Genomic DNA, 72,089 nt, shown 5'->3' on the forward strand with positions numbered 1-72,089 from the left:
CCAATTCTGAGGCCCAATTCTCCCTTTCCAACTCAACAATCCCAGGCCCATTTATCCATTTAAATAAGATTACCCAACCCACTAAACTTAAATGTCCTACCCGACCCAACCCGTCCTACCCGACCCAAACCTGTTTTCCCCTCTCCCTTCTTCTTCCACTAAGCGCTAAACCCCCTGCTCCTTACTGTTTCTGCGTTTCTTTTATGGTTTCAAAACCGGTTTGTTTCTATTCTGATGTTCGGGGTTGGCTGTCGATTAATTTGAATGTCTTTTGCATGTTTTAGATGAAATGCGTCTAAATGTTCGAAAGTTGAGTACATGGCTTGTTCGCAGTGAATATAGAAGGCTACTTGTTGGCTTTGTTTGCATTCAGGTTATGTCGCATATCGCGGTTTGTTCTATTGCACTCGTTTGTTTGTGTTATTCTCTGTTCTTCTCATTTCGTCACGGCCGTCGTGACTTCTTTGGTGATAGCTGCTGGGTTTTGTTTTGACAAAGTTTAGATGGGAGCTTTGAACATGTTTTCTCATTCTTAAAGTTGTCCTTGCAAATATTTCTCATCTTTAGTTGAATGAACAAACCCGAAACACTAGTTATTTGGAGCCATCTTGTTGTACCTACGATTCGTTGGCAATTTCATTGTCCAACACTTTATGGTTCTCGGTTTTGCCTCCTCATGACGATCTTTGTTGCTTTCGTGCATCTCGAGATTAATTTTGTTAGCTCTCATATTACGTTTGCTTGTTTGAATATTCATGACCCTTTTTGTATTATTCTGGTATGCTTAGAATATATCCTTTCCTTGCTGGTTCACCTTGTCTAAATTCGTCATTCATTTCTCTTATTACTTGAGTCATTCGTCTAGGCTGGGATGAACTAATGTGGCATGTTAGCTACAGCCTCTTTGCACATTAAGTTCTCCTGAAAGAATCTTTCATTTTGCGTATGTGTTGAGGCAACTTCATTTCTTTCTACTAACAGTGTTCTTATTTCATTTTGACATGTCTTAATTAAAAATAGTAGCTAATGGTTAAGTCATAAGATTTATTTGAGTCATTAATATTAAGTGCCATGTATTCAAGATTGGCTTAGTAATATGTTTGTGACTAAATGTGATACACTTGAATGCTTATGGCTTCTAGTTATGGGTGTATTGTTTTTGTGTCGTAAATTATTGCAAAAAGAGCTTTAGTCATAAGCATTAAGTATGCATCACGAATTTTGTTTTCTTTTGCTTTTCGAGTACCTAGGTACTGATTATTGGCTTAAATTAAGCCTTGTTTACTCTATTAAATTTAATTCGAGTGGAGGCTCCTAGTTTCGTGTCGAACTGTTTTGAAGTCATTTGTCTTCCTCTTCAACCGCGTGTCTCTAATTAATTCATTTCCGTCTCAGTCTTTTGCCATTACGAATATTATTATCATATCCCTCAAGTGGCATGTGAAATATCCTCTCGAGTCCATTTTGAGGCTCTGTCTTTCTCTATGTATTCGAAAGAGCCATAAAGGCTCGAAACTCCCTTTATTCAAGTCAACCCATCGAGGCAAACGTAGAAAGTCAAATTTGGAATCGCGAAGATTGAAGAAATCAAAGAAGGCTAAATTTGATTTTTTTTATTATTTACTTTCTTGTATTTTGTTTGTAAAGGGCATAAGTCCTTGTGCTTTTATTCTTCTTATAATTATATTTGTATGTTTAGATTAGGATAGGTACGAAAAGAAATGGGTCAAAACAAAAAAAACAGGTGGGTCCAAGTTTCGGTCAGGGCGAACAGAACCCGAAGACTTGGACCCAAATCTCTCTCTCTCCCTCCCTCTCTCTCCCTCCCTCTCTCTCTCTCTCTTTATTACTTTGTTTGTGCCTTCGTTTAACTTCTCGTTAGTTTTAGGATTAGAAAACTCCAAACCCCCTTCGAAATGCCTATCGCTTTATCAAACTTAAAACTAGAAATTGAAGGTTTAAAACAATAAAGGTTTAAATTTGAAAGTTGGCTTAGAGTTAAGGTTTAAAAAGTTTAACTTTAACGAAATCTTAAAACAATAATATCTCACAAGTTCGTTTGAATTTAAAGAGCTTTAACCTTATTTGAAATTTGCAAGATAAAACAATAAACATTTTTTAAAAAACTTGAAAATCGCCTAAGTAGATCTTTAATAAGTTCAATAACAAAAGATTCGCAAACGTTAAGATAAAATAGTCAAATAGTTAATCGCCAGAAAACCGTGTTTAACGGAGTGTCTTAGGTGTCTTACACCTTCCTAAGACACTAATATGAATCCCGAACCCCCTAAAAGTTTTCACAATGATTTTTTCTGTTTAAATTGTTTTGGAAATGAGTTTTCTTGATTCTCCTTAAAAAGTTAAGTGGCGACTCCTAATAGGTCGAAAATACTTTAAAATAAAACAAACTTCTTTTCGAAATCATTTTTTCGATAAAACAGAAATGGCGACTACGCTGGGGAGTATTTGGAGGATTCTAACCTTAAGGTTAACTTGTTTGACTATTTGCGATAATTGTTTACTTGTTTAAATTGTTTAAATACTTCAGTTTTCGAAATTGCATTTTTTCATGGCATAACTTCCGCCAAACGGCAAATAGTTTACATTAGGAAACGGAAATTACGCGGCTTACCGCGACTTTCTCCAGGTATACCTAAGAAATCATTTGGGAGTATAAAATAGTCGGAATGCGGTCATCCGGCGTTGTTCGATAGCTCCACCCCGACGTTTGTCCGACTCGGGTAACCGTCAATTTGAAAATAATTCTCGTAAACCTAGGATAGAGCTAAACCAATTTCCGAAAATAGCGCATATGCCTAAGATGACCCAATACCCATGGCGTGTTGGGCCCATTAAAAGACCGCCTTGAGTCCAAAACAGCCCACGGCCTAAATGGACATTCATGCTTTATATGTTTAAATTTGAAGCATGTATACGGTGTTCGAGAAATATTTCAAAATGGCGTATAAATCCCTCAAATTGATAGGCCCACCCTTGGCACAAAAGGGTCACATATCTGTTTAGAAGGTGTAATATTTGTTTATATGTTATAACTGCTTATGTGAATATGTTGTTTATTCGGAGATATTCTAGCTCACTCTTCTTCTTCAAATACTTTAAGAACCCATAAGCACAAATATCAACTCACTATAAAAAGTGCATCCAAATACTCTTCGAGTCTTTAGTTTCCGGAAAAAAAAGGAATGAACTTCTTTTGTTTCTTTAGTACTACTCTCATATCAGATTCATCATTTCTAATCGAAAGAATTTTGAGAAATTTTATCTTTTCCGACTCTTACCAGGAAATTGTAGTTACGTCTCAATCAAAAATCAAAGTACGGTAATTAAAAGATACCGTCAACTTTGTCTCGACTCAAGTCGATATTTTTTATTCACTAATCCCAAACTCAAGTAGGCAAATTCCTTTCTATTTAATCATTTATCTATGTTGGTGAGCTAGTTTATCTCCGGATAAAGCAACTCTTATGTGTTTTCATCTATATGTGATATCTTGTATTATTTACCACCTCCAGACACTAACATATTGTGTCTTTTGAGTTTTTTTCATTTGTCAGGTATTTAAAACTGATCTGTGTTGGTTGATCACCCGTATTTCATGAGGTCTAAGGCCCCAAAGATTCCTTCCCCGATCAAATTTGCAAAAAGAAAGGACAATAATGGGGGATAACGATGATGAGGTTGACATGAATGATATTGTCGTGGCTCAACCCGCCGCCGCTAATAAAAATGAATTTATTATGCAGTTGATGCGACAGATTGCCGAAATGAGGGTCGAAATGCAAAGAATGCAAGATTTGCCTAATCCAATTTCATCCTTCAACCCTCCAAGAGATGGAAGACCTCCACTCCACTTTCCTCCCTCAAGCACGGAACAAGTTCAGAACCTTCTCTCTGACCCCGCTCAAAATCCTCCAACTATTGACTTAACTATCCCCAATACCCGTCACGCCATCACATCGTGTCAAGCACCACAACATCCTCAAAATACTAACCTTCAAATCCTCCATCTTCAAAACCAAGATACGAACAATGCTCAAACCTTCCCCCATCTTCAAAACCAAAATACCGATCCTCAAAATTTCCCCCCAAAATTATCAAGACACTCAGAATACCCAGAATTCCTCCATTGTTCCACCCATACCTCAAAAGACTACTTTCCAAATCCCAACTTCAAATGAACCCTATGCTGATTGTTCCGAGCTTGATCACTATGAGGAACAAGAGAAAGAGTGGAGGTCAAAAGAAGAGGTACTCAAGGTAAATATGAAAGAAGAGGTCAGGAAAGCCATGAAGGAGTTGCACTACATTTCTGAAGTCGATGGGTTGAGCTATAAGGATTTATGCATCCACCCGAATCTCAACCTCCCGGAAGGGTTCAAAGTGCCAAAGTTTGTCACTTTTAACGGAACAGGAAATCCTCTAGCACATCTGAAAGTTTATTGTGATCAACTCGTGGGAGTTGGCAAAAATGAAGCATTATTGATGCGTCTCTTCGGTCGAAGTCTAAGTGGAGAAGCTCTGGAGTGGCTTACATCACAGGAGCTGAAACAATGGAAAAGTTGAAATGCACTCGCAAAGGATTTCACGGAAAGATTTCGGCATAACATAGAAGATACCCCTGATCGCTACTACTTGGAGAAGATCAAACAGAAATCTACAGAAACTTATCGAGAGTATGCTCTACGTTGGAGAAAAGAGGCCGCGAGAGTTCAACCTCCAATGTCCGAACGTGAGATCACTGAAATGTTCATTCGTACTCAAGAGCTTGAGTACTATGAAAGAATGTTGTGTCTGATGGGACAAAATTTGTCGAGATTGTCAAAGTGGGAGAAGCTTTGGAAGATGGTTTCAAGACTTGAAAGCTCACCAAATTTACCGCATTGCGATCTAATGGAAAATCTACTAGAATTAGTGATATGGATAAATCAAAAGGAAAAGTGGATGATGTAAGTATGGTCACGACTACCCGTATGAGACCAACTTCTCAAAGGGAATATCAAAACCATAATGTCAATCAGGAAAAATTTCCTCGCCCAAAATTCAGAAAGGCTCCTAAAGTATTTACACCATTAAGGGAATCTCAAACTCAACTTTATGAAAGGTTGAAAGCAATGGGTATGCTCTATCCTATAGAAGGAAGACCAGCCAATCCTCTGGGGAAATTTTACAGAGCTTACCACAGATGTGCTTATCATTCAGGAGTTGTTGGACACGATACAGAGAATTGTTCAACTCTGAAGCACAAGATACAAAACATGATCGACAACAACTTGATCAATATTGAGGAAACCACCTGAATGGATGACATATTGGATGCTCGAGAATGAGTACAAGACATTTCTAAACTGAGTCATTTGGAGATATTCATTCGAGAAGAAGAATGCCCAACATTGACCAAATTTGGCATATGAAGTTTGTTGCCTTTATTTTGAAAATATATCGCACGTTTCTTGTTTGAACTACGTTTGACCTGATTCCTGCTCCAACGGGATACGTAGGCGCCACAACGGCTCGGTCATAATATCCAGTAAGATTTCCATTTCTCTTCATAATGGAAACTGGGACAGAATTTTTGAGAGGATCTCAAAAATGCTTTGGAAGTTGGACTTCTTTAACGAGTCAAAACAGAAGACCAAAATTCTACGGGGGAACTACGTTTGACCTGATTCCTGCTCTAATGGGATACGTAGGAGCCACAACGGCTCGGTCATATACCCAGTAAGATTTCCATTTCTCTTCATAATGGAAACTTGGACAGAAATTTTGAGAGGATCTCAAAAATGCTTTGGAAGTTGGACTTCTTTAATGAGTCAAAACAGAAGACCAAAATTCTACGGGGGAACTACGTTTAACCTAATTCCTGATCCAAAGGGATACGTAGGCACCACAACGGCTCGGTCATAATACCCAGTAAGATTTCCATTTCTCTTCATAATGGAAACTGGGACAGAATTTTGAGAGGATTTCAAAAATTCATTGGAAGTTGGACTTCTTTAACAAAGTCAAAACAGAAGACAAAAATTCTACGGAGATTAGCCTTGGGTGAATCTCAAAAATTACGACAATCTAGCTTGCAACTGGGACAGAATTTTTGAGATGATCTCAAAAATTCCACAAATGTCATTTGTTACTTATTGAGGTAAACTGGGACGAATTTTGAGGAGTGGCCTCAAAATTTCAGAATGAGCAACCTCAGAGTTAACAGAGCAAGTTATGAGAGTGCTTATATATTTTAGACCAGGACAAATTTCTTAGGAGGGTCTTCAAAAAATACCATCAAATATGTCATATAAAGAATGGGCGAGCGTGCAAGCCAACTGCAAGAAGGAGCATGGAGACAAAACCAACACAAATCAGTCTTTCAAACTAAGAATTTTTCTTTGGATGAAGGAACATTGAAGTCACAAAAATGGCAATATAAAGCTGTCAAGAATGACAAAAGGCGTCACTTGCACCCATCGTGGACTCCACAACAAAACCTAGAAAATCATCCACCTTATTTTATCTCTATTCCTTTATAGTGCCTCAAGTGATTTCTAAACAAGTTTCTTTTTATCTTGCAGGAACATTATCGAGCTATCCACCTCGTTACAGTGGAACATTATTGAGCCATCCACCTCGTTACAGTTGGACTATTATCGAGCCATCCACCTCGTTACAGATGGAATTTTATCGAGACATCCACCTCGTTACAGTGGACATTATCGAGCCATCCACCTCGTTACAGTTGGAACATTATCGAGCCATCCAGGCCTCGTTAATAATCATGCATTGTGAAAAATCATGCATCACGGAAAATCATGCATTGCGCAAAAATCATGCATCACAAAAATCATGCATTGCGGAAAATCATGCATCGCGAAAATCATGCATTGCGGAAATCATGCATTGCAGAAAATCATGCATTTCGAAAAGTCATGCATCGTGAAAATCATGCATCACGAATTTGAAATTTATACATCGCTAGAAGACTTTATACTCACTGGAATTTATGCTCGACGAGGAGACTTCATGCCTCGTCAAATTTATAAATCGCGAGAAGACTTTATACATCGCTTGAATTTATGCACGACGAGAAGATTTCATGCCTCGTCAAATTTATATATCGCAAGAAGACTTTATATCTCGCTTGAATTTATGCACGACGAGAAGATTTCATGCCTCGTCAAATTTATATATCGCGAGAAGGCTTTATAACTCGCTGGAGTTAATGCATCACGAGAAGGCTTTATACCTCGCTGGAGTTAATGCATCACGAGAATATTTTATGCCTTATTGAAATTTAGACATTGCGAGAAGAATTCATTACTCGTCAAAATTTATGCATTACGAGAAGAATCCATGCCTCGTTGAAATTTTGAACATCGCGAGAAGATTTCATGCCTCGCTGAAAGACATGCATCGCGAGAAGATTCATATCTCGCTGGAATTTACATATCACGGAAAGATATTCATGCCCCTCAAGAGGACATACACTGATAAAGAAAGAGTAATATTTATCCATCGGCATCAACTACATTCTTTATTTTGGTAAAAGAAAACGTCAAGAAGAGCATCGAAGATAACGACAAAAGAGACATCAACATCGCATCACAATCTATTTATTTATTTTAGCATCAAATGAAGAGTACATTGAAGATTTTACTACAAAGCACAAGGCATAAGCTTTTATTTGCTAGATGTCAGACCGATCGAGTCAACGCCGGATATTGAGGAGAATAATTAGGTGTCGACATGGTAAAAAGACACTATCTCCCATCCTAATTGCATTTTTTAAGCTGACGAGTTTTATCTCACTCTTTGTCGAGAGCATCAAAAAGGATGAATTCTCCAAAAACCACAGGTGCGGACGACATCAAAAAGGATGCAGCACAACGTGGAACTTTTCTTAGCAGCAAACTGGGACACAGTCCAAAGAGAAATGTCAAACTCTTAGGACGCGAGCAGAGGAGCGACTTCCACAACAATCGAACCACCCCTCTCGAGGCATGCGGGTTTTTCTTTAGTTCTGTCAGTTTCAGTCTCGCATCCGGAAGTTTTGATTTATCGGAAGCAAGTTTCCAAACGGAGTGACGACACGCCAAGAGCTTTGGAAATTATGTCTGTGTAAGTTCTTAATTATGGGTGTGAAGCTCGCCACATTCATGGCTAAGAGGTTACAAGCTTCCTTTTCATACTCGTTAATTTGTCACTTGTCCAAAACCAAAGGTTATCTAGCATAATAGATTTCCTTTTCCATCGATCGAGTCGAACTACACACAACCTGATTCTGAAGGTTTAAGGATATGTAGGCGGATTCAATGTTGAAAACTCGGTTGTATTCCAACATTCTCTCTCGAATTCTATACTCGAGCATTTCTATACCTTCATAATTCGGTATCGAGGTGGCTTTTGATTCTTTCAAAATCGCGTGATAAATCAATATCATTGAACTACAAGTGGCCTGAATTCTCATATAGCATGAGATATGTAGGAGACCCGTTTGCAAGGGTTCGGCCATAATTCCTAAACCCTGTGTCGAATCCTTTCCTTAAAATGAATGGGTTGGTAAAAATTGGTTTGGTCAATTTCATTTTCCTTGAGTTGCTTGCATCAACCCAAGTAAAATGAGGGACAGATGTTGACACCCAATTTTGACCCGCGTCAGTATAAGTTATTTATCGAGCTTCCTAAATTTTTCAAATAATCTAATTAATTATTTTTATAAATTTTACGAATATAATAATATAATACATGAATTTTATGTTGCTTCGAATACGTTTTAACATAATTTTCGATAATATATTTTTTTTGCATAATTATGTATATAATTAGTATATCTTATGATTATTCAAAAACCATCAAAAATATACATTTAAATGTTTTATTAAAACTAGCTTAATTTAAATTATAATTATATTTTGAATCATTATTTTATAATTTAAATAATTATATTACTAAATAAGAAGCTTGTTAATTAATTAATACAAATTTATTTTATTTAAGGTTTAGCCAAATTTATCATCTTAACTCTATCTGGCTATTTATTAAATTAACTCATTCCCTTTTAATTAATTTCCAGCCCAAGCCTTCAATCTATCATTCCCAATTTCAGCCCTTACCCAATTATGAGGCCCAATTCTCCCTTTCCAACTCAACAATCACCAGGCCCATTTATCCATTTAAATAAAATTACCCAACCCACTAAACTTAAATCTCCTACCAGACCCAACACGTCCTACCCGACCCAAACCCGTTTTCCCCTCTCCCTTCTTCTTCCCCTAAGCGCTAAACCCCCCTGCTCCTTACTGTTTCTGCACTTTTTTGGTGGTTTCAAAACCGGTTTGTCGCTGTTCTGAAGTTCGGGGTTGGCTGTCGATTAATTTGAATGTCTTTTGCCTGTTTTGGATTAAATGCGTCGAAATGTTCGAAAGTTGAGTACATGGCTTGTTCGTAGTGAATATAGAAGACTACTTTTTGGCTTTGTTTGCATTCAGGTCATGTCGCATATCGCGGTTTGTTCTGTTGCACTCGTTTGTTTGTGTTATTCTCTGTTCTTCTCGTTTCGTCACGACCGTCGTGACTTCTTTGGTGATAGCTGCTGGGTTTTGTTTTGACAAAGTTTAGATGGGAGCTTTGAACATGTTTTCTCGTTCTTAATGTTGTCCTTTCAAATATTTCTCGTCTTAAGTTGAATGAACAAACTCGAAACACTAGTTATTTGGAGCCATCTTGTTGTATCTACGATTCGTTGGCAATTTCATTGTCCACCACTTTATGGTTCTCGATTTTGCCTCCTCATGACGATCTTTGTTGCTTTCGTGCATCTCGAGAATAATTTTGTTAGCTCTCATATTAGGCTTGCTTGTTTGAATATTCATGACCCTTTTTTGTATTATTCTAGTATGCTTAGAATATATCGTTTCCCTGCGTGTTCACCTAGTCTAAAGTCGTCATTCATTTCTGTTATTACTCGAGTCATTCGTCTAGGCTGGGATGAACTAATGTAGCATGTTAGCTACAACCTCTTTGCACATTAAGTTCTCCTGGAGAATCTTTCATTTTGAGTATGTGTTGAGGCAACTTGATTTCTTTCTACTAACAGTGTTCTTATTTAATTTTGACACGTCTTAATTAAAAATAGTAGCTAATGGTTAAGTCATAAGATTTATTTGAGTCATTAATATTAAGTTCCATGTATTCAAGATTGGCTTAGTAATATGTTTGTGACTAAATATGATACACTTGTATGCTTATGGCTTCTAGTTATGGGTGTATTGTTATTGTGTCGTAAATTATTGCAAAAAGAGCTTTAGTCATAAGCATTAAGTATGCATCACGAATTTTGTTTTCTTTTCCTTTCCGAGTACCTAGTTACTGATTATTGGCTTAAATTAAGCCTTGTTTACTCTATTAAATTTAATTCGAGTGGAGGTTCCTAGTTTCGTGTCGAACTATTTTGAAGTCATTTGTCTTCCTCTTTAACCGCGTGTCTCTAATTAATTCATTTCCGTCTCAGTCTTTTGCCATTACGAATATTATTATCATATCCCTCAAGGTGGCATGTGAAATATCCTCTTGAGTCCATTTTGAGGCTCTGTCTTTCTCTATGTATTCGGAAGATCCATAAAGGCTCGAAACTCCCTTTATTGAAGTCAACCCATCGAGGCAAACGTAGAAAGTCAAATTTGAAATCGCGAAGATTGAAGAAATCAAAGAAGGCTAAATTTGATTTTTTTTAATTATTTACTTTCTTGTATTTTGTTTGTAAAGGGCATAAGTCCTTGTGCTTTTATTCTTCTTATAATTATATTTGTATGTTTAGATTAGGACAGGTACGAAAAGAAATGAGTCGAAACAAAAAAAACAGGTGGGTCCAAGTTTCGGTCAGGGCGAACAGAACCCGAAGACTTGGACCCAAATCTCTCTCTCTCCCTCTCTTTATTACTTTATTTGTGCGTTCGTTTAAATTCTCGTTTGTTTTAGAATTAGAAAACTCCAAACCCCCTTCGAAATGCATGTCGCTTTATCAAACTTAAAACTAGAAATTGAAGCTTTAAAACAATAAAGGTTTACATTTGAAAGTTGGCTTAGAGTTAAGGTTTAAAAAGTTTAACTTTAACGAAATCTTAAAACAATAATATCTCACAAGTTCGTTTGAATTTAAAGAGTTTTAACCTTATTTGAAAATTTGCAAGATAAAACAATAAACATTTTTTAAAAAACTTGAAAATTGCCTAAGTAGATCTTTAATAAGTTCAATAACAAAATATTCGCAAACGTTAAGATAAATTAGTCAAATAGTTAATCGCCGGAAAATCGTGTTTAACGGAGTGTCTTAGGTGTCTTACACCTTCCTAAGACACTAATATGAATCCCGAACCCCCTAAAAGTTTTCAAAACGATTTTTTCTGTTTAAATTGTTTTGGAAAAGAATTTTCTTGATTTTTCTTAAAAAATTAAGTGGCAACTCCTAAAAGGCCGAAAATACTTTAAAATAAAACAAACTCCTTTTCGAAATTATTTTTTCGATAAAACAAGATCATGATTCAGTAAGGTTATGGAGGGTTCATAGAAATTCTCTTATGTTTCTTATTTATTTGATTATGATATGATGTATTTCTAACATTATGATGATTTAGTGATGAAAGGATGTTCTTATTGTATACATAATGAGCTAATTATATGATTACACAAGGGGTCAGTATCATATGGCCTATATTAAGAAATTGATGATTAAGAAAGACCCAAAGAGACTTCAAAAAGGGACTTTACCATAGCACTGAGCTAACTAGACATGAGAGGTGTCCCTTCCATAGAGGAAAGGTGGGTTCACTATTGTTCTCATGAGATGGAGACTACAATGCAGGTGTGCATAAAAGGGTTTTTAGAAAATCTCTTAGTTCCTTAACTATGTGCTCCCATAGGAAGACTAACCAGTGGATCCACCTAGAATGCTATATTAATGTATTGTTCTACCTTGGCAAGTTGAGCACCTTCTTTCGCTGTAGGGTTTCATGACACAGGATTCTATGTTTAACTGACATGGTCTATTATCGATTATGGAAAATGTTCCCAAAAGTAAAATGAATGAATGAAAGTAATAAAGATGGAAACTAACTAGGGTGACTCAAAGGGTACTACTTAGTGTAGGTAAGGGTATGGGACTTTACCTATGCATTGAACAAGTTGGCCTTGAGGGGAGTCCTAGGAAGAGTTCTTATGCACTTATGTTATAATGAAATGTATAATGTTGGTTTGATATGATGTTTCTCTTATATTATGTTGCCTTCATTTGATGAACATGATATTAGTCTAAATTGCTAAGTATGATGATGATTACACATGGTGTTATGTTATGTGAAGTAAAGGCATTACATACGATTTCTTCTCTAGTTTACTTGATTATTTGAGGTTATGAGGCTTCACATAAGCATTAAATTTGTAGGCTTAGGATGAGATTTTGAGTAAGGGTCTTGTACGCTTTGATGATATGAATTCTAGAATATGAAAGGTTGATTTTACTTTATCTTGATCTTGTTATTGTATATGAATATGAACATGTCTTATTGTTGTCATGATCATTGGCTTTTATAAGCTTTTGAATGTGCATAAAGGCATTGCAAATGACTTAGCATGTTTTTAGAGAAAAGGTCCCTTTTGTGCATGTCTTCAAAGGTTTTAACTGCATATGTTTTCATACTTGTGCAAGTGGTTTGTACTAACCCATATTCTTTATATTTCTATAATTATGTAGGTTCGGGCCATTGAAGAGATTTCAAGGGCATTTGCGATCAAAACTTGGATACTTTTCCCAAGTTTTTGGTGAGTCCTCATGTTCGAGGATGATGCCATTTTTCTCAATTTATTATTATTGACTATGTATAAGACTATTGTTCTTTCCTTATCTTTTAAGACTTTGTTGTAAGCCTATATGAGGCATATTGTAGTAGTGTATGGTTCATGTCCCAAACTTTGTAATTCTCTAGTAGATGGTTATGTGTGAGACAATATTAGACTACTTTAATGGATTTGACTATGTTTATAAATGAGAAATCTATGTAAACTTTATATGATATAAATGAGAAGTCGAAACAAAGGTGTATGTGATTGTGCTTAACAATTAGCTAAGGTGTATGTTAAGGTCTAGTCTAAGGCCTCTTCAAGGACGAAGACGCGTGTTACATCTAGGGAGTGTTTCCCGGTTATGACTGTACTGAATAATTATCTAAGGTGTATGTGAAATATACAGTGAGGCTGTATGGAGTGACCCTTTCTATCATCTCAGGTTGTGGTACCTAAATTACTTCCATGTTTTGGAGGAAATTGCATGAATTGGGCACCCAAGTCACTTTTAATACTAATTTTCCTCCAAAGACGAATGGACAATCTATAAGGACTATTCAAGTGTTAGAAGACATGTTGAGAGCACGTGTGATTAATTTTGGAGGATATTGGAATAACTTCTTACCCTTGTGTGAATTCTCTTATAATAATTTTTATCACCCCAGCATTGATAAGACACCATTTAAGGCATTATATGGGAGGGTATGTAGATCACCTAATTGTTGGTTCAAGGCTAGAAATGTGAAACCTTTGGAGGTTTATTTAGTGAAGGATGCTCAAGATAAGTTTAGGGGTATTCAATCTAAGCTTTTAGCAGCCCAGAGTAGACAAATGAAGTATGTGCATCATAAGGTAAGGGACATGGAATTTTTTACTAGACAGAACGTTCTTCTTAAGGTATCACTCATGAAAGGCTGATGGGATTTTCTAAGAAGGGTAAGTTAAGTATGCAATATATTGGTCCCTTTGAGGTTCTTAAATGTGTAGGTCCCGGTCGCATATAAATTGGCTCTACCCGCTAATGTTCATCTAGTATTTCATGTGTCTATGGTTAAGAGATATCATGGTGACGAATATTATATCATCAAGTGAGACTCAATTATTCTAGACAGTGACCTCTATATGAGGAAGAACCGATTGATATTCTTGATCGTGATGTATGTAATTTGATGACCAAAGATATTAAGATCGTGAAAATTCAATGGAAGCATCTTCCAGTTGATAAAGTTACTTATCCTCAATTTTTCATCGAAGCACGTACTACATCTTTCTTATCTTAGCATATTTTTCCAAAGTTAGTCACTCGGGGATGAGTGATGAGTAAATTGATGTCTATTGTGATGATCGAGTTCTGTCGTTATAGAAAAGCCAACGGGGAAAAATTTTGGACCGAAAAACTTTTTCGTAGTATCTTGGAATTTCCAAACCTATCCCAGATTTGTATGAAATCGGAGTCCTCAAAGTGTAGAAAAACCTGGTAGAAATCGGGTGAACCATTTATCATTTTGATTGCATGAGTAGTAAGATAACTCGCTAAGGAATCTAAAAGACATTATGGAATCGAACTCAAACGTCTAGAACTATGGGAATGGATCTTAACATAAGGGGTATTTTCTATGCGACGTGGGTCAGAGGTGCGTTATAAAATGGGGATTTGGGAATCCTTTAATTTGCTCACTAGTTTGGAAATCCCGCTATGACACCGTGTTTTGTGGCTTTGGAAGGATGGGTGTTACTGCGGTAGGCAAGATGCAAATTAAAATTGTTAATAAATCCCTAAAAGATCGGCAGTTACGAGGAATTAAAGTCGTTATGATTGAGGGATAAGATTGGAAGTTACGAGGAAATCATTATTAACTAAAAGATAATAATAAATGCTAGATATATGAGCTATGGGATAAGGCTATGGTTTATGGTATTCCTTACTGGAGTTATGGGATAAGGCTATGGTTTATGGTATAGCTTACTGGTTATCGATTTGAAAAAAAAATTCATGGGCATCATATTATAATTCTAGTGTTGATATCTTAGTATTCATAATCAAATATAAGGTATATTGTATTATATAAATACTATTAGATTTATGATATTTGAGAGATTGAAACTTAACCATATGCTTGAAACTTGAAAAATATGAGAGTTGACATTGACATCAAACTTAGGAACTTGATTATAAATTTCAGTGAGTTTTGGGTTCTACACTAGACCCATAGTAATATGGTTGTTGTTAGTTTTTAAATCATATTATGATTATTTATCTGAAGGAATTTTATTCATTTGAAAGCCTAACGAAAGGGGAAGATTTGAGTCCATAAGTGATAGTTCGACTATTTGAGGCAAGTTGATTGCTGTTAGGTATATAGAATCATGTATTCCCTTATGCTATGTGTTTGTGGAGGAATGAGACTTGGTGATTGGTTGACTTGTCTGTAATGAATATTATTAATAATGAAAAAAGGGTAATAAAAGGCAATATGATTAATTATTGGTGTGTGATGTGGTGAGAATGGTTTGAAAGCCTTCTTGATTCATTGTTGATGTTGTATCATGATTGTGTTGTTGTGAATTGTTATGAAAAATTTCATCTCCTCGTTATTTGTATAAACATGTCATGTGCATTGTTTCTAAGACATGATCATAACAAGTGTTACGTAAATTCAGGAAGAATAAGAAATTAAAAAAGATGTACCTTTTCGAGCGACATGCTGCGTGTCGTGACATACATTTTGATTCGAGGGACGTGTAACATGTTGTCAAGAATTATATTATCGAGGAACGTGTTGCACGCCATGATAGATTTATTTATCGAAGATCATGTCACACGTTGTGACGGATGCATGGACATATATGACTATTATGGCTCACAAACTGAGAAACAACAGGCATGTATCACTAGGAAAAACATGCATCACCATACTAAGCATTGCATTTCATTGCATATGTTTATCATTTATGAACTTGTGAGTGTCTTTCAATGGAACTTCTGTTTGATGAAATTTATCGTGTGTGTTATTGATATGTAATTGTTGGAATGTTGTGATTGAGTTCTGTGATATAAAATTGGAAATTGTTAGGTTGGGCTGGTTTTATGCATATTGTAGTTGTGGAGGTTCGATTGAGGTGGTGGAAGTACCCATTATTTTATATTCTTAACTTATTTTTTGTATTTTGCTTGCCTAGTACCGTGTGGTTTGGTAATCACCCTTGCTTCTATATCTGAGTAGGTTATGAGCCCGAATCTTCATGATGTTCTCTCTAATCTTCTCATCTGAGGCTTCCTATGGAGATTTTTAGATAGTTGATTGTTATCTCAACAAATCTTTTTACTCGTATATATGATGTTGTTCTACTTTAGAGACGATGTAATTTGAGACAACGTAAAGATACCAATAATCACTGCTTAACACATTCAAACGAACCCAACAAATATAACATGAATACTAACATTAAAATGAGGTATGAGTAAGCACAAACTAAACATGAAATTGCAAAGTCGAAATCGCTGTCATGAGTAGACAATGGAATTATTTAAGAATACATACACAACATATCAGGATACCAAGAATTCAATGACAAACAACAACAACATAGACTGAGACACTACAAAAAACCATTTCAAAATCTAAAAGATGGGGAAATATTATAAAGGAGAAAGTGTTACATTCTTCCGAACAACGTTTGGGAACTCAAGCTTTCGAAAACAATTCCACCACCATGTGAAACCCTCGATAATTTTGGCAAATTCTGAAACCACGAACAAGAATAGAAATGTATGGTGGGTGTATTTCCTACAGAACCTACTATAATTTAGTTTTTTATAAGTTGTGCCCTTTCTATCTTTTCCTATATTTTTCCCCAACTCAATAAACGATCTTAAATAGAAGAAGAATACGGTTGATTTAAGGGGGGGGGGGGGGGGAACGGGAGGGAGAACGGGTGAAATTTAAATTAGAAATTCAAAACCCCTCCAAGAGATAAGGTTGCCAGCTCTATGAGTACAATTCTTCAACGTCAAAATGAAGGGAGTTGTCCGATATTTAAGCAAAGGACTAAGAGACGAGGACATCGCAACACCTGGAGAATGAAGGACGAGGCGTAGTATGAAATCAACCTATAAGTACAGAAGATTCACACTACTTGAAGAAGAGGAGAACACAACTGACTCATGAATGAGCTCGGGTTCGCGTTCGCAGCGTTGCTGCTTGCTATTCGCTGCTGCATTTCATTCAAAATTTAGCGATTTGGCTCGCTGGAATTTTTGGAGAAGAAGAAAATGTACAGAGGGTCGGGTATTGTTTGGGGGTTGTATATAATAGCAAACTATTAATTCAAATTCAATGTTATAAACATAGTTTGATTTAATTGTACCTTATAGAAAACTATTGTTATTTTGCCTCTCTCCTAATTAATCTCGCTTGCCACTCTCGTTTTCGCTGACAGTCTCCCTCGCCTCTCTTGCTTTATACAAATACAAATATATAAAATGTGTTAGTGTTTAGTGAGAGAAAATTGTGTATACATATATTTTCATTCCCCTCCTTCCCCTCTCTCAGATCTCGCTCGCTACTCTCACTCATCTATCTCACTTTATACAAATATAAATTTATACATAGCTTTTGTGTTTATATAAAGCGCGAGAAAATTGTATATACAATTCTAAATGCATATATTTTCGTCCTTATGATTAGAGAAATACGGTCTTCTCCTGTCCAGTTTTCTTTCGTCTTTCTCTCTTTCTGCTTTATACAAACACATATTATACAATTAATGTTTTGTATATGTATACCGAATTAGAAATAAATTATACAACAATTTTGTTCTGTATATGTATAGCGAAACATACATATTTATGTTTGCTATGGAACACAATTATGCAAACTATAGTTATAGCATAAAAATTACACAATTAAAAATGACCCAATCCCAGTATTATGAAGTGTTAGAGGTGAAGTAAGAAAAAGGTATTAGAATTGTAACACAATAAAAGGCCAAAAGAATTACAATTATGGCCAATGGAAATTAAGAAGTTAGTCACATTGAATTTAATTTAGAGACTTTGACTAAAATTTATATAAAAAGGATAAATATTGATTAATTAATGATCTTCTTAATCTCTACAAAATAAAATAATTAGCATAATTATAAAGTAATTAACTAAAAAATATAAACTATTGATTAATAAACTAAAACCAAATATTCAAATAAAAATAAAGAAATTTTTGAGACGATTTTCGAATATTCATAGAATGTAATAAATATATACAAAATTATAGTGTGTGTGTGCGCGCGTGTGCGTGTGCGTGTGTGTGTGTTTGCGTGTGCGTGTGCGTGCGTGTGCATGTGTGTGGGTGGGTGGGTGGGGGGGGGGTAATAGTTTGTCATCCCAGTAGGCACTCTTGTTTCTTATTTTATGTTTTGTTTTATTCGAAAAACAAAGATATTTAGACTTGCAAAAATCTTTCGATTATGCATTTTCTATACCAGTAATTTATACATGTAACAACCAATTTTTGGAGTTATACTTAAATGTCTAAGATGTAGCTTCTAAAAAGCTCTTAATTTAATTTTGTTTGGTGGGTATGACTACTAATTTATACTGAGTTATGTGGTGCACTATATATGAAATTATTCATATGTTTTAGCCTACCCACTAGTGTCATAAATAGATTGATATTTAAGAAGTTCCAGAGGGAAAACAAATAGTGATATCCATTCTAAAACTTTGCAGGTAATAAAATAGGAATACAAAGATGTCATACATGAGGATTTTACTTAATACTATGTGTAAGTATTAAGTAAGTAATATGTTTTATTTGTTTGTTAGTGCGAATTGGTGCACTTCATAGATTGCTGGGAAAAGGAACTTAAGTGACCGTCACTTAACATATTAATACTTGATAAGTGGGTCAATATTCTTTTTCTATTACAAGTCTTAGGTGAAGTAAATAACAAAAGAGAGAAAGGGAAGACACATTCGTTATTTATTATTTTCATTTTGTGAGTCTATTTGTCAAAGTATTTTGTCATGTTTATTTATTGTTTTCATGTGAATCTAATATGTGATCATCATGATTCCTAATAAAAGTTGTCTACTTTATTTTTTCATTACAACTGAAAGTAATAATATTGAATACGAAGATAAATTAAAAATAACAATTATTTAATTTATTTACATCTATAATGTTGATTCGGAATGGAAGCTTTGAATCACCGATAACTTTTCTATCTGACCTATAGGTCACAGATTCAATCTTTCCAAGCATGTACTAATAATATTTTCATTAGGATATACTTTCTACCTCTCAGACTTTGGGTGCACTCTTTTTTTTTACTCCGCTAATGCTTGATGTAAACCTTTTTCAATAATATTTATGTAATATTAGTTCTAGAACTATGGATAAAAATAAAACATACCAGAAAACCAGTTATATTTTTATTTACAACTATATTTTCTTTTAATGTTATTTAAGAAATAAATCTCAACAACTACAACTAAATAAAATATTTTAAGATGATTTTAAACCTCGAGTTAGTTACATATATAGTCCATGATTGACTTAATTGAAGTTGTTGAACTAATTACTTTTCTTTTTTGGCACCATTTTTATCACTTTCAATGTTATTTTCAAGATTTTCTTTAAGTATTATAAATAATTTATACCCAATAACATTAAATTCATTATAAATACAACTCACATGATATTGTGCTCTCTAATTCCTACACTTTATATCTATAGATAAATTATTTCATAAACAATACACATCAGTTTTTTTTAAATAACCAGGTATAATTTAACACTTGATTTACTAATCAATAGATTGAAAATGCTTGTTGGCTTAACCAAATTTTAGTTCTTATTTCTGTTGTCTTTTTGAACTATCATTTAGTTCAGTCCTTACATTCAATTGAACCATTTTCATTAATAAACATAATCAAATAGTTGTACATAACGGATTTTGTGTCATAGTTTTACTACTTTGAAATTATCAAAGTATAAAATAATTTAGAAAACACTTAGAATGAATTGTCACAAAATTATCTAAACAAATTAAGAAAACTTAAGTTAAAAAGGCTCTTACGTATAACTCTAAAAAAAAAGTACAAAAATGGGTAAGAGGTTCTTATTACTACTTTAAGAAGGTATTAACATCTAAATTAGAAGATAAAATGTAGTTCCGACGGTTTGAAAAATATAGATTAACATTTTGGAAAATTATTTGTAACGACCTGTTTAGTCGTTTTGAGCAACAGATTTTATTTCTGGAAAAACAGGCTGAGACGACGGAACCCACGACGGACCGTCGAGGGTTTCTCGTTCCAAAATACTTAGAATTCTGAAAATTGGGTACTGAAATCGACTCTCTAAACTTCGTAACGGAATGACAGGACGGACCGTCGTGGGCACGACGGACCGTCACAGACCCTTTAATGGAATGGCGTCTCTGAACTCTGTGACGGAGCAGCAGAACGGACCGTCGCAGGCACGACGGCCCGTCCCAGGTTGCGTAATCCCAGACTGGGTCAGATTTCGGTTAAGTAATTTAAGGGGCGTTTTGGACTATTCCTGCTTTAATTATAAATTTAGTGGGTTAATGTTAATAATTTAACTACTTGAGGGTTAAAAGAGATAACCTTGAATTAATTAATGGGTTAATTCACCATCTTTTATACTTAATTACATGCTAATTAGGGTAAAAGAAAGGGGGTTTGAATAAGAAAAAGAGAAACGATCGAGAGAGATACGAACGACAAAGCATTGAGGATTTGCTTGATTGATCACGAATCTTCGGTGGAGGTAGGTTATGGTTTTTATGCTATTCGTAGTAAACTCTTGATAGCGAATGATATGTATTGGGTAGTGTTGTAAACCCTTCTATATGCTTAATTGTATGCTTGCATGAATGTGATTATGTAATTGTGATAAAATAAGTATGATGAGGCTATTGAATCCTAAATCTTGAAAACCTCTTTGTTAATGATGATGTCTTAGTATGAAAGAAGGCTTGATGAACTAAAGTAATGAGATTGATGATACCTTGGTATAAGAGAAGGCTTGATGAACTAAGTTAATGAGATTGATGATGCCTTGGTATAAAAGAAGGCTTGATGAATTAATAGAATGAGATTAGTGGAGCGGGTGTCACGAACCGACACGTAAAATTAGGGGATCGGGTGTCACAAACCGATATGTAGAATTAGGGGATCAGGTGTCACGAATCGACACGTAGAATTAGGGGATCGGATGTCACGAACCGACACGTAGAATTAGGGAATCGGAGTGTCATGTACCAACACAAGAGGAATAAAGATAATGAATCTTGGAATTATGTTAATAAATTCGAAAGAAAAGAACCTATTTCCCAAATGAGTATGATATGGAGGCCTGAGTCCTCATGAGTGTACTTGACGTTATTTATCAGAGATTCTTGTACATGTTGTTGCTACAGATTGAGTATTGTAGTTGATTTATGATATGATCTGATATATATTGTTTTCTATTTTGAGTTGGCCAATGATATCTACTCAGTACCCGTGTTTTGTACTGACCCCTACTTGTATGTTTCTTTCTTTGTTATTTGTGGAGCACAGTAAACTTACCGTCGTCTTCAATTCAATCGCAAGCCTAACCAGTCTTCATTACACCGGATTTCAGGGTGAGCTAACGCTTCTAGCTTGGACTGGATCTTCTTCTTCATGTCTTGATGCCTTGAACTTCCGGCATGGACTAGCTTTTTACTTATTTTAGCTTCTTAGATACTCTTAGATTATTAATTTGAGGATAGATGTTCTTGTGATGATGATTTCCAGATTTTGGAAAGAATAATAATAAGTGTTTGAGTTTTAGAAGTTGATTATCGATTTTCATTAATGAGTTTAAGTTTTCCGCATTATATTATGTTACTTATGGTTGAAATGTTGGGGTTTAGATTGGTTGGTTCGCTCACATAAGAAGATAAATGTGGGTGCCGCTCACGACGTGTTTTAGGTCGTGACAAACTTGGTATTAGAGCATTAGGTTCGTTGGTCTCATCACACAAGAACGAGTCTAGTAGAGTCTTAAGGAACGGTAGGGGGACGCCTTTACTTTTCATTGAGAGGCTATATGACTTTAGGAAAATTCCATTCTTTCTTTCTTTCTTTCGTGCTATTACTTGGATCCAATTGGTATCTAGGTGATACAAATTGGTATCTGAACATCTTCACTCTATTTCGCAGATGGTTAGAACTAGAGCAACAACGACTCCACCAACACCAACATCGGCCAACATCGGTAACACAAGAAGCGTCTGAGCCAGCCACTGAGACTGTAGCTCAAAGAGGAGCAGTGTCAAGAGGCTGCGGTAGAGGTCGCGGGAGGACGTCCTCTAGAGGAAGAGGACGAACACCTGTCCCATCTGGTACTAGGGCGGTGACTCCTCCACCGACTGAGGAAGTAGTAAAAGAAGGGGAGGATGGGGAAAATGAACAAGTACAGAATGAGGAATTACTACCCCAACCTACCCCAGAGATGATCAATCAGGTTCTTGCTTATCTTAGAGGGTTATTTGATCAAGGCCAGACACCTCCAGTGTTTTCTGCACCAGCACCTCAGGCTCCGGAGGTACAACATACGGCTATTGTGGCTCCCCGCATGGATGCCTCATTGGAAATAGGCACGTTTCCTCGTCTGACTACAGGGCCTATAATGACAAATGATCAGCATGAACTTTTCAGTAAGTTCTTGAAATTGAAACCTCCAGTCTTCAAGGGTGCTGAATTTGAGGATGCCTATGATTTTCTGGTTGACTGTCATGAGCTACTACACAAGATGGGTATAGTAGAACGGTTTGGTGTCGAGTTTGTGACTTATCAATTTCAAGGGAACGCCAAAATGTGGTGGCGGTCACATGTTGAGTGTCAACCAACAGAGGCACCACCTATGACTTGGGCATCATTCTCTAGTTTGTTTATAGAGAAGTATATCCCCCGGACTTTGAGGGATAGGAAAAGAGATGAGTTCTTGAGCCTAGAGTAAGGTAGGATGTCGGTTACTGCATATGAGGCTAAGTTTCGTGCATTATCCAGGTATGCCAACCAACATTGTTTCAGTCCACAAGAGCGGATTCTCCGTTTTGTGAAGGGGTTGAGGTTAGAATTGCGGATTTCAGCCTTACAGGTAGCGGCTACGGTAAAATCCTTTCAAGAAGTGGTAGACTTCGTGATAGAGGTGGAAGGAGTGAAGCCAGATGACTTCACCATGGCATCGACATCAAAAAGGTTTCGTAAGGGAGGTGAGTTTAATGGTTCTTACTCTAGAGGACAGGGTTCAGGAGGTTACTCAGTCCGACCAATTCAGTCTTCACTACAGACTGTAGTTGGGGGTCCACCTCATACCGGTCAACACTTCTCTGAGAGACCTATGCTTGACTCCAGAGAGTGTTATGGATGTGGGGAGACTGGACATATTAGGAGGAATTGTCCAAAACAGAGCTGTAGACCCCCAATAGCTAGAGGCAGAGGTGGTCATGGTAGAGGTCGTTATTCTGGAGGACGTGGTGGCCGAGGTAATGGTGGTCACCAAAACGGTCGGGGTGACGGAAAAATGGGAACTACTGCAGCGCAACATGGTAGGGGCAACGGGCAAACAGGTGATAGGGCCCATTGTTACGCTTTTCCTGGGCGGTCGGAAGCAGAGACATCAGATGCTGTTATCACAGGTAATCTTTTGGTTTGTGATTGTATGGCTTCTGTATTATTTGATCCTGGATCCACATTTTCATATGTATCTTCCTCATTTGCTACTGGTCTTAATTTACATTGTGAATTGCTTGACATACCTATTTGTGTGTCTACTCCGGTGGGTGAGTCTGTGATAGTTGAAAAAGTATATAAGTCTTGTTTGGTGACTTTTGTGTGGAGCAATACTTATGTAGACTTGGTTATCTTAGAAATGGTTGATTTTGATGTAATTCTGGGTATGACTTGGCTTTCTTCGAATTTTGTGATCTTGGATTGTAATGCTAAAATTGTGACGTTAGCCAAGCTTGGGACAGATCCGTTATTGTGGGAGGGCGACTACACTTACACGCCGGTTTGTATCATCTCCTTTCTTCGTGTTAAGAGAATGGTTAGTAAGGGTTGTTTAGCTTTCTTGGCACACCTCAGGGATGATACTACCCAAGTACCTTCAATCAAGTCGGTTGCGATAGTCCGCAAGTTTTTAGATGTGTTTCCTGCAGACCTTCCTGGCATGCCACCGGATAGAGATATTGACTTCTACATCGATCTTGAACCGGGCACTCTCCCTATTTCTATACCCCCTTATAGAATGGCTCCCGCTGAGTTAAGAGAGTTAAAGGCCCAACTTCAAGAGTTGTTAAGCAAAGGCTTCATTAGACCAAGTGCATCTCCTTGGGGTGCTCCGGTGTTATTTGTGAAGAAGAAGGATGGGAGTTTTCGGATGTGCATAGACTACCGGAAGTTGAACAAGGTAACTATTAAGAACAAGTATTCCATTCCTCGCATTGATGACTTGTTCGATCAGTTACAAGGTGCTTGTGTCTTCTCTATGATTGACTTGAGATCCGGTTATCATCAATTGAAAATACGGGCAACGGATGTGCCAAAGACTGCTTTTCGGACCAGGTATGGGCATTACGAATTTGTAGTGATGTCTTTTGGTCTTACGAATGCCCTTGCTGCTTTCATGAGCTTGATGAACGGGATTTTTAAGCCATTTATGGATCTCTTTGTGATCGTATTTATTGATGATATAATGATATACTCAAAGAGCAAGAAGGAACATGAGGAGCACTTGAGAATTGTATTGGAAATGTTGAGGGAGAAAAAGCTTTATGCCAAATTCTCCAAGTGTGAGTTTTGGCTAGATGCAGTGTCCTTCTTGGGGCATGTGGTTTCTAAGGATGGGGTGATGGTGGATCCTTCTAAGATTGAGACAGTGAAGAATTGGGTAAGACCTACTAATGTGTCAGAAATAAGGAGCTTTGTTGGTTTAGCTAGCTATTACCGTCGATTTGTCAAGGGATTCTCTTCCATTGCTTCCCAATTGACGAACTTGACTAAGCAGAATGTCCCGTTCGTATGGTCGGACGAGTGTGAGGAAAGCTTTCAGAAGCTCAAGACTTTGTTGACTACCACACCAATTCTCACCTTACCCGTGAAAGGTAAGAACTTCATTGTTTATTATGATGCATCCTGGGTGCAGTGCTAATGCAAGAGAAGAATGTAATTGCTTATGCTTCGAGGCAATTAAAGGTGCACAAACATAATTATCCGACCCATGATTTGGAGTTGGCTGCGGTAGTGTTTGCATTAAAGCAATGGAGGCACTATCTATATGGGGTTAAGTGTGAAGTGTACACAGATCATCGTAGCCTACAGTATGTCTTTACCCAAAAAGATTTAAATTTGAGACAGAGGAGATGGATGGAACTACTGAAGGACTACGATATCACTATCTTGTATCATCCGGGAAAGGCTAATGTTGTGGCAGACGCCTTAAGTAGAAAGGCAGGGAGCATGGTAAGTCTAGCTCACTTGCAAGTTTCTAAACGCCCATTGGCTAGAGAAGTTCAGACGCTGGCTAACGACTTGATGAGGTTAGAAGTAAATGAGAAGGGAGGATTGTTGGCTTGTGTGGAGGCAAGATCTTCTTTTCTTGACAAGATTAAGGGAAAACAGTTTGATGATGAGAAACTAAGCAGAATCCAAGATAAAGTATTGCGAGGAGAGGCTAATGAAGCGCAAATCGATGAGGAAGGTGTTTTGAGAATCAAGGGAAGGGTATGTGTACCCCGCGTTGATGATTTGATCAACACTATTCTGACAGAGGCTCATAGTTCAAGGTACTATATACATCCCGGTGCAACCAAGATGTACCGTGACCTAAAGCAACCCTTTTGGTGGAGTAGAATGAAGCGCGACATTGTTAATTTTGTTGCCAAATGTCCAAACTGTCAGCAAGTAAAGTATGAACACCAGAGGCCCGGAGGAACACTTCAGAGAATGTCTATTCCTGAATGGAAGTGGGAGAGAATTGCAATGGACTTCGTGGTTGGTCTTCCAAAGACAATGGGTAAGTATGACTCCATTTGGGTAATTGTTGATAGTTTAACTAAGTCTGCTCACTTCATTCCGGTCAAGGTGACTTACAATGCAGAGAAGTTAGCCAAACTTTACATCTCGGAAGTGGTGCGATTGCATGGGGTTCCACTCTCCATTATATCAGATAGAGGTACGCAGTTTACTTCTAAGTTTTGGAAAACATTTCATGCGGAATTGGGTACTAGGTTGGACCTTAGTACTGCGTTCCATCCTCAGACCGATGGACAGTCTGAGAGAACGATTCAAGTGTTGGAGGATATGCTTCGCGCATGTGTGATAGAATTTGGTGGTCATTGGGATAGCTTCTTACCCTTAGCAGAGTTCTCCTACAACAATAGCTATCACTCAAGTATTGATATGGCCCCATTTGAAGCATTGTATGGGAGGAGATGTAGGTCTCCCATTGGTTGGTTTGATGCATTTGAGGTTAGACCTTGGGGTACTGACCTTTTGAGGGATTCATTAGAGAAAGTGAAATCTATTCAAGAAAAGCTTTTAGCGGCGCAAAGTAGGCAAAACGAATATGCAGATCGAAAGGTTAGAGACTTAGAGTTTATGGAGGGTGAACAAGTCTTACTGAAGGTTTCGCCCATGAAAGGGGTGATGAGGTTTGGTAAAAGAGGTAAACTAAGCCCAAGGTATATTGGTCCCTTTGAAGTACATAAGCGCGTGGGGGAGGTAGCTTATGAACTAGCCTTGCCCCAGGACTGTCCGGAGTGCATCCGGTGTTTCATGTGTATATGTTGAAAAGATACCATGGGGATGGAAACTACATTATCCGTTGGGATTCAGTTTTGCTTGATGAGAATTTGTCTTATGAGAAGGAACCTGTTGCTATTCTAGATAGAGAAGTCCGCAAGTTAAGGTCAAGAGAGATTGCATCCATCAAAGTTCAATGGAAGAATCGACCCGTTGAAGAAGCCACTTGGGAGAAAGACGCTGACATGCAAGAAAGATACCCACATCTGTTTACAGATTCAGGTACTCCTTTTCACCCTTGTTTTTCTTCTTGTGATCGTTCGGGGACGAACGATGGGTAAATTAGTATCTATTGTAACGACCTGTTTAGTTGTTTTGAGCAACAGATTTTATTTCTGGAAAAACAGGCTGAGACGACGGAACCCACGACGGACCGTCATGGGCACGACGGACCGTCGAGGGTGTCTCGTTCCAAAATACTTAGAATTCTGAAAATTGGGTACTGAAATCGACTCTCTGAACTTCGTAACGGAATGGCAGGATGGACCGTCGTGGGCACGACGGACCGTCACAGACCCTTTAATGGAATGGAGTCTCTAAACTCTGTGACGGAGCAGCAGGACGGACCGTCGCAGGCACGACGGCCCATCACAGGCTGCGTAATCCCAGACTGGGTCAGATTTCGGTTAAGTAATTTAAGGGGCGTTTTGGACTATTCCTGCTTTAATTATAAATTTAGTGGGTTAATGTTAATAATTTAACTACTTGAGGGTTAAAAGAGATAACCTTGAATTAATTAATGGGTTAATTCACCATCTTTTATACTTAATTCCATGCTAATTAGGGTAAAAGAAAGGGGGTTTGAATAAGAAAAAGAGAAACGATCGAGAGAGATACGAACGAACAGGAAAAACAAAGCTTTGAGAATTTGCTTGCTTGATCACGAATCTTCGGTGGAGGTAGGTTACGATTTTTATGCTATTCGCAGTAAACTCTTGATAGCGAATGATATGTATTGGGTAGTGTTGTAAACCCTTCTATATGCTTAATTGTATGCTTGCATGAATGTGATTATGTAATTGTGATAAAATAAGTATGATGAGGCTATTGGATTCTAAATCTTGAAAACCTCTTTGTTAATGATGATGCCTTAGTATGAAAGAAGGCTTGATGAACTAAAGTAATGAGATTGATGATGCCTTGGTATAAGAGAAGGCTTGATGAACTAAGTTAATGAGATTGATGATGCCTTGGTATAAAAGAAGGCTTGATGAATTAATAGAATGAGATTAGTGGAGCGGGTGTCACGAACCGACACGTAGTGGATCGGGTGTCACGAACCGACACGTAGAATTAGGGGATCGGGTGTCACGAAACGACACGTAGAATTAGGGGATCGGGTGTCACGGACCGACACGTAGAATTAGGGGATCGGGTGTCATGAACCGACACGTAGAATTAGGGGATCGGAGTGTCACGTACCGACACAAGAGGAATAAAGATAATGAATCTTGGAATTATGTTAATAAATTCGAAAGAAAAGAACCTATTTCCCAAATGAGTATGATATGGAGGCTTGAGTCCTTATGAGTGTACTTGACGTTAATTATCAGAGATTCTTGTACATGTTGTTGCTACAGATTGAGTATTGTAGTTGATTTATGATATGATCTGATATATATTATTTTCTATTTTGAGTTAGCCGATGATATCTACTCAGTACCCGAGTTTTGTACTGACCCCTACTTGTATGTTTCTTTCTTTGTTATTTGTGGAGTACAGCAAACGTACTGTCGTCTTCAATTCAACCGCAAGTCTAGCCAGTCTTCATTACACCGGATTTCAGGGTGAGCTAACACTTCTAGCTTGGACTGGATCTTCTTCTTCATGTCTTGATGCCTTGAAGTTTTTGCATGGACTAGCTTTTTACTTATTTTAGCTTCTTAGATACTCTTAGATTAGTAATTTGAGGATAGATGTTCTTGTGATGATGACTTCCAGATTTTGGGAAGAATAATAATAAGTGTTTGAATTTTAGAAGTTGATTATCGATTTTCATTAATGATTTTAAGTCTTCCGCATTATATTATGTTACTTATGGTTGAAATGTTGGGGTTTAGATTGGTTGGTTCGCTCACATAAGAGGATAAATGTGGGTGCCACTCACGACGCGTCTTGGGTCGTGACATTACTAAAGAAAATTGATATGGAAAATTGTTTTTTAAAAATTAACTTGAACACTTAAAAGTAATTTGAAAAGAGTACACTTTTGTCCAAATGACTTAAGTAAAAGAAAATATTTTAGTAAATTCATTAGATGAATAAATCAACATAAAAGAAAGGAATAATTGTAAAGAATGGTAAATTAAGGAAGGTAATTAAATCAAATAACCCCCTTTCAGTTATTCCCTTAACTATCCGTAAGTTTGCTATACCAGATCCCACGATTGTATAAAAATTTTCCCCAAAATAGAACCCTCTTTTTTTCTCTTTTCGTGCTTATTATACAATTTCTTCTTCTTCTTTCAATTTCTCCATAATATTCTCCACAATTGCAATTTCAAATTACAAGTTCTCTAGCACGCACGGCATTGCGGGTTTTCAAAAGTATTTCAAAAAATTCAAGGCAACGCCTAAAACTCATCTCATATTATCAATTTTTGTTAATTTTTTTGAATTTCTTAAAATTACTTTTTCACTTCACTAGTTAATCCCTTCAGAATTATGGTTCAAATAATGAATGTCCAATTTCCATCAAAGAGATTCACAAGAGGTATCTTATTGCATTTTGAAAATAATGTTGAACACCCATCATTTTCATCGGGCACGAGATAGATTCGAACAAATAAACAACAGTCTAATAAACGATACACTTATACGTATTATGAATATCCAAAAAATAAAATGAACATGTACTGTATAAAATGAAAACATAATAGTTTCATATCTCAAATCAGATCACATATACAGTTCCAAAGACAAAAAAAAATATGAATGCAGCGAATCTCAAATCAGTAATTCAAAATTAACAACAAATTTTTCACAATTTTTTCTATATTTCAGATTAACTATTCAAATCAATTAGGGACAAATATACACATCTCAATATACATTCAACTAAATTGACGAAAGTGAAACAAAATCTGGATTTTAAACACCATTGTCGACAAAAACAAAATCAGAGTATGTTTTCGTCATGAAATTACCTCTTATTGTTTTCTCTGAAAACATATTTATCTCGCTTGTTTGATTAATACCTTCAATAGCTTGATAAATATTTTGAATTGTCTATAATGAAGCTATTTGGAGTGAAGGAGAAGAAGACGGAATAAAACTAAAATTGAATTCGCGTGAATTATGAGATCTTTTCCTTATTTATCTGCGGGATTTCATCGCATATATTTTTTTTTCAAATAAAAATTTAATTGTATAAATGGAAGATCTCTTCTTAACTATTATACAAAAAAAGACATCCGTGGCAAACTTTTAATTTGCTACGGAATGTAATTTTGTATAGTTTGCTATAGCATAAATTGTCAATTTTTTTTGCTATAGATAAAATTTCACCTAAAAGAAATCCTTCATTTTGAGGGACTCAATTAAATTAGTCTAAACTACTTTTAGAAATAACTATTTAATACAAACAAAGAAATTATGCTACCCAAAATACAAAATTATAGGAAAATTTAGCTAACTAGTCAAAAAAATTAACTTATTTAGTGATAATATCCATAGATTAATAATATTAGTAAACATGTCAAAAATGTCATAATTTTAAAAATAAATAATTGTTCTGATATTATTAATATTTTCTCTCTCATTATTTACACCTTTTTCTCTCTCTCATATATTACACATTTTCCTTAAGCTTATTAATTTCTCTCTCTTTTCTTAAGCTTATTAATTTCTCTCTCTTATTTTCTTCCTAATCAAATCCCCAGATTTCTCTCTCTTTTCTTATTCTTCTTTTCAATTTCTCTATCTAACATTCTTCCAAATCAATTCCACAGATTTTCGATTCAATATATTAATATTTTCTATTATTCTCATTTAATTTCGTTGCAAAATTTGATATGAAGATTAACATTGATTTGGGTATTATTTTTTTTTTAGATTCCTTATTTTATTTACTTACTGATTTTAGTATTTTTTTAATTTTTTAAATTTTGTTGTTGTTCTTAAAACATTTTTTAGGATTTGAGACTACATAATTCTCTCTTCAATGGACGTTTTCAAGAGAGAAACTAGAGGTATTGGACAAAATAATCAAAGTTCTTCCGATTTTTTATCATTTAATTTTTTTTCACTCAAGAATTAAACAACAATATAGGTTTCGCTTCTAAATCTAAGGAGGATATACGACGGGGAAAAATGCCTGAATCTGTCGATGTGCAAAATCCCACACAAATTTTTTTCACTCAAGAATTAAACAACAATATAGATTTCGCTTCTAAATCTAAGGAGGATATACGACGGGGAAAAATGCCTGAATCTGTCGATGTGCAAAATCCCACACAAATTAATAACCATGAAGTTGAAAAAGACCAATTTGTTGGAGAAGAGTTTTTTTTTTTTTTTGCATGTTCTGTGTCTTGCATGTTTAATTTAATTTGTGTAGTAATTTTTAAGATTCAAAAAAACTCATGTTACAATGCGTTTGGAAGTATATATGGAATTTTTATTATGTTATAGTTAGTATTTATTTTTGTATTTTATATATTTATTGTATTTTGTGTTCTATTTTTTTTTGTGTTAGTTATGTCAATGTAACACATTATATGAGTTTGATTGTGTATATTTCATAGTTTTGATGTTTTTTGTATTCATAAATTTGGAAGTGTATATTGAATTTTGTTGTTGTTTTAGTCAGTATGTATTTTTGTATTTCATTGTTTTATTGTATTTTGTATCCATAGATTTGGAATCGTATTTCATTTGTTTAATTTAATTTGTATTCTGTTTTTTTCTGACAGTTATGTCAATGTACCACAGTTAGTATTTATTTTTGTATTTCATAGTTTTATTATTTTTTGTATTCATAAATTTGGAAGTATATATTGAATTTTAATACTGTTTTAGTCAGTATATATTTTTACAATTAATAGTTGTATTCATTCAAAAATTATGTTGCATTGTTTCTAAATTTGACATTTTTTTTAATTTGTATTTATTCTAAAGGTATGTCAACTAGTTATGTATTTTATTTAAGAATGAGTACACCAAATATTCAATTATTTCTTTTCAATTTTATATTTCATTCACTTTTTCATCATACTAATTTTTTGTATTTTATATATTATTATACAAAATTCAAAATAAAAACTAGAATAAATAGAAATACAAATAAAATACATATTGAAATGAATACATACAAGAATTTCGAAGAATAAAATAACTATATAGGGAAAAAAATATATAAAAATGCAAATACATTTCTTAAATGACTATATAGATAAATTTGGCATATTTATTGGAATGAATATAAATTATAAAAAAAACTATAATAAATATAAATAGAATATATTTTGGAAGGAATATAATTTTAAAAAGGTAAAAATTTTGGAGAGAAAAAAAATTAAATTTTATTTGAAAATGTAACTGATGAGAAAATTAAGGATGCTTACCTTTTTTTGAAATATTCTCTCCCTTAATTTTATCCCTTTTGTTATTAAATAAATATATTCTTTAAATAAAAACAAATAATAAAAACATTAATAAGATACATAACAAACTAAAATATGACATTTTTACTAAATATTGAAAGTGTTGCTAATGAACCTTTTTAAATGCTAAAATATTGACATTTTGAAAAATTTCCCAAAATTATAAGCTTTGGGTTTCTGCCCGAAATTTAAATAAAATTTGAGATATTTGGCCCAATACTTGGTTTTTGTACGCATAGACTGTGTTTTAGGTCACCTTCATTTTGGGATTTTGGCCCAATTCTTGTATATACAGTGTATACATCCATTGTATACTGATGTGTATTACCATGTATCTTCTGTATATCACAAATGTATAAAGTGTATACAACCCATTTTTTGCCGCTAAGACCTGTATATCAGCTCTCCTTTTTGTGTAATTCACTTTCATTTTCGAACTCCACATACTTTGTTCCGATTTGAAGAGGCAAACTCAAGTAAGATGGAATTAGGCCTTGGAGGCACAACATTAAAATGCAAATAAAAGGATATAGAATTTCTGGTGGACTCGGGTTGGGTATTTCACAACAAACAAAAGAAAATAAAATAAAATTATCAATTGAACAAAGAAAAAATTAATTTTAACACAGTCCTTAATTAAATTAAGGAAACTTATAATTTTTTCTTTAAAAAACAAATTGCACTCAACAATAATTTACCCCAGAAAATCATAGCACATCTAATAAAAGAGAAGCATTGATCTTAGATTAGTTAAACTCAAATTAGGCCAAACATTCAAAAGAGTTCTTCAGTGCACCAGTGCATAGAAATAAAAATGGAATAGGCAATTGTAAGGTCTAAACAAATAAATCATGATGAAATGTATATGATTAGAAATAACTCTTAGCTTAGATAGAAAATGTTATTGCGATGAGACTATAGTGAACCAAATTGCCAACATTCACATATCCTTTATCAGCTTATGACTAGACGTAGTGACCTGATGTAGTAGTTATGAGTAGGCCAATAGTTTAAAAAAATGGGCCACAACAATTTTTGGGTAGTGATTTAATTTTTTTTTACTAGGCCAACCTCAAATATAATTTTTGTTAGGTGAGGTCTAGAACCGTCTCAGAATGGGTGATGTATATCGTTGAGTGTTTGTTAATATATTCCTATATTCAAGACATTAACGAGTCCGTAGAACTTTACACAATCAAATTTGGGTAACTAGAACTTCCGATATTGATCTTGACATGGAAATGATAGGTTGGGATGTCAAAAAAATGGGTCGATTTGTGAAAAAGTGACCTTTATCAGATATATGTGTTCCGAAAGTTTCACCTCTCCCACTTTAGGGGAAAACACCCCGCTATAGCGACGTGCAAACCACTATAGAAAGTATTGGTATAGCGGGAAGGCAAAACGAGAGTTTATGTAAAAGCAATACCAAAATCCCTATTTTATGTACTTTTTCCTTACAATTGGGAGGGGTAATTTTGAGCAGTTTGCACTTGCTTTTCCACGAAATTCATCAATAAAGGTAAGATTCTGACTCCCCAACCTTGTGCTTGATTCCTAAGCCTTAGAATCTAGGTGATATCCATAGTGGAGAAGTTTTTACATGATTCCATGATGGAAAAAGCCCTAAGTTAGGGGAAGATGATCATATCGCCGAGGGATAGAATATGTTGGTAATCTGGTAATTAATAAACCATTACTGATTTCTTGTTGCTTTTATTATTTGTTTTATACAACAACTCAAGACACTTGAATAGGTGAAAGCTCTGATTTTTTAGAGTTTTCCAGAGACTTGATTCAGGGTAGGTGATGGTTTTATGTTTTCGTTTTATGTATGTATGCATGTCTATTACTTTGTAGCATCATTGATGCAATGTGTGGAAGAAATTACATGAGGAAGCATATAAAATGAAATCATATTGATAATCTCACGCAATGGACTTGTTACTGTGACTTGCACTTTTCACATGTATCGTTCATTGTGCTTGCGATTGTGCATGATTGGTTGGTTGCTTAGGTACCACACCGGTACACTAATTTAGGATGACTCGCATACCACTTTTGTACACAACCTATGGATGGCTCAAGTACCACCTTGGTACATTAACTATAGATGGCTCGTGTACCATGCTCGTATACTAACAATTTGGATTTTGGTCTCATGAGAGAACCAAGTATGTGCTTATGGTTTCATGAAAGTATCAGGTGTTTGCATTTAGAAAATTCTATTTCTTTTTTCCTTCACACCATAACTTGATTCTAATTATTATTTGATAATTCAAATTTGTATCTAACTCTTCCACTCTTTTATCCACAAATGATTTCCATTTGATGTAATAACACAAGAATAAAAGCTCAAGTGGCAGAGCTAACAACTAAGCCCGTAGTGAGAGGACGTGACATAGGTAGAGGAAGAGGTACGAGAAGGGAAGGGGCAGGAGCAGGAGCAAAGGACATGCAACATCCGCAAGAGGAGGAGTTTAGACTGAGAATGTAGTGTCAGTACAGACCACATATTTTTTTTCTATAATATTTTGTAATATAGGCTCAGACGTTCAACATTCAGTCCGCAAATATGTGTTCAGTAGAACACTTGGTGAGTCCTCATCATTTAACGACGACCTCTATCTACATTTCAATATTATATTTTTCGGTTTTTAGATAATTAGATTTATCTAGGGGCTTATCCTAGAAGCATAATGTAGTAGAGGTTGTCACATAGTTTGTTTAGCTTCAGCTTATATTTATTCAGATGCTTGTCTGCTTGAAGGTGTGTGATCTTTAATAGACTAATTCAGTTTAACATCCATATTCATTTATTTTTAGTTGTTACTTCAGCGTTTCTTAGTGTCATGTCAAACTGTGGTTTAGCTTGAAATCACTTGGGAATCTAAGCACCGATTTACGGCTAGGGGTTAGTCTTAGATTGGGATACTAGTTTATTAAATTAGTTTATATGAAATTTAAGTAAAAAAAAGTGGAATCTAGAAAAATATTCTCTAAGGCTGATGTAATTGTTTTTGGTGCATTACATGTATTGGGTGCTTATGTTCTACATAATTAAATAAAAATTAGACACTTTACTTTGTTACATACTCGTATCGACTTGATAATTCAAGCACAATCCCTTTTGAAATATTAAATATACTAACAAAGTCAATAAATATTAGATAAACTCGTATTATAAAGATTCACAATCTCACAGAGTTAATGTTGATGTAAATTGTAAATGCACTAAACTTCACAAAGATAATAAAAGATAAAATAAATGAGTGTACAGAAGTTTTCTTTGATCCATCACTTTTACATTGTTTACTACTTTAATAAAATAATTCCATTGATTTATCGTTCTAAACAACACAAAGCATCACTAAATGCTTAAGATAAAACTAATGAAAAATATTTGACTTAATAACATAAGAACTCCATGACCTTCTATTTTGTGGCCTAAAACCTCATGTAAATAGATTTTGAAGGATAAAAACAAGTGACTTAATAAAGACAATCATATTAGCATACTCGATAACTGATAAAGACTTCTACAAGTTCAACTCTAGTATCAAGAACAATAGTTAACAACTTCATGAGAATTATCAGTTCAAGAACTCTCATCTTATTCTAGTTCAGGGACAACATTCAAAACAAACTTGAAATGCTCACCTAAAATAACACTTTTCGTTTCATATAAAATTTTCTTGACCCGCAACAACATTGCCATCTTATGCACCTTCATGTGTTTATCTGAAGATATTTTTGAGCAGGGTGCATAATCATATACATTAATGTTTGTCTTCTTTCTTTCTCATTAAGTGTTTGCAATTCTTTGCGAAGATCTTCAAGTTCCTCAAATCCATTTGATTTTCCCTCAGCATGATTACATTGGCTATCCTCTATTTCCCTTTTTAAAAATGTATCAATTATTTCTTCTATTCTTGTGGAACCATAAGAAAATGATTTTCCACCGGATGAAAAAATCATAACTCCAACTTCATCTCCACTCCGGTTTGCAAGCTATTCCGCATCATTGAACAAGGATTTTTTCCTTTTGAAAAAACTTATAGCGCGTTCTTTGACACTCAATTAACTTCAACTCAATCTTTTGCTTACCTTTCTTGGTCTCATTTTCCATTGTATAAGAAAATAAGACGTTTTTATTGAATAATGTTGAGCGATTCCAAAAGGAACAATTGTATTATTTGTAGGTGTGTGCGTGCATTTATCACGAGTATTATAACATTTGTTTAATATTTTCATACCACAAGTATTATTGTTGTCACATATATTATCAATTTTTTATATTATGACTCTATTTCACGTGTATTGTCATGTTTATTTGTTCGTTTGTATTATATGAATCTATTAAGTGATTATCATGATTTCTAACAAATGTTTTCTTCTTATTTATTCGGGTGCAAATGTTAAGTAATAACGTTTGGTTGAATCTAACGATAAATAAGCAATAATGTGCTATTTTTATTAAATTTCATTTTACGGATCTATCTTGTCACATGTATTTTTATTTGTTTTTCTCTCTTTATATTTTGGGTCTATTTTTCAAGTGTTTAGCACGTTTAAAGTGTTTTCATATAATGTCATCTATTATGTGATTATCATGTTGTTTGCTTATCTTTTCTACTATAATGTAATAATGTTTGGATGGAATCTAAAGATAAATGAAAAATAATACTGATTTAATTTATTCACATATATAATGTTTATTCGAGACGAGAGTCTATAATCAATGATAATATTTTCTATGTGACCTATATAGGTCACAAATCGGGCCTTCGAAGCAATCACTTATAATTACATTATGATAGGCAGCTTACCTTCCACCCATTGATATATATATATATATATATATATATATATATATATATATATATATATATATATAGAGAGAGAGAGAGAGAGAGAGAGAGAGAGAGAGAGAGAGCATTCACACCAGATAGCTAGTTATATTTTTTATTTATACTTATATTTTCTTCAACTGTGATTTAACAAATAAATCTCAGCAACACTAGCTATATTAACCATTTTAAGATGATTTACATCTCTAGTTAGTTAAATTTATTATTCTTTTTTCTAAACGAAAAACTTGATTGTTCTAATTGATGTTGTTGAACTACTTACTTTCCTCTCTTTTTTTTCATCATTTTTATCAATTTCAATTTTTATTTTCAAGACTTACTCTCGGTAATGTTGAAATTTTTTCCCAATAACATTAATTAATACCTAAAATTCAAATAATGTTGTGATCTATAATACACTTTAGGCCAGTAATTTAAATTATTCCTTAAATACACAAGGTATGATTTAATACTTAATTTATTTCAGTACTAATCCTTAGATTGACAATGCTTATTGGCTTAACCAACTCTTAGTTCTTAATTCTCCTATTTTTCTCAATTGTCATTTAGATCGGTCTCGATTTACAATTACATCATTTTATTTTTTAAACATGATTAAAAATGTTGTAAAAAATGGGTATTGTATCATAGTTTTGCAACTTTTGGAATGTTCTAATTATAAATAATTTAAAAAAAATACTTAGAAAGAGTTGTCACTTAATTTGATAACAAATTAAAAAAACTTAATTTAAAAGGGCTTTGATAGATTAAGTCTTTAAAAAATAGAGAAAAAGGGTAAGTGGTTCTTGTTACTAATCTAAGAGGGTATTATTATTTAAATTAGCCTCTAACATTTTAACGATTAATTCATCAATACTAAAGGGCATCACGTGCGGAGTCCCAAAAGTTCGAACGTGAGGTTTAAGAATTATTAAAATATTATCACATGAAAAATTTGGCAAAATTGAATTTTGGCTAAGATGATGTCAGCCCATCATAGCAAGATGATTCTCGTCATGGCGGTGCAACTATAGCTGTTTGAGTTTCTCTATAAGAGATACCAAAAATTCTGAAACCTGATTAATGCAACTTTTATTCTTTAAAACTTTTTAAAGGATAAAATAGACAATGGATGCTCCACAAACCCTTCAAAGGAGCAATGAGGGGGAAGAATCATCGTGCAAGGAAGGCCTCCCAAGTTAATTCCTTAATAAGATATTGACTGATTTAACCTCCTTGGTTCTTAGCTTGCGACCCTAAAAATAAAGAATCTAATAGGTATGTCCTCATAAGATAGGTTGTGCTTGATACCAATATTCTTAGTAGGTACAATAAGCAAAGGATCACCCATACACTTCTTCAACATAAAAATGTGGAACACTAGATGGACTGCTACTAATCTGATGGTAGCTCCAATTTTTAAGCTATGTTGCCAACCCTCTTGGATATCTTGTAAGGAACAATGTGTCGAGGACCGAGATTCCCTTTCTTAGCAAATCTCATAAAACCCTTTAAGGGTGAAACCTTCAAGTTAAGACAATCATCAACCTCAAATTTTAAGTCTTATGCTGTCTTCAGCCTTTCCTAAATAATTTTCACTTTCTCCATGGCTTAATAAACCAAGTATGACCCTATCAACTCTTCTTCATCAACCTCAAACCACCCAATTGGCAATCTACATCTTCTCCATAAAAAGCCGCATAAGGGGCAATGTGAACACTAGAGTGATAGCTATTATTGTACGTAAAATCTATGAGAGGCAAGTGTCATCCTAATTACCTTTCAAGTCTAGGACAAATTCCCTCAACATGTCTTCTAAAGTCGAATTGTGCGGTCTACTTGACCATCAGTCTGAGGATAGAAAGCGATTCTAAGATTCACCTTTCAACCCAAACCTTTCTGGAAAGAATTTCAAAATTGAGCGGTGAATTGTGCACCCCTAACCGAAATGATAGACACATGAACTCTACATAGTCGAGCTATATCTTGAATATACAATTTGGCATAATCCTTGGCATAATTGGTAGTCTTTACTGGCAATAAATGGGTTCATCCGATATACAATCACTCAAATCAAATCATGTTGCATGTGTGATTGTTGAAAACAATAACGAGATACATGTTAATCATCTCCCACTTCCCTTCTAGAAGAGCGATATTTCTAAGCCACACCATCGGGTCTTTGGTGTTCTAACTTGAATTCTTGACGACTTAGGCACTTAGCAACGAACTTTGCAATGCATTGCTTCATACTACTCCACCAATACACTTCTCTCAATTCATGGTACATCTTTGTGGAAACTATCTGGAATAAAAATCTCTGTAATGATCCTTTCTTGAAGCTCATCCACCTTTTGTACACATAATCTACCTTGGTATCTCAACACAAGATCTCCCCATATTCAAAAGTCATCACCTTTTGCTTTAGAACATTGCCTTTAATTCAAGTAAAACTTGGTCTGGACCTTTTTTCTCTTTTACCTCAGACATATTCAACAATATTAATCACCACCACTCAACCTTCATTAGAATCTAATCTTATAAATGGACTCCCAAACGTGAAAGTCTATGCACATGTTTGGCCAATTCTTTGTTACCTTCCTCAATATGGGTAGTACTTCCCATGGACAACATGCTTAAAGCATCAACAATAATGTTAGACTTATCTGGGTGATAAAGGATACTCATTCATAGTCTTTGAGAAACTCTAACCACCTCATTTGTCTGAGATTAAGCTCTTTTTGACTAATAACATATTGAAGACTCTTGTGATTGGTGAAAATATCTAAATGAACACCTTAGAAGTAGACATATCTAAATGAACACCATATAGATAGTGACACCATATTTTCAAAGCAAATACTACCACAACTAACTTGAGATCATGAGTTGGGGTAATTCTTCTCTTGAATCTTAAGTCGTCAGGAGGCATACGCTATAACCATACCATTATGCATTAATACACAACCAATTTCCTCTCTTGATGCATCACGATAAACAACAAAGCCTTTTGTACTCTCTATTAGGGTCAACACTTGGGCATTATTGATCGGGTATTCAATTCCTGAAAACTTTTCCTTACACGATACATACCATTGAAACTGAATTGTTTTCTGAGTCAACATTTTCAATGGGAATGAAGTAGATGAAAATCCCCCGATGAAAATTCTATAGTAACCAATCATTCTGAAGAATCTCCTCATATTAAATGGGGACGAGGATCCGGGCCCGCTTTGCACTACCTCAATCTTCTGAGTATCAACTTGAATCCCTTCACCAAATACAATGTGGCCTAAGAATGTCACAGACTCAATACAAAATTTAGACTTAGAAAATTTAGCATAGAATTCTCTGTCTTGGGGAGTTTGGAGAACTATTTTGAGATGACTAGCACAATACTACTCATTTCTTGAATAAATCACTATATCATCAATGAATACAATCATTAACATGTCGAGAAATAGTTTTAACACTCTATTCATAAGATCCATGAATGTTACATGAGTATTAGTCAAATGTTCAGAAGATCCATGAATGATAAATAAACATTATCCAAATCAAAACACATAAGAAAAAACTCCTAATGACCATCATAGGTCCTAAATGCTTTCCCGGGGATGACACTTTCTATTACTCACAACTGTGATAATCAGATCTAAGATCTATCTTAGAGAAGCAAGTGGCACCCTAAATTTGATAAAAAAAGATCATCGGTTCTCAAAGAATAAACTTATTCCTTATGGGTGACCTTCATCAATTGGCAGTAATCTATGCACATTCTAAGAGAACCATCTTTCTTTCTAACAAATAAAATCGAAGAACCCCAAGGTGCGACATTTGGTCAAATAAGACCTTTATCAATAAGATATCTCCATTATTATTTCAACTCTTTTAACTTAGTTGAAGCCATTCTATATGGAGGAATAGAGATAGGTTCAATATCAAAAAGAATATTTATGCCTAAGTCTACTTCTCTCTCGGCAAGGACTTGATGAGTCCACGATTTGAACACATTTAGAGATTTATTTTAATAGATTAACTGTTCTCAAATGCATATTTTGTGCCTATAACTTATATAAATCGTTAATTTTCAGGGATTTGGATTGAGCAACAAAGAATGGACAATAATGAGCAAAAAGAAATAAGGCAGCAGAAAGAATGAAAAAAAAAGGCATGGGGATCGCCTAACACATTAGGCTAGTCACATCATAGACTTGGTCTCGCCGTATTCACCAGTGTGCTAAGTCCTGAAGGAGAGAATCAGGTCGTCGATCGAAAGAAAAAGCCGATGAGTTGCCAAATAGTTTGCGATGCAGTGCCATATAGCCCAAAGTTATAGATACTCAAGGATATTGAAGACAAATGCAAAACGGTGATAAAAATTACAAAGGGCGGATCACCGAGTGGATAGGCGATCCCAGCTTATTGCACCGACTTATCATTTCCAGTAAAATTATTGATAACTTTAAATATGTTTCCAAAACATTAGGTAATTATATGGAGAGTAATCAATCTAGTTTTAAACATTGTCTTAAGTTTTCAAGTTTATAGACATTTTTTTTTCAAGATTTCCAATTCTAAGAAAATGGGAATGGGTGTCGAATATCCTTCATTGGAGACCTATGTAAAGACAATATCAATCGTACTAGTTGATGGAAACATCACTTGGTATTGGTTTCTTGCTTTTTACTATGTCGAGCTAATACTCGAATTCTTGGGGTGTGATTATGTGATTATGAGATGATATAACTGTTGGGTTTTACTAATTGATAGTTTATTTGATATGTAAAAGTGATTTCGTTCAGTAGTTGCGATTAAAATTTAATGGAATGTAGTTTAAATACAATCTTAGCTTAGTGTTTTGGGCTTACTCGAGAGAGATTTTGAAATCAAAACTACTGAATCAATGGTTTGTGGGTAGTATGTTGTCATGGGTTTAGTTCGACGGAGTAACTCCTATACTCGCTTCCACACATTCAGCTTGAGAGAGTGAATGGACTAAGGCAAATGCTATGCTTAATTTTCACTTATTGGTGTTTGAGGTAAATTAATTTGATTCGGGATAAATTGCTCGACAGAGAGTTTACCCTTACTAAATTCTAGCTTAATCACTAATATGCAATTTCTTGGTTGTTTGTCTTATCCCAATATCCTATCACATCCCAAGAATAACGTCTCCATACTTGTATTTTTATGTTATTTACTGTTTTAGTTGATAATTGACTACTAACCCCCCCCCCCCTTGATATTAACTCTTGTATCACCCCTTTAATATTTTATGTTTTTATTTGAAAATGTCTTTCAGCTATAACTAACTCGAATTTATCCTCACTTGGCTACTAATTCTGGAAACCACTTGTTTTAATTGATTTTTCGAATTTTTTTTATTTTATAAGGATTTGTCTTTTTACGAGTCGACACTTAATTTTTGAAAAAAATTAAGAAAAACCTTTGTTTTCAAAAGACTTAAACAAAAAATCAATTGAAAACCTTAAAGGAGGTTCAGAGATTATTATTTATATTTTAGGAAGGTTTTAACGTTAGCTAAAATATTCGCTAGTGTGATTTTCCGGCAACTAAATTAGTTTGGCTAAAAGTTCAAACTAAAATTTTGAAATGATGATTATTTGATATTGTTTGAAAGGTGAAGTATAAATTTTATTATCTAATTTTGAGATTTGCAAAATTTTGTTTTTTAAGTTCATTTATATTGATCGATTTAAATAAGTGATTAAAGGAGATGGCGTCTTGCGAGGATTTGCAGTTTCTAAACCTTAAGCTAACAATCAACAAAAATAAATACTTAAACTATTAAGTAAAGGGGAGAGAGAGAGAGAGAGAGAGAGAGAGAGATCCAAATTTGATTTCTGTCCGCCTAGATCGGTATTTGCACCCTTTTTGTGGGCCTTAAGCCCACTCTATTTGTACATGTCATAAACTATTAAGGAAAAATTAGTAAACTAGTCAAAATAAATAACATATTTAGTAAAAATATCCATACTTTATAAATATTAGCAATAATGTCAAAAATGTCATTATTTTAATAAATTTGTGTCCTTATTTTCTTCCTATTTAATCTCCTTTTTATTAATTAATTCTATATATCCTTTTTTTAAAACAAAAAAAAATTATTCTCTCTCATATTTATCTTTTCAAATTGTTAATTCTCTCTCCCATTTAATTTTTTTTCTCTCTCATGGTTATCTTTTCTGATTTTCCTCCAACATTCCAGTTGCAAATATTTTTTTGTCATATATTTTGGTTGTTTTTTTAATCCAAAATTGAATCAATAAGAATCTCTTTGATTAAGGTATCTCTAATCTTTATCCTATTTTCATATGTCTTTTCTAATTTTATTTTTGTTTAAATCGTAAAAAAATGTTGTTTGTATTTTTCAATTTCCGTTATGATTTACTCTACAATGGCTGAATCCAAGAGGTTTACTAGAGGTATTCATCTTAATCAACCAATTTCTGGTGATTTTTCATCCTTTAATTTATTTATTACTTAACAAATAGTGTATAATGTATGATCCACTACTAAAATGAGGAAAGAAAGAGGGTAAAAACATTTACAAGACTCATTGGTTTGCAAAACCTTCCTCAAATTCAGAACGCAAATGTAGAATCTTTGTCTACTCGTGAGGATCTTCAAAAAGACGACGAAGATTGGATAGTTGTCGAACAATTTTCTATTAGTTTGTTTTGTATTTATAGTTCTTTTTTAGAATTTGGTATGCTTTCTTAATTTGTATTCAAATCACTATGTATACTATCAATATTTGTATTTATTAAAAATTTCATGTTGCGTGGTTTATGAATCTTGTATTTGCCCCTAATTTGTATTCATCCAAATGTATGTCAACTAGTTATGTATTTTATCTATAAGAAGAACAATGTTCTATTAGTTTATTTGTATTTGAATAGAAATACAAATAATAGACATATTGGAATGAATACGACTTAGAAAAGGAAACAAGATTTTGAAAAGAAAAATAAATACACAGTGAAAAATATATACGAATACAAATGTATTTCTTAAATAGCTACATTTTATTTGACATACATATTGGAATGAATACGAACTAATAAAGGTATGTCAACTGAATTTGACATTTTTTTCTAATTTGTATTTATTCTAAAGGTATGTCAACTAGTTATGTATTTTATTTAAAAATGAGTACACCAAATATTCAATTATTTATTTTCAAATTTTATTTCATTCACTTTTTCATCATACTAATTTTTTGTATTTTATATATTATTATACAAAATTCTAAATAAAAACTAGAATAAATAGAATTACAAATAAAATACATATTGAAATGAATACATACAAGATTTTTGAAGAAAAAAAATAAATATATAGGGAAAAAATATATGAAAATACAAATATATTTCTTAAATGACTATATAGATAAATTCGGCATACCTATTGGAATGAATACAAACTAATAAAAAACTATGATAAATATAAGTAGAATATATTGTGGAATGAATATAATTTTAAAAAGGTAAAAATTCTGGAGAAAAAAAAAACAAAATTTAAATTTTATTTGAAAATGTAACTGATGAGAAAATCAAGCATGCTTGCCTTTTTTTTGAAATATCCCCCTTAATTTTCTCCTTTTTTGTTATTAAATAATTATATTCTTCAAATAAAAATAAATAATAAAAACATACATAACAAACTAAAATGACATTTTTACTAAATATTGAAATTGTTGCTAATGAATCCTATTAAATGTTAAAATATTGACATTTTAAAAAATTTCCCAAAGGTAATAATAATACAATAAAGGCTTAGGCCCAAAGATAATAAAATGCAAAAAAAAAAAAAAAAGAGGCCTTTTCGACCCAAATTCTTCAAATCCCTGAATTCTTGAAATTTTGACTCCACGATCTGTTCATCGATTTTATGGGATAATTGACTCGAGTGAGGAATTTTGGGGCCTTCGTGGCCCTCTCAATATGCATGAGGATGGATTCGTGGTGAACCCAGGTGAGATTTTACATGCCAAACATAAATACAATCACATTAGCATGGGATGAGAAAGAATGATGAGAAAGACTGATACATTTCTATAAAATAATTGAGAAACACTATGGTGATCGATAACTAAACATAGCAAGATATGATGATGTGTTTAAAGATTAATCTACCAACTTAGATGACCAGGACAATTACTCTAGCCACTACCATGATGAGAAAGGACGAAAATTCCCTTGATCCTCATTCGAACAAAATTAAGACTAACGGATAAGTTAAACATTGGGCATACGTGACATGAACAAATCTCATATTTTAGACCTGCCATGTGTTATCATGTTGACGTGCCATTAAATGAATCATTAATCATATATGCAAATATGAACAAACAAAGCCATAGACTTTAAAATTGGAATGGAGGGTTCCTGAGATTGATGCCCTAAAGAAATCATGCTCCAAACAACCTTAATGACCAAGTCTAGCGAAAGTCGAATTAAAAAAATAAAATAAAATAAATAAGTAAAATAAACAAAGAGCTCGTTTTGTACCAATCCCATTTGCAAATACACTCAAAATTTCAAAAGAAAAAACAGAATAAAGCGATAGACATAGATAGCTAGTGTGTGTATATATATACACCACTGTTTTTCATATATTTTTATTTCCCCCTTTTATTAAAAAAAAAACAAACCAAAATGAACAACAAGAGTAAAGGGATGAATTTTCTTTGTCTACTTTTAACATTTTTTTTTAAAAAAAACTTCAAGAAAGGGAGAACAACCAGCCAAGGCAGTAGAGACATCTTAAAGTTTAATATAATTGTCCAAGCAACTGGGTATGCATTTAAAACCAAAACAAAATAGATTAAAAAGAATCAGCCTTAAGGTTGTTGAACTCCCGAAGGAGGATTCAACCAGCATAAAACTAAGCCTAAAATCAGTGACATATTCTTGATAGAAAACGAACTTAAAACCATCTCGAGTACTGTAAAATAATTCGAACGAGATCACGAATGCAGCCAAACAACTTCAGAATAAGCCTTATCATAAGTAAAAAGAAACGCGTCCTCCATTATTAACAAAAATAAGAAATCAGTGATGCTACTAACAAGCTTTTCGTCGATTCTCAACTTGCATGTAGATATATTTAACTCAAAATGCTATTTAACCAAACCATGAGGAAAGTAGACACAATATGAACCCATCAAGCAATAAAAGCATATAAGATAAGAGTTAAGCCATGCATCCGAATCAAATCAGTTGAGACGAGAAACTTGACGAAACCTTGACTAAACGCAAAACCATATATGAGCACATTATGAAAGCGAGCTCTACAACATCAGAATATTCAAATAATAAATAACCTTAGATTGAATAGGAAAGATTCAATCCAAACAAGCTTAACTAGATCGATGACATAACAAAATATTCTTATTGGCATGAGGAGTGGCATTCACCTATATTTAAATGCTGAAAATTACAACTCAATTTCCATTATGGAAATCAGCAAAATCGACCAAACAGCATGATCACAAAAATCAAAATCAAAAGACAAACACAAAAGAACTTAGTAAGGGGGAAGAGGTTACCTTTCTTAGTGCAGAAAACTTGGAACCAAACGAGCTTGAAAGGATGACTCCACCACCACAAAGTCGGGTGTCAACTGCCAACGAGGAACTCTTCACTCCCTTTTCGGATGTATTTTGAATAAATTTTACAACTATTCAAACTTTTCAACTCAATAGTCTCCAACCAATTTCTTAACCAATCTTTCCTAGCCAAGAGAAAGACAATTCAAAATAATCTCCCTCTCTTCTTCTCTGTTTTTTTGGGGCCAGCCCCCCCCCCCCCCCCCCCCCCCCCTCTTCATAATGAATGGAAAAGAGATTATATAGATGGGAAATTAGGTCAAAAAAAGGGGGGAAAAGATCATAAATCTGCTCAAGGCCCAAAAATTTTGGAATTCAAAAATCGAAAACCCTTCACCAATTTGGACAAACCACTTTTTCTGAAATTTCAATTCATTCCCAAAGAAGGAATGGCCAGATCGACGCCTGAGATTAACTTACCCATCCTTGGAAGGCGACGTGGCGTAATCTCACGCTGGGAGGACGATCCCGTGTGATCTTCTTGTTGTACGAAAAAGGGATGACGGGGAATACAATGATAGGCAGAGCTCCGCGTCTCTTGCTTCCTTTCTGCGAACTCGTCGTTCGCTGGAACTGAGCAGTAAGCGTTGGGCATCTCACTTGCATTTGACGCTTGCTGAGAGTCTGGACTTTCACGCGTTGGATGCTACTGCTAATATTGGAATAGTACTGAGTTCTTTTGGAAGACGCTTTCAACGTCAAAGAGGGGGAACGGGATAAAGTAATGGGTCGGGTACGGGCTCGGGTCAGAGGAGTCGAAATTCGGCATGGGTCGCTGGGAAATGAGTTGGAACGGGATGAAAAGGCCTGGGTCTTTTGAAGTACTAGAAATAGGACCCATTTTGGTCCCTTTTAAATGGATTTTAAAAGGACAATTTTCACGTATAGCAAACAAAATATTCATATTTGTATGCTATAATAAATTTTATATAATTGCGCTCCATAACAAACATAAAACTGTATAATTTGCTATACATATACAATTACATAATTCGCTGGCCTAAATTGTATAATTCGCTGGCCTATTTTGCTACAATTGTATAATTTGTTTTGCATACAGTTTAATCGAATTAAAATGTATGTATATTGTATAATTATAAGTGTATAGCAAGAAGTTATATGTTTTTCTAGCTTTATACAAAAACAGAAACACAATATATACACTTCTGTTGTATAAAGCTAGAGAAAATTGTATTTCATTGCAATTGTATAATTCGCAATTGTATAATTCGTTGGCCTTTTTCTCTGCAATATTTGAAGTAAAATGCTTGCAAATTGTATAATTAAGTGTATAACACGAAGATATACATTTTTGCATGTGTATATACAATTTTCTCTCGCTTTATACAAAACAGAAACAGAATTATACACTTCTGTGTATAAAGCGAGAGAGGAGAGCGAGAATGGAGAGTGGCGAGCGAGATTTTTGGGAGAGAGACGCTGACAAATTTTAGCTAATGTTTGCTATGGAGCACTATTAAATCAAACCCTAGCTATTCCATTTAATTTAGGTTATTAGTGTGCTATTATATACAATTTTCCCATTTAAAATGGATGAATTTTGATATTAGACCAGGCCCAAAAGGATTACAAAATTTACCAAAGCATTAGCCAAATTGAAGCTCAAACTTGTGAGTTTGGCTTAAATTTAAATAAGAGGAACTGAGATAATTGATTAACGAGCTTTCTTGATTTTTTGACTAGTTAAAATAATTAACTTAATTATAAAATGATGGTTTGAAATTATAACCATAACTTAAACCGAACTAATTTAGCCAAAATACTTACTAGAAATTAAAATCTTCTGAGATGCTTTTCAAAATATTTATAAAATAATTAATTATGTGCAAAACTATACAAAACGTATAAATGTATATTACTTAAGTACAAAAAGTGACCAAAATTATTTCAAATAATTTGCAAGATTGTATTTCCTCAAAATTTTATAAAAAGTGATTATTTTAGATTGTTTGAGATCGAGGAAGCTCGAAACATAATTATCATAGGGGAGGGTCAAAATTAGGTGTCAACACCACTCCTTTGGGACTCGACCCCAATCCTTGGTGGGGTTAAATTACTACTTGAGATCATTGTCACTTGAACTGCAATAGTGTTTTGGTAGTTGTGAAACATCAAAAATGGCGCCACTATCGGCGAGTGGTGTTATTTGAGAATTTTAAGTTATGTTTAATTTTTTTCTGGTTAATTATAGTGACACTTACTTAATTTTTAGTTTTATTTTTATTGTTTGTGTGTTCTAGTAGTAAGTATGAGTGTGAACAACAACAATGGCAGCCAAGTAGGCTATCAAGATGAAGTCGAAAACATCAATGATGTCAATGACCCTCATCTCATGGACGGTATTTTTGCATTTCGCTTGTCTCCGGGCGATGGGAATGCAATGTTCCACATCACGAGTACTATGTTGCAATTGAAAGGACTTTTTAGTGGGTTGGCTCATGAGGATCCCCATGAGCATATTAGAAATTTCATGGATGTATGCGGACCATTCTCCTTAAAAAATATATCCCAAGAATCGGTCCGACTGAGGTTGTTCTCATTCTCTTTGATGGGAGAAGCATACAAGTAGCTGGATGAATTGTCACGTGAATCAATCACTGTGTGGAAGGAGTTGGTTACTACATATAATGTGCGATTTTCCTTCCTTTGAAGATGATGACTCTTCGGGACAGTATCCAAAACTTTAAGCGTTTTGAGGGCGAGCCAATTCATGAAACTTTGCTGTGATTCAAGAATTTGGTGCTCCAATGCCTAAGTCATGGATTGCCTGACATTGTATTGCTGCAATATTTTTATAGGAGTCTTGATTCAGCAAACAAGGGTATTGCTGACCATCTTTCTCTCAGAGGTTTAATGCAAAAACCTTATGTGATAGTGGCTCAACTCTTGGATAGCATGACCAAAATCAACAGGTCTTGGTACAACGGCGAAGATTAGGTATCTCCTATCACATTTAAATTGATCAATGAGCAGATGGAGAAAGACCAAGAGAAAGATCAGAACATGGCCAAGAGCATGAAACAACTTGAAATTTTGTCAAAAAATGTTATAGGAGTTGTTGCTCGAAATTTCCATTTCTAGGGTGTAAGCTGTGCTAATACTAATGAAGCAAAGTTTGAGGCGTTGTATAGTAAAGAGGTGAATTTCCTAACCAAACAATGTGGTAGTAATCATTTAAATTACCCGAGTTAAGGTGGTAGTTAAGGTTGGAACACTCATGAAGGTTGGAAAGATCGAGATCATAAATGGAGGGATCGAAATCACAATTGGAAGGATCGGGAGAAGATAGTTATATGCCTCCCAACGAACGCTAAAAGCCAAAGGATCCAGATGGTGGATGGTCTCAGTATATTCTCTCTCGTATCCTTAATAAAGTGGAGGGGTCGGATAATATTTTGAAAGAAATGAAAGAAGATGTGTCGACCTTTAGCCAAACCATTACCTCCCATTTTGTCTCGATCAAGCAGTTAGAAACCTTAATGGGCCAAATTTTATAGAATTTGAATCCTCAAAAACAAGGACGATTACCTAGTGAAACTATGAAAAACCCCACGAATGAGATTTGATGGGGGATTTGCGTTGTGTTGCGATGTTAACTAAAGCATTGCTTGGGAGGCAACTCAAGAACCTTTATTGGTTTTTATTTGTTTTTTGAATAACGGTGTATTGTTTTTGTAGGTTAAAAGGTGGGAAGTGTTTAGAAGGTGGCTAATGGTGAGCAAATAACCTACTCAGCACATCACCTGTGAGGTCAGCGACCTCAAGCCAGATTGTTGTTAGAGTTAATACAAAGTTGCATTGGGTATGTAAAAATCAGCGAGCCTAGGATATTATTGACGAAGCGCCAACCATCGGTGATCCTAATGTAGACTGTCCTTTGGGACCTCATGATAATTGGAGGTTTTACAAAACTCGGCAAGGTAGGTGTCCATTCAGCGTTTCACCAAGTGGATTGGCGAGCATGACTAATGGCGCTGAGTGGGCGAGAACTGAATGATTTTAAGGCCAATGTCTTAGAAGTTTCAAATTCTATCACTTTCCCTCATTTTCTAAATTTCACACTCACATCATCACTTTAGTTTTTATTTTTCTTGCATTCATTTGAGTTTTGTAACTTCCGCTACAAGCCTGAGGTCGTAAAAGGCACTTGTTGATTCACCAAAAGTCTTATTGATTTCCCTTTGTCTGCACCCATAAACCTTTTTGCACTATAACTTCCTGCAAGCTAGCCCTTGCTCGCCAAAATTTGTCAATAATTCACCTAAAAGGCCCTTTCAATTGCCGACTTGCTAGAATTCCAGATCCAATCCTTTTGACAAGCTAATTTTTCTAACTTTTCCTAATATTTTGCAGATATGGCTAGACCAAAAGTGGTTGGGAGAAACTTTCCACCCCAAGGGAAGGCTAGGGAGATTAAAATAAATGAGGATGCAGTTAAATCCAAGGATAAAGCAATCGAACTACCCATTCCTACTGGAAGAGGGAAAGTCAAAGGAAAAAGGTTCATCTCTAACGAGAAGCCTACTCCTCGAGACCCTCTATTTCTTCATGGACCCGGGGACATTATACTGCTGTGGAGACCTTTCGGATGGATAGATCTTTGGCATGCACTAACACAACTATTGTCCCTTTTATGGTGGCCCCAGGCCTTGATTCCCAAGTTCAGACAGATGGAACGAATAAGAAGACAAAATTCCCCATTTAAATCCCTCTCTGCATTACTTTTGTTTGACTTTTTGATATCTTTTTGTTATTTGCATTTGAGGGAAAAGATTTTTTATGTGTGGTGGGGAGAGTCCCACTTTTGTGTTATGCCTTCTTTGAATATTGGTTTTGCGTATACATTTCGGTTTTGAAGCTTTATCTTGTGTTTCTAATTACATCGTACGGATGATTAAGCTGGTGGCTCATGTTTTTTATTTGCAAATGATTTTGACCCTTCAAAAAAATGTTGTCAGCTCTTGTTTGAGGATGAATGTGGTTGTTCTCTTGCAAATTTGAGTATCAATGTCGATCAATACCGATGACTTGAATAGTTCTATTAATAGAAAAAACATGAATGTGTGGCGATGATGAGGCCAAATGAAGTTGCATAGGCAATATGTGAACTTTTTGCATCTCCTTGAGACTAACCAAGTATCTAATTGAGTCTCTTGCTATGAAGATTGCACACTAATAAAAATTTCTAGTCTTGTTTGACTATAGCGTCAATGCATTGTATGATGAGCTTACTGTGAACCATATATGATAACACCTAATATTTTACTTCATTGGTCCGATTGACTAAGTAAAATGATCTCATGATATGATCTTAGACAATTTTAAAGAATGTGAACCAATTTGACATATGCCTTTTTTGTGGCTAGCCTTGTGAGTTTGTGATCATTGCTTGAACACTCCTTGAACCTTGACCTTTTCTTGGAAGAAATCTATGACCTTTCTTTATCCATTACCCATAATCCTCATGGAGTTATGGTTAGTTTGAATAGACAACTTAGAAAAAGATACTAAGTTGGGGATGTGGCGAAAAGAGACGATACATCTAGAAGTGCAAGAAAGTAACTTTGACCCACAATTTTGAGAAAATGGACACTCCATATAGTAAAAGAGGAAAAGAAAAGAAAAAGAAAAGAATGAAAAAGTTATGGAATAAATATATGAAAGTGAAAAAGAAAATAAGGTTTCCAACAGTCCATAGAAGATGATGGAATGATGTCCGAGAACGAACAAAAATGATGAAGAAAAGGGAAGGAAGTGTAACAACTCATATCCGAAATAGACCAAAAAATGCAAAATTTCCAAAAGTTGCAGGTGCCATTGACAAAAGCCAACTACGGACCGTCAGTTGACTCCGTTGATTCGCCAGCTAACTTCGTGTTCTCAGTCGCAAATGACAATACAATAATATAGACCATCAGTCGACTTATGGTTCATCAGTCGACTCCGTCGATTGGCTAGCTGACTTTCAGTTCTCAGCCGCGGATGATGCTTGACCAGTACAAGCAATCAGTCAACTTTGTAAATTAGCTAAGTGACATCTAGTTTTTAGTCGCGAAGGACGATAGATTAGTACAGGTCATTAGTCGACTTATGATTCGTCAACCGACTCCATCGATTTGCCAACTGACTTTCAATTCTAAGTCATAAATGAGGTTCAACCAGTCGACTCCTTCGGCGATTCCGCAAGCTTTTAAGTTAGGGGTATTTTGGTCTTTTTTATTTATTTGGCCCTTAAGCTACGTTATTGAGACCCTAAATCATAAGGTTTTAGTTAGTTTAAGCCTAGAAACATAACAATAACTTACTAAATAAATCATTAATCAAAACATAGAAAATTAAAAGTAAGAGATGAGAAAAAGGTCAATAACCCTAGTTCAATAGCATAGCAAGTTTCCATTAGTTCCAGCCCATTGAAAGATTTCTCTGTCGAATTCGTCACAAGGTATATGTGCTTTCAATAGTGGGTCTCTTTCACCCATTGGGTCCGTAGAACTTAGTTAGTTTCTTGATTCCTTTATTATGAACAAACCTACTATTTCTAGAATTTCAGCAGATTATCATGATTTAGTTATTAACATATTTCAATTGATATTATCATGTTATTACATAGATTGTTGCATGAATTTCAGAACCCTGGCTACGTATTTATTTAATTCTTGAATTAAACATGCTAGGTCAAATATATTAGTTATTAAGTTATACATGCCTCAGTTTTTAATGCATCATTATCGGATTAATTGTTGCATTCTCAATTTGCATGTTCAGCTTGAGTTATCCAACATTTACAGAAGAAATTCAGTCATAATCAGTTAACCTGTGAGTAGCATCATATCGAGCCGGACTAGGGTTGAGCGTAACCAAATAGTCCTAGAACTACTAGCGACTAGGTTGTAAGTCCCATTTTGGGCATCAGTTTAGTGATCATGCCAATATTCCTTTATACCTCTGGCAGGTTACATTGGGCCCTTGATGGAGCGTATACATTGGATTTCATATTTAACTGATGTAGTTTTATTGTCAGTTATTAGTAGCTCTCACAGTTTAGTCAGATTCTATTGCATTTACCTTTTTATTAGTATATGCAGTTTTGAGTTTTAACATGTTATAAATGGGTCACTACATTCAGTTATCTGATCATTCAGTATCTTTATCATGTTCAGATTATTTCATTGCTTTATTGACTTGTTCATTTATATATTATTTCTTGTTTACGCCATCATGAATGCACAATACCTTTCAAGTACTTACGCATACGTGCGCTACATCTTCTCGTAATGTAGGTCCAGTTTCTCAACATCTAGATCACATTTAGATAGGTTCCCAATCTCCTATTCAGCAGAACAATGGTAAATCCTCATTCTACGAGGACAATAATCATGACTTTCTTTTCAGTATTTTTAGGCATTTAGTTTTAGTTTTTCTAGGCTTATCTGGGGTCTGTCACAACATTGCTAGTCAATTAGAAGACTTATTTCTCACATAGTTAGATTCAGCTTAGTGTTGAGTTAATATATTTTTTATTAAACTCATTAGTATTTTATTTAGTTCAGTTATATTATATGGGTATTCTACATCTTTTCATTTTATTTATCATTTAGCTTATGTACCAGTTTGTTATATTTGGTATGCTCATGATCACGCCAGCAGGGTTAGCTTGAGATCACTTGTGGTCCTAGGTCCCGTCTCTGCGTTTTGATGGTAGCTAAGGAGTGACAGGAAGTTTTGTTCACACCATATTTCATGAGGATAGAAGTCACTGATCCGAAATGACAATACCTTTACACTCAGACCTATTACAAGCCTTAAAAGACCTTTGTGATCTTCAGTGAGCTGAAACAAAGGTTGATTGGAAAATACGGGCAAACCTATGGGTGAAATCATGCATTGTGTCCATCTTTGTGAGTGTGAGCATTGAAATCAATTACGAAGCTTTAAATTTGCAAACCACTGTGTGTAAATATTGAAAAACTCCTTGTGTCAGGGCATTTGTACACTTTTTTGAGCTTGAACTCGCATTTGAAGCAAGTACAGTGAACTTGATATTCTTTGGTAATGGTTTGTCACAATTTTAAACTTTGAGTCCACAATTGATCCTTGAATGAGTGTGTTATGTCCTTTGGTGTGCATTCATGATTTAATCTTTTGTAGCACTGTGTGAGACATCCTTTTTGAAATGCTAAACTTGAGTTTTACTTGAGAATAAACAAATGTTTAAGTTGGGGGTGTTGATGAGTCCACGATTTAGACTCATTCACGGCTTTATTATAATAGATTTAGTGTTCTTAAATGCATATTTTGTGCCTAAACCAATATAAATCCTTGATTTTTAGTGATTTGGATTAACGAACAAAGCATGAAAACTAAAGAGCAAAAAGGAACAAGAAAACCACAAGAATTAAGAAAAGAAGGTCTAAGGATATGCTAACCGTTAGGGGAGTCACTGAATGACCTTGGTCTGCCTTATGTTCCAGTATGCTAATTCCTGAAGGAGAGAATAAAGTCGGCGATCGAAAGGAGAAGTCGGCAAGTCACCGAATGGTTCCGCGATGCAGTTCCATATTACCCAAAGTTACAAAACCTCAATGATGTTGAAGGAAAAAGCAAAATAGCGATAAAAATGAAAAAGGGTGGACCACCGAATGGATTGGCGATCCCAACATATTGCGCTGACTGAATCTTCGTTGCATAATTTTTGACAACTGTAAGTAAGTTTTTAAATTCTTAGTTTACTATCTATACATTGAGTAATCAAATAGAGAGTAATCAATCTAGTTTTGAACATTATCTTCATGTTTCAAGTTTGCGGCATTTTCCTTAGTTTTTGAAGATTTCCAATTCCAAGAAATTGGAACTGGGTGTTGAAGATTCTTCATTCTATACTTGTGCAAAGACTATCAATCATATGTAGTTGATGTAAACACAAATAGGTATCTATTTCTTATTTTTTACTATTTCTAGCTAAAACCCCAATTCTTGGGGTGTGATTACGTGATTGTGGGTTGATATAACTGTTGAGTATAGTTAATTGGTAGTTATTTTCTGTGTAAAAGTGATTTCGTTCACTAGTTGTGGTTGAATTTAATGGTTTGTAGTTGCAAATACAATCTTATGTCAGTGTTTTGGACTTGTGAGAGAGAGAGGTATTGAAACCAAAACTTTTGATTCGATGGTTGGTGGGTAGTGGTTTTCATGGGTTCAACTTAAGAGAGTGAACTCTAGTCCCTCTTTCACACTTTCTGCTTGAGAGAGTGAATGAAATAAGGCGAAGATTGTACTTAATTGCAGCTTATTGGTGTTCGAGAGAAACTAATTTTATTCAGGATAAATTTATCAAGAGAGACTTTGCCCCACTGAAGTCTAGCTCAATCACTAAGATGCAATTGTTTACTGTTAATTGCAATTTCCCGGTCGTTTGTCTTATCCCATTATCCTATAACATCCCCAGAATCTTGTCTCGTTACTTGTATTTGTGTACTATTTACTGTCTTAGTTTATATTTGACTACCAACCCCCTCCCCCCTTTGATATTTACATTTGTGTCACCCCGTTAATTTGTTATATTTTTATTCAAACATGTCATTTAGCTATAACTAACTCAAATTAATTTACACTTGGATACTAATTCTCGAAACCACTCCCTTGGGACTAAAATCCAACCCTTGGTTGTGTTAAATTTACTACTCACAATCATTGGCACTTGAACTTGAATTATGTTTTATAATCATGCAACATCAGGACTCTAGGAAGACAATATGGAAAGACTTCTTGGAACTTACTCACAATTGGAAATGACTAAATAGTCTTTCTCTCAACACTAGAGTCATCAATTCAGTTTAAGTGATAGATGCACCCCTTAGAGAATAACTTCCCGGACTTAAGTTATAAAATGAAAGGACCCTTAGCCACTGTTGAACTATTCCTTCACTCTCCAACTGGCTCATTAGGAAACTAAAACTTGACAACTCGGGTTCTATAATCAAATGAGGCATAACATGTATAAAGACAATATATACCTTGAATAACATCAAAGGCCACCATAGCTCAACTAAGTCAACCATAGTGTCATAGTGATTTATAGAGATGAAGCAATCACGTTAAATGTTTTATACAAGAAAAGACTCATCAATAAGTGTGGAAAAACCAAAGGGATCAACAAATCGTTCAAAAAATGAAGGGCTCAACAAGTCATTTGGAAAGAATATTGAACCTCACAGTTATATACAAAATCACAAAAGATATACTCGCACCTGGATCAAGCAATGCATAAACATCAAAAGTAAAGACTTAAATCATGCTAGTGACCATATTTGGTGAATTCATCTGCTCTTGGAGACCGATAATAGCATACAGATGGTTTGTTTATCCACCATTCCCTAGAGTAGCTCCTTTCGGAACAGGTCTATTTACCAAAGCTGCTCTATCTGCTAGAGCCACTAAAGAAGATTGGGCTCTATTTTCTCCATTACCATTACCGTGATAGTTATTAGGAACTCTCTCATGAAGTGACCCCTTTGTCCACACTTGAAACAACCATTGGATCCGTCACGACATGCTCCTAGGTGATTCCTACCACACTTAGACATATATGAGTCCAATTAGCCTCTTCAGTCTAGATCTGAAATTCTCGGAGTTGTGGTTCCTAAAATAACATTTATTCTTTGGTTCAAGTGCACTAACTAATGATGGAGTATGCCTAGTCGTACTTTTCTGAAAAGGTGACCGGTTCATATTTTCGGCCTTCTGCTGTTCTGACTCATGACCCGTTGTCTTAGCCCTCTTACTATGGAAATTTTCCCTATCATTTATCTTATAATACACAACAAATTTCACATGGATCATAATCCTTGTTAAATCCATGTCCCCTACCAACATAGCTAACTTACCTTCCTTACTTGATAATCGACGAACCAGGCACAAACAGACGCATCCTGCTTCTCATACCTGCTACAATCTCTAGAGCATAACAAGAAAACTGAGTGAAATTGAGGTTGTACTCATGCACACTCATCAACTTATGTTTCAAACTTAAAAATTCCCTTACCTTTGCTTCTCTAAGCTCGCAGTGAATGAAACGTCATAAGAAGGCACTTTCAAAAATGAGACAACTCATCAATGGTGCCCCTTCATCCCTGCATTTCTTCAATTGGTCATACCAAATCCTAGCAACACCCTTGAGTTGGTATGAAACTAACTCCACATGCTCGGCATCAACAACACGCATAAACTCAAATACCTTTTGCAAATCCTTCACAAAGTTTTCTGAATCCTCAATTATGTGAACTCTGGGATTCACTCTCATTAGCTCATTTATTTTGGATGTATCAACCACATCTTTAGAAACCCCTCTCTGTTGACCAACGCCATTTGCCACCACTTGACTCAATATTCAAATAGCATCCTAGAACTCAACATTGGTAACCTCTTCCTGAGGGGGATGCACTTTTGGTGCATTGGGAACCTCTAGTTCTTGAGGATTAACATTCCTCATAGAAGGATATCCTCAAATAGCTCTTCATGGAGGCATGATATGAAAGATACATGTAAGCACAAGTTAGAAGGAAAATTTTATAAAGTTGAAGTCTATTGCACGTAAGAGAGTAGGAAAGAAATGAATTGTTTCCTAAATGTTGTAGCCTATAAAATTCTGGATGTGGCGTGCTTGACACCAATAATATGGAATCTACAACAAGGCTTCATAAGGACTCTAGGAATCTTAATCTATGTGCTCAGATACCAAGTTTTTCATGTCCCGAGCATACACCCTAGAAGTGGCCCGCACTCAAGAACCATCACTTGTCCCAAAGATAACCCTTGTCCTGGCACACTACTAAGAGGAAAACTTACTCAACAAAACAAGAACCTCAAATGCAAAGCTTAACTCAAATTGTCTCAATAATAGATAACTTAGAAATGTCTAGAAATATTCAAATAGTTAGAAGGAAACTCGTTTCTAAACATCATTGTCTATGAAGCCTCTAAATACTACGATAGATGTCTGTACAGGACCCACAACATCTTAAAAATACTAAAATGTAAATGTGGAACCTTCTAGAAATCAAGGAGGCTCATCAAGCTTATGGGAATGAAAATGGTACCAATAGAGCGCCTTTTAATGACCCTGAACAACTATATTTGCATGATTAAAAAGTGCAGGTCGAATGACAGTTGTAGAATTAATGTACGAGCATGTAAGTGGAAAAACAATAGATAGCTGAACTGACAATGTTAGAAGAGATATCCAACTCAATTCAACTCAATATGTAAGATAAAATAAGAGATGCAATATATAAAACATTTAAAATAGTAGATATCCAGTATGTATAAAATTAGAATAATAAAATCTTTATTCTTATTGGGAGATTCTCTAACTAACAACCATCACTATAAGTTACATGATGATACATCGTTTCACCCACGGTGCAAGAATTTTCCTATACCTTTTGGGGTATAAACACCTCAATTAAGTGGATCCACAAAGCTATTCTTAAAAGCAACAAGGAATTATCTAACAATTATTTGGCATACATGGTTTATGAGGATTTGAGTTGTTCGAACTAATACCTATATCAATGCTCAATACTACTCTCAAATATTTAAAACATAAATTTTCTCAGATTGAGATCATTACTAAAAATATTCTCTTATTAGGGGTAATACTTTGAAACTCCTCTGAATTTGTACACTCATTTAGAAATGTGTGTTCTGTCTTATAAATGTAGAAGTATTACATATTGGGGAATACTTCTCACCCTTATACTCATTTTGAAACATGAAACTCAAATCTCCTCCTCAACATACTAATTTAATCAAGACTTGGTTCAAAACTATTGTTGATTGCAAAAAAGTTCTCAAATTTGACTCAAAAGGACCTCTTGAACATTCCTCTTAACTTTACTTTAATTTGAAATGTAAATTAAGAGATATGATTAGGAAACATATGATCTCTCAAGGATTAATGAATATTTTAAGATTGAATATCAAAAAGTAAACGTCAGTTCAATGCGAGGGAACACCCACAAAAAGAAGGACGAAATGGTAAGGGACCTAGCGCCCCTCACTCACTGAATAATGCGGGCTTCCAACCCCAAAATCATTGAACAATATTTGGGACACATTGAGTGGCGCGGGGATCCAACTCAAAAACTACTGAACTATGTTTCGGGCGCCTAGACCCCAAACTACTGGATAGTAGTCCTTGCTCTGTGGTTGCGTGCCGCCCCATGCCTCAACCAAGAAATTTGATAATTTTTCTTGCTTAATTTCAAGGCCTAACTCATCCATAATCAAATAATTTCCTGCTAGATTCTTTTAATTCATAAGCCCAATGCTAAATAAAAAAAAATCCACCAAAACTCTATCAAGAATAATTCATTCGCAAGACCCTCTCCACAAGAACTCAAAAAACTCCATTGTTAAAAATGGGGTTAAAACTCAAGAATTTATCAAGAAAATCAAAAATGAATTCATGGATGAGATTACATGATTTGCATTAGGACAAACAAACTCAACACTATGAGAGCTTACATACCTCAAAGAACACTTGTTCTTGGCCATATCCTCAAGTTGTCGAATGAACGCTTGAAACCATCTTCCTTTTCTTCTCTTGAAACCCTTCTCTCAACCTTAATTGTTTAAGAATGTAGAAATAATGGTCCAATTCATATTAAACCCTTATTTGGGTGAGAAAAACGTTTTGGCCTAGGGAGGTAAGGAAAAGACCAAAATACCCCTTTATTTAAATGGGTGGAAAGACTTAACTAGAGAGATTAATGTGACGTCCCGCCATCTATCCAGGAAGCTTGCAGCGTGTAAAAGGGGACAGGCGGCCCAAAAGTTCAGCAAACAAAGAGGCAGGCAGTCCACGCGTGCAGCAAACGGAGGGGCAGCAACCTTCAGCCTTGGAGAGGCTTGTGCAGGCCCTCTAGAACCTCGGGGCAGACTAGAGAAATCTAGGAGTCCCTTTTGGAAGAGTTAGAAGAATTTTATGAATGTAGACATGTCTTGAGTGCATGTACTTAGGGACTTGTATAGCAACATTTATTTACTCTTAGTCATTAGAGTAGTATAAATAGGAGAGTAATTGTATTTGTAAATCATCCATCAATTGACTAATAAGATACAATGCTCTCTTCCAAATTCTGTCTTTTGTCTTTCTTCTTACTTCTCTTAGCGATCCAAGTAGAAAAAGGCTTACTCGAGATCGTGCAAGAATCGCGAGTAAACCGTCAAGTGCCGCACGGAGTCTTGTCCGAATCAAAAAGGCTGTGACAAGTGGTATCAGAGCAGGTTCAACGTAAGAGAATGATGAACGAAGGAGACGTTATCGGCGCTAGCACCACCAGCAACGTCCGCCCAGATTGAGGGAAAAAGTCCAAGAAAGGAAAAAAGCAGCAGAAGGGAAATGAAGCGATTCTGCCCGAGCCCACACCAAGCGAGGTGCAAACATCTCACCCGCCCACTATTGTCGATGGAAGTGATGAAGACACCGGCGAGGATGCCGTAGACGTTACTCTCGTTGAAGAGTGGGTTGCAAGGGTAGAAATGGCGAAGCAGGCCATTGAGATCTTAGGCCGGCGCTTAAATGGGGTGGACAGAAACTCCCAAGACCTTGAAGACTATTCCCTTGGGGAAGTTGAGAACATCTGATAGGAGTTGGAGGCATACCAGCGAGCCGAGTACGAGACAAAAGAGGCCATTACTTTCTTAGAGTTCAGGCTTAGGGAAGCACTTGGCGCAGTTGAGTCATTAAAGGCCGAAGTGGCAGTACTCAAGGAAGACAGAGAGGTTGGTGGATCCTCATCACTTGACCGGGAAAGGGAGGCCAGAGTCGAGGCTTCTTAGCCACCTATCTTTGAAGGCGATCACAACGCATAGAAGGTGGACAATTTCCTATGGCACTTGGAGAATTACTTCAAGTGTATTCGGGTGCGAAGTGATGTGAACAAGATCAACACTGCGGTGTCATATCTTTCGGAGATGGCCATACTATGGTGGAAACGTAAAGAGTCCGACGTCAGAAAGGGGATATGCACTTTGAACACACGGGAGCAGTTCCGTGAGGAGTTTAAGAAGGCATTTTATCCCAACAATGGCATCTATGTGGCAAAGCGCAAGTTTAGGGACTTGAAACAAAAGGGCAACATACGCGCGTATGTGCAGGAGTTCACCACCCTTACATTTCAGATTCCCAACCTCACGGATGAAGACATGTTGTTCCACTTCATGGATGGGCTACAAAATTGGGCCAGAATGGAGTTGGAGTGGCGACAGGTCCGGACTTTTGATGAAGACATTACGCAGGCCTAAGCCTTGACAGACTTCAGGCGAGAGAAGTCTCTTAGTGCCGAGGATCACAACAAGGTAGATAGTCATGATGATAGTGGGGAAGATTGCGGCGAAGGCGAGGAGCAACGGCCACAACCCAAGAGGCATGACACCTACGAGTCCAACGGCAAGAAATCCGGAGATCGTGGCAACACGATGAGGAATCAGGATGGTTGCTACATATGCAAAGGGCCGTATAGCTATAAAATGTGCCCTCAACTAAAGAGTCTTGGTGATATCCTCCGTGAGCAGAAGAAAGAGAAAGCCCAAGAGGAATATGAAGTCGGAGAGACCAAGCAGTTGGGCTTGATAAACCTATGCAGAGCTGTCATCGAGCAACCATCGGAGGTGCCAAGGCAAGAAAAGCCAAGGCAAGCAGAGCCGAAGCATGCAGATCAGGGACTTGCAAAGTCTATGGCATGCGCTCGATCTGTCGACATCACGATCAATAAGAAAAGTGCTCGTGTGTTGGTAGACACAGGTGCGGAGGTCAATATTATGACCAAGACGGTAGCAACGAGGTTGGGGTTGCAGTATAGTCCAAGCAAGGCCAAATCAGGACCTTCAATGCACCAGCGACTCCCGTAATTGGAGCTGCGCATGGGGTGAACATCACGGTAGGTGATTGTCAAGGGAAAACCAAATTCATCGTCGCACCTATAAATCACTTTGATATTATTCTTGGGCAAAAGTTCTTCCAGCAGTGCCATGCTGTGATCGATCCTCATCTCCAAAAATTGACAATCATGGAGAAAGGAAGAGAAAGTATGGTTCCCATGGTAAAGGCACAAGCGGCGGAGGGACAGGCTAGACTAACAACCATGAAGCTCGAGTGGGTCGACAAGAGGAAGAGGTTAACATCAGCAACAACCATTGCAAGTTCGAGAGAAGACAATGGTGCTGAAAAGACCTTGCCACCGCGCATGAGGGTTCCAAGTAGGAACACTGCCGTGATGAAAAAAAAGTCGCCGAGGCACTTGCCTCGTATGAAGGAGGAAGCTTGAAAGATCGGGTCGATAAAGGTCGAGCAATCTATGAAGAGGCTACTCGAAGGGATTGATCGAATACACGAGTTGATGATCGCACGGCAGAACTCGATGCCGATACATTCGCAATGCAACGCGGTCGTCGCATCATTAGGTGGGGGAGATTGTGACGTCCCGCCTTCTATCCAGGCAGATCGCCACCTATCCAGGCAGCTTGCAGCGTGTGAAAGGGGGCAGGCAGCCCAAAAGTTCAGCAGACGAAGGGGCAGGCAGTCCAAACGTGCAGCAAACGGAGGGGCAGCACCCTTCAACCTTGGAGAGGATTGTGCAGACCCTCTAGAACCTTGGGGCAGACTAGAGAAATCTAGGAGTCCCTTTTGGAAGAGTTAGAAACATTCTAGGAATGTAGACATGTCTTGAGTGCATGTACTTAGGGACTTGTATAGCAACATTTTACTCTTAGTCATTAGAGTAGTATAAATAGGAGAGTCATTGTATTTGTAAATCATCCATCAATTGACTAATAATATACAGTCCTCTCTTCCAAATTCTGTCTTTTGTCTTTCTTCTTACTTCTCTTAGCGATCCAAGTAGAAAAAGGCTTGCTTGAGTTTACGAGATCGTGCAAGAATTGCGAGTAAACCGTCAAGTGCCACACGGAGTCTTGTCTGAATCAAAAAGGCCGTGACATTAAGCTCAGACCGACATACATCCATCATCTGAGCTCGAAATGTATATATAGGCAAGTTTATGCATTAGTATATATAATGTACCCAGTATGATATCAATGCATAAGGTTCATGAAATCATGCTAAAAGAAATTTATATGACATGCAATGATCAAGATAAGTCATAAAATAACATGTTTGATAGAATAAGTTATAATCGTGGTAAATGCACTCTAAATATCCTTAAAAAAACGTTTGAAATACTTCTAGAAGTAGCCTTAGTTCTTTATCATGGGAAGTTTCCATTAACCAACATAGATCATGTGAGATATAAAATGGAAAATCTAGTGTCTATCCCACACCGAAAATAGATGTCTTTACTTGCCAAGGTAGAACCACATTTTCAAGCTTAAGTGGACAAACTAGCTAAAGTCTATCAAAGATAAACCTATAGTGGTACATAGTTTATGGGACATGAGTAATTGCCACTTGTTTACTTGCTACCAAGCATAATTCCCACGGAAAATTCATTAATCTTAAGTTGGCTTATTATTTTGGGACATGTTTAATCGCTATTTGTCTTATAATCCATGAAAGGACACATAAAGTAGCCAATCCAAGCTAGAATTCATTAAAATAACTCCTTGATTTGGATTCATCTTAGGTGAGAAAACCTTTCAACCTTAATCCTTTATGTGAGGAAATCCTTTCACAATCATGTTTGAGGTAGTATGGGAGAAATCATTTAATGAATTGGTGACAATTGGTTATACTGATTTACCATCATATATTGGACCACATGTTGTGTATGATAGTTGTAGATCAATGGGTTTTGAGTCGAATATCAACATGAATTATAACCTTACTTGGGTTTTCAGTGCTGATGCAAACTTTTCCTATCTTGTGAGGTTTCACTGGTGTAATTTCATTGTCTATTCCACTAAGGTCAATTCGTTAGTCTTCATTATATATATAAATGGAAAAATCGCAGAAAGTGGAGTCTATTTAGTTGCAATGGAACATGGGGAAAATGAAATTCATTTAGTAAAATACTATATGACTCATGTTGATGTTAAAAAGGGAGATGATCTGCTTTTGATAGCAGTACATTGATTAGGAGATAACACTGATTTAGCTAATGCAATTTTAAATGGATTAGAGATATTTAAGATTAATAGTGGACAAATGAGCTTAGAAGGTCCGAATCCTACAACGTAAGATTTAATAATTAGGTGTCAGGAAGAACATAGTAATGAATATGCTTTGCGGGGATCTACTGATCAGGACAAATCACAGAGGCATACTGTTATAATTATATTTGAAGTATTGTGTGCAAGGACAACACTATTAGTTAGTCTTGCAGATTAGGCATTAGCTTGTCAAAGGAATAGTAATTTAGAGGATATTATTAATCGACATTTGAAAGGCAAGATCAATCCTGAATGCTTTAAAAAATTTGCAGAAACAACCGAGAAATGCTTAAATACTTGTATAGTGTGATCTAGTGAAAGGTTTTTTTTTGGTTTCCATCCTCTAGTATCCATTTCGGGGCCTAGTTTGGAACTACGTCGAAAAGCCTCACTTTTGAGGTAAAGTGTTCTCTACTATAATGTGACTCCATACGAAGAACTCTAATTTGAGTCATGTGGTAAAGGATGAAAGGGTACTTACAACCTTCACCACAACGTTTGATAGTAGAAAAATCTTTCGAGATATCACAACTTTTTTGTTTTATTCGGACAGAGTCATTTTTTTGTTAGTTTAATTCTAACCTAATAGAAATCTCTTATCTTAAATCACAAGTTTTTTGCGTATTCCTTGGGAAACAAAAAGCCTACCGAATTAAATGACATCATTTTGGAAACCTTGCCTTTTGAAACTCTCGATATTTCTTTCAATTAATTCCTCTCTTTCTAATTCTACTGTTGTCACGACAAGAGACCATTTCTTAGTGCTAAGGTGCTCCCGCCGCGACCTCAGATAAGGAGGGATTACCTTTCATTCATTGTTATTTCTCTATCTAGTCCATATTAAGTCAATTATTGAAGATATTTCACAATTTAAAATAAGTGAACTATTCAAAATTCAAGAGAACTATTAGTACTTTTTTTCCTCATATTTACCCTTCTGTTAATGAGATCGTTAAGACCATCTCCAACTAATCTCTATTTTACTCTCCATTCTCTATATTTGGAGAGTAAAATAGGGAATGACTTCTACTCTCTATTTGAACTCTCTATTCTTCAATTATAGAGGTAAATAGTAGTTCTCCAAATTCACCTCGCTATTTTGTTTTTTGATTATTATTATATTATTTCTATTATATCACTAATTTAATCTTTATCATTTGTAATTATTTTCTAATGCAAACATTTAACAAGTTACTACTTCCACCCAATTAATTATTTTTTATTTTATTTTTTAAAAAGAAATTGTCACTTTAAATATGCAACTTAAAGTTATTTTAATATTATTTAATTAAGTATCTAATATTTGTAATTATTTTCTAAGTATATAACATCTAAAACATATTATTGATTTTCAATTCTTTTTTGGTAATTTTAAATATGTAATTTTAGATTATAATTATTTTTCATTCTGAAGTACGCACAAAATTTACATGTTAATTAAACAATCTACCTTTTATGTTATAGTGATAAATTATTAAATTACATTGTTTAAATAACATTAAAATATCTTATTAAATAGTTCAAAATGATATATGGAAAGTAAATTACTATAAGAAATAATTTGATACAAGATGAAATTGTTAATTTTTTAGTTACACATAAAAAATAAGGAAAAGAAATGCTCATTTTGAACTCCGTTAAGGAAAAAAATACTCATTTTGAACTCCGTAATACATTAATAGAACATTCATGAGAGTAACGTAATGGTCTGGAAAGTTGAGTATTATGTAAGATCTAATTAAATTTTATGATAATATAATATATATGATGCAATTATATTTCATCAATGATTTCAATTTTATTTGAATTGTCCGTTAATATGTATCATATATATATATATTATTCATCACAATTTATGTTATTTAGAATAAAATATAATTTTGTACTAAATAAAGAATTTCAAAAAAATATATAAAATTTTGTATTACATAAAGATTATAGGGTGATTATTTTAAAAAAGAATAAATAATTTATAATATGAAATAAGAAAATAAAAATAACATAGAAATAATAATATATTATTGATGAGAGAGAAAAAATATTCTTTTTTAGAGAGTAAAATAGAGAATTAGGTTGGAGTTGATTGTCTAAAAATATAGAAAACTCTATATTTAGAGAGAAAAGTAGAGGATAGGGTTGGAGATGCCCTAACTAATTTGTATTTTTAAGTTAGTAGTGTGGGAATGATAAAAAATAAGCTTTAATTTATGTACAGTAATATTTTTCTTAGGTGGTGTATTGACTCTGAACAATTCACCTAGACGAAGTGTTAGAGTAACTATAGAATTCGACACGAGATCTAGTTGCATGTGTCACACTTATGTATCACGTAGTATAAACTAGAGTTTAATTACCTATCAATCCCATTGGTGTAACAAACTGTATCCTAGATAGACCAAAATTCAGATTTTTCCGAGGTGCAGGTGTCATTTGCGGAGGCCACCTATGAACCGTTGGTAGGACCAAGGTTCGTGGACCAGGTCCGTTCATACTTGTCTACAGAAAACTCAATGATCCCAAACGGCGACCGAGACCCACAGACCATGGTAGGACCACGATCCGTGGACTAGCTCCATCGATCATGGTCCATAGACCCATTCTCCGAATCAAACAACGAAGGAACAAGTTGGACCATAGGTAGTACTATAGTCCGTGGAGTAGGTCCGTCGATCTTGGTCCACAGACCCATTCTCTGAACCAAACGACAAATGAACAGGATGGACCATAGGTGGGACCACGGTCCATGGACCAGGTCTCTTGATCTTGGTCTACAGACCCATGCTCTAAACCAAAAGACGGCCAGGACCTACGGACTATAGCAAAGACCACGATCTGTGGACCAGGTTCGTCGATCTTGGTCCACAAACGACGGCCAGGACCTACGGACCGTAGGTAGGATCAAAGTCCGTCGAACAGGTCCATCAGTCACTCCGACAATAGTTAAGTTGAGTTTTTTTAGTCTTTTCCTATTTTTTATCCCCTAAGCTACTTCATTTACACCCTAAATTATGAGGTTTTAGTCATTTTAAAAGTACAAACATAACTAAAACTTACCTCTAAGTAAAATCATTAATAAAAACATAGAAAATTTAGAAGCAAGAGAGAAGAAAAAGGTCAAGAACCCTAGTTAAAGAATGCAACAATGTCCATTAGTCGAGACCCAAAATCTAAAGATTTATCCGTGGATTCATCACTAGGTATGTGAGATTTCACTAGTGGGTTCCTTTCACCCATTGAGTCCCTAAATATCAGTCAGATTCTTGATTCCCTTATCATGATTATTCTTGGGTTTCTATAACATTAGCAGATTATCATGAATTAGTTAGTTATATGTTCCAAATCAGATTTCAATGTTATTACTCAATTTATTGCAATAATTTTAGAACCCTAGCTTTGTATTTGTTTAGTTCTTGAATTATAGATGCTAGATCATATATTTTAGAACCCTAGCTCAAGTTTGCATGTTGTGTTTGAGTTATCCAGTATTTACATAAACTTAGTCATAATCATCTAACCACTATACTTATTGGGAGTAGAATAATATTAAGTTTTACTAGGTTTGAGTATACCTAAATAGTCCCAGAATAACTAGCCAAGTAGGTTGTGAGTACCCTTTGTGGCATCAATTTAGTGATCACGCCAACATGCCTTCAAACCTTTGGCAGGGTATATTGGGTCCTCTCGCTGGGGCGTATACATTGGACTTCACATATAGCTCATGTTGTTTTATTATCACTTATTAGTAGCTCCCACAGTTCAGAGAACTATGTTTAAGTGTCCTAGAATGTCTGAAAAGCTGCAATGAGTAGAGTCCCTTTCATGGGTGTGAAATGCACTACATTTAATGAGAGAGAGGCTATGAAGTGTTTTAGGAAAACTTCACTTTCTTGTTTATCTTATCGTGCTTAAGGTATGTTGTAATTCCATTCTAACTCGACTTTCTACATTTCAGAGCATGCCTCATCGTAGAGCTAATGCTATGAATGCGAACGCAACTCCTCCAGTCCCAAATCAAGAAGTCTCCAATGCTGAATTCAGGAATGCCATTGAGATGTTGACTCAGAGTGTCACCAACCAGAACAATCAGAGATTTCAAGATCATGCGAATGCAAATGGTGGATCAACATCTAGGTACGTGACTTTGTTAGGATGAATCCACTTGAGTTCTTTGGATCGTAGACTAGTGAGGATCCCCAAAATTCTTAGATGTTATCAAGAAGAACTTTAAGGTGATGCAGGTCACTAGGAATGATCGGGTTGAGTTGACATCATACCAGCTGAAAAATGTTGCTCATGTATGGTAAACTCAGTGGAAGGAAAATAGGGGTACAAATGCATCTCCTCTTCCTTGGGATTGGTTTAGTGAGATACTTTTGGGCATGTTTTTCCCAATAGAGTTGAGAGAAGCAAATGCCCCAGAATTCATGTACATAAGGCAAGGTAACATGACGGTCCAAGTGTATGGGCTCAAATTTAACTAACTCTCCAGGTATGTTCCACACATGATGGCTGACTCCAGGGCTCAAATGAATAAGTTCCTGTATGGAGTATCAGATTTAATGAAAACAGAGTGCAGAAATGCTACGTTATTGGGACATGAACATCTCTAGGCATATGACTAATGCTCAGTAGGTTCAGGGTGATAAGCTTAGGAAACAAGCCCAGGAGAATAACAAGGCTAGGATTGGGAACTATGACTATTCTCAACAGAAATTGAATGATGGAAATCGCTCATAGAGTCAACAGAAGTTTTGATCCCCAACCCCTTCATCAGCTAGTGTTCCATCCACCAAGAATAGGTATTATCAGAAGTTTAGGGCACCAGCATATAAGTCTCAAGAAAGTATTTCAGGCACCAAGACTTACCCCACTTGACCTAAGTGTGGTAATAACCATCCAGATGAGTGTCTCCAGAAAAGAAATGATGCTTTGTATGCGGTCAGTCTGGTCACAGGTGGAGGGATTGTCCTTCTAGACATGGTCAAAAAGGTAGTAATGGTAGAACTTTGTCTACAACTTCAGCAGCACCAGCAAGTCGCCCAACGCATCAAGGTAACTCATATGCTACAGGTGGCAGTGAGCTCCATAATAGGTTTTATGCTTTTCAGTCTCTCCAGGATAAGGAAGGTTCTCATGAAGTAGTCACTGGTACTGAATCTTTGACCTTGATGTTTATGCATTGTTAGATCCAAGATCTACTCTCTTTTTTGTAACTCCTAACATATTAGCAGTCCAATTGAATGTTAGTCCATAAACTCTCTCAGAAATATTCTCAGTCTCTACTCTAGTTGGTGACCCAATCATAGCTAGATGGGTATATAGAAAATGCCCCATCACAGTCTCACAGAATTTTATCTGAACAGATCTTCTAGAGTTAGAAATGGTAGACTTTGATGTCATTCTACGCATGGATTCACTACACTCATGTTATGCCTCAATCGATTGTAGAACTAGGATTGTTTGTCTCTAGTTTCTAAACGAACCAATCTTAGAATGAAAGGTTAGTAACTTAGCGTCTATGGGTCGATTTATTTCTTACATTAAGGCCAGAAAAATGATCTGTGAAGGATTATCTCTATCATATTATTCGGGTCAAGGATTCTAACTCTGAAAACCCAACTCTTGAGTAAATTCCAGTAGATAGTAAGTTTCCAGAAGATCTTCCTTGAGTCTCTCATAAAGGGAAATCGACTTTGAAATTGATCTCCTTCCAGATACCCAACCTATTTATATTCCTCCTTACAGAATGGCTCTGGTAGAGATTAGATTTTGAAAGATCAGTTGAAAGACCTTTTAGATAAGTGCTTCATCAGACCTAGTGTTTTGTAATAGGGTTTACTAGTGTTGTTCGTAAAGAAAAAAGATGGTTCTCTCAGAATGTGCATTTACTATAGACAATAGAACAAGCTTATGATCAAGAATTAGTATCCCATACCAAGGATTGATGACATATTTTACAAACTTCATGGTGCTAGTCATTTATCAAAGATAAACCTCAGATTGGGTTATCATCATCTTAGAGTCAGACACAGTGACATTCTGAAGACAGCCTTCAGGACTAGGTATGGTTATTATGAATTTGTAGTTTTATCATTTGGACTAACCAATGATCCTGAAGCTTTTGTGGATGATGAACAGGGTTTTCAAACAATACTTGGACTTCTTCGTTATCGTCTTTATTCATGATATCCTCATTACTCTAGGAATAAGGAAGAACGTGTGAGTCATTTGAGAGTTGTTGTGCACACTCTAAAATATCCCTAATTATTTGCTAAGTTTAGCAAATGTGAGTTCTGGTTGGAATTTGTTGCTTTTCTTGGTCACATTGTATTTAGCGAGGGGATCCAAGTGTATTCATAAAAGATAAATAAAGTGAAGCAATGGCCCAAACCTAGATCTGCTACAAATATTAGAAGTTTCTTAGGTCTAGCGGGTTATAACAGAAGGTTTGTGGAAGGATTTTCATACATAGCCTCACCATTGACTAGGTTGACTAAAAAGATGGTCACGTTTCAATTGTCAAATAATTATGAGAAAACCTTTGCAGAATTGAAAACTAGATTGACTACAACTTTTGTCTTGACTTAACTAGAGGTTCATATAGTTACGTGATCTATTGTGATGCATCCAGAGTTGGCCTAGGTTGTGCGTTGATGCAACAAGATAAGGTTATAGCTTATAATTCTAGATAACTTAAGGTGCATGAGAAGAACTATCTAACTCATGACCTTTAGCTTGTAGTAGTGGTATTAGAACTCAAGATTTGGAGACACTAATTGTATCGTGTTCATGTAGATTTGTTCACTAACCATAAGAGCCTTCAGTATGTGTTCACCCAGAAAGAATTGAATCTTCGCCAGATGAGATGGATTGAGTTCCTTAAGGATTATGATATGAGTGTGCCTTACCATCCTGGTAAGGAGAATGTAGTAGCATATGCTCTTAGAAGATTATCTATGGGTATTGTAGCCAATATTGAGGAAGAAAGAAACGAACTAGTGAAGCATATTCACATTCTTGCTCGCTTGAGAGTTCGCCATATGAGCATATCAGACAGTGGTGTAACAGTTCAAAATGGGGTAGAATCTTATTTGGTAGTG

General features: G+C 35.4%; 1 long non-coding RNA gene across 1 annotated transcript; it reads left to right on the forward strand.

The window, feature by feature from the left end:
• The first annotated feature begins 29,629 nt into the window (after window positions 1-29,629).
• LOC138340852 (uncharacterized) lies at window positions 29,630-32,491 on the forward strand. Its single transcript, XR_011213700.1, has 3 exons — window positions 29,630-30,745; window positions 30,845-30,900; window positions 30,981-32,491. It is a non-coding gene; the product is annotated as an uncharacterized lncRNA (long non-coding RNA).
• Window positions 32,492-72,089: the final 39,598 nt, after the last annotated feature.

Source organism: Solanum lycopersicum, chromosome 1 (assembly GCF_036512215.1).
Source record: "Solanum lycopersicum chromosome 1, SLM_r2.1".
Taxonomy (NCBI): Eukaryota; Viridiplantae; Streptophyta; class Magnoliopsida; order Solanales; family Solanaceae; genus Solanum; species Solanum lycopersicum.